At 32.3% G+C, this 72,089-nt stretch overlaps 2 protein-coding genes across 2 annotated transcripts; one reads left to right on the forward strand and one right to left on the reverse strand.

Annotated features, from left to right (window-relative positions):
• Positions 1–11,934: 11,934 nt before the first annotated feature.
• On the forward strand, positions 11,935–55,673 carry LOC129234518 (toll-interacting protein B-like). The gene is made up of 8 exons (XM_054868525.1): positions 11,935–12,068; positions 16,603–16,755; positions 25,378–25,511; positions 32,964–33,012; positions 34,081–34,233; positions 41,193–41,280; positions 44,221–44,339; positions 55,301–55,673. Exons 1-8 carry the CDS (start codon positions 12,033–12,035, stop codon positions 55,412–55,414), a joined length of 846 nt encoding a protein of 281 aa, XP_054724500.1. The 5' UTR covers positions 11,935–12,032; the 3' UTR covers positions 55,415–55,673.
• A 1,450-nt stretch (positions 55,674–57,123) lies between these two features.
• On the reverse strand, positions 57,124–59,567 carry LOC129234519 (zinc finger protein 454-like). The gene has a single exon (XM_054868526.1). The coding sequence runs from the start codon at positions 59,199–59,201 to the stop codon at positions 57,213–57,215; it is 1,989 nt and encodes a 662-aa protein (XP_054724501.1). The 5' UTR covers positions 59,202–59,567; the 3' UTR covers positions 57,124–57,212.
• Positions 59,568–72,089: the final 12,522 nt, after the last annotated feature.

Genomic DNA, 72,089 nt, shown 5'->3' on the forward strand with positions numbered 1-72,089 from the left:
AAGAATTATTTGCACACTGAAGTGTGTTTTCCTGACAATGCAACTAAGAATGAAAATAATTGAAGCCAAAAGCAGGCCCGTCATTTGGGAGATTAGGGGGGTCAATTGCTACCCCTCTCCCTGGATTTTACAAACACAGGGATGTGCCGTCCTAAACTCGCTTTTAGAGCAATCTTGGGAGCAGGAAAATGGTGAGTTTGGAGCAGTAAAACGGTGAATTTGGAGTAGCCTTGAGCAGTAAAATTGCAAAATTGGAGCAGCTTGCAGCAGCGAAACGTTAAATTTTGCATCAATTTGTAGCAACTATGTATATTTCACGCACAGAAACATGTGTGACATGATAAAATGATAAAAATGGAGATTAAGGATGCAAAAAACCGTAACTCCAACAATCCGACTACTAATTGAAGCTCTCTTAATTACATTTATTTATTTGTTTATTTTTATTTTATTTTATATTTGTTTATTTATTTATTTTCTTTTTTGTCTAATATTTTTCACAAAAAACAAGCCATGTCCTGCTCTACTTTTTTCTTACGCTGATTTAAATTTAGTTCACATATTTACTTTGCTTAATACGTCACTGCTTTTGTTCATATTTAAGTTTTGGTGTTTGATATCTATTTTTAAATTTTGTTTGCTTTTATGTAGTTCATACATATATGTAAACACACAAGAAAGACACAAGATATATGCATAAAACTCAAAAACATATTCAAAAAGGCTAAAAAAAAAAAAGCAAAAAAGAATAGTTAAATTTAAAAACTCTACCTCAACAAATTACAAATGAGTTTTAAAGAGCTATTTATTAATCTTTTTTTTTTTTTTTTGGTACCTGTAAGTTATTTACTAACATTTGACCTTATACACATAGTCATATATGTTACATACTGAACTACTTGATTAACAAATCTGAAGATCAAGCAAAGGAAACCATTAAAACCTTTAATTTTTAACTATTTGATATTTAATCACAAAATTAATAATGAAATTACAATGAAAAAAAAATGCTTTTGAGAAATGATGTCATAAGAAAAGGAATTTTATAATACATGTGAAAAAATAAAAATAAAAATTTTGAGGCAGGCTCAGAATATGGAAAGTAATGCTTGAGTCTCAGAAACTTTAAATGTCTGCATTTTCATCGCCAGAGCATTAGAATTCCCCGATTTTTGCTATCTTATGTGTCTCCAACCAAAATTAGGGATCAATTTTCTGTCCTAAAATCTTAAGAAACCCAAGATTAAAAACTGGTGAACAATATTAGTTTTTACACATGGCATTTGCTTAGATCAATTCGGATGCAACTAGATTTGACATTTTTGAGTGGGCGTGGCAGGAAGACGAACCTACAAGTCCTCTTCTTCTGAAAACAAAAGATAAGAATGGTTGAAAATAATGGTCAATGCAAAATTTTTCAACTCAAAGGAAACGATCACATAATAAATTAAAACGATTGAATTTTTCAAAAGCGGATGCAATCGGATTTTGAAATACGCAAAAAATCAGGGCTATATAAAAACTAGTATGTTGTGGCCATCACGAAACTTTCTTCTATATTTTTCTTTTTTCTGATCCCTCCCCATGCTTGACGAGGAAGCAATATTCCTAACAAAAACAAAATTATACATGCAAAAACTTTACGACCATCCCAATGTCTGAATTATTGTAAAAACAAAACAAAGAGCGAAAATTGAAAGTTACTTTAAAAGCCTTACTTGAATTAATTACAAATATTTTATTTATTAACAAACATAAGATGGCAACAGTTAAAAATTTTAAATCATTGAGATAATATTTCCGATCATTTCCATATAATTAAAATCACGAGAAATACGCAGACGACAATCTATTACGATTTATCTTTCTTATTGTTGCATTAATAAAACTATTTTTATTCGCAAAAAAAAAAAAAAAAAAAAAAAAAAAAAATCAACACCTTTTGGAGCGATTGGAGTCAAAATTGAACCAAAGCCTGTTTACGTATGGATTCACATATATTCCAAATTTCAACCAGAACGTAGCATTACTTCTTGAGATAGGGCACTCACAATGGAAAAAAAGAACGGGCGATTGCGCTACCCCCTTTTTAGCTGTTGCCACCAAAATAAAATCAGCTCTTATACCCACTAAGGGCTACTTGTCAAAAAATTTTTGTTTGATTCCGTTCATTATTTCTTGAGATACAGCAGTCACAATTGACGACAAAAAACGTTCTATAACTCAACCCCCGTTTGAGCTATTGACACCAAAATTGAATCAGCACCTGCTCCTGTTAGGGGCAACATATGGACCAAATTTTGTTTGATTCCGCCGGTTACTTCCTGAGGAATAGCAAGCACGCGTAACTCAAAAAACGTCCCATTGCTCCACCCCCCTTGGAGGAATTCACGCCAAAAACCAATGGGCACAAGTTCACATAGGGGCACATATGTGTACCAAATTTCGTTCAATTTCATGCGGTAGTTTTTGCTGTAGAGCGGCCACAAAAAACTGGTCACACACAGACGTGACACACATACACACACACATACACACATACACACACACATACACACATACACACACACACACACACACACAGACAGACATTTTCCAAAAATAGTCGAAATGGACTCAGCACACCTCAAAACGTTCGAATCCGTCAAAATTCGAAATTCGAAAATTTGCACGAATCCAATACTTTCTTCTATATGTTAGATATAGAAGAAAGTAAAAATCGTAAAAACAAGCTCCAAATGCCTAAACTTGATGATAATGTGAAAAAACTGCCAAATATGCTGAAGGAACTGCAACATTAAATGCAAAATCGCACTTTTGGCGCAAGTTTGTCCGATTTTGGAGCAGAAAAGTTCATTTAGCAGTCTTTTGGAGCAGTTTGTCGCAACTGGCACATCCCTGCAAACATGATGAATTTAAGCATTTTTGTACATATTTTGTTGTTTTTTCAGATAAAATGTATCGATCAAACGCTTTGCCCCTCCCCTTCAAAACAAAATATTTTGAAAAGACAGGCCTGCAAAAACCCCTCCCTTTATGAAATCCTGGACACGGGCCTGACGTGTATATACGAGTATGTACGTGTCTATAAGAGTATGTACGTGTACACATAAGAATATGCGGTATACTCGTGTAAAATGGTACATTTGTATTTCTACGTCATATTCCAGCGTGCGTTTACGAGAAAGTACGTGTATACACAAGTATGTTCGTGCACACACGAGAATATGCTTATAGATATGTGTTACCCCGAATTTACTCGTGTAAAGAGGTACATTTCTATTTAAACGTGTATATGCATATTTATGCAGGCATATACGAGAAAATGCGTGTTAATACGAGTAAGTACGTGCACACACGACAATAGGCTTATAGATACGTGTTTAACCCGAGTATACTCGTGTAAGATGGCACATTTGTATTTCTACGTGTATGTGCATATTTATGCGTTTATAAGCGAGTAAATACGTGTATATACGAGTATGTACGTGTACACACGATTATGCGTATAGATACGTGTTACCCCGAGTATACTCGTGTACAGAGGTAAATTTGCTTTTAATTGTGTATATACATATTTATGCGTACACACAAGCTAAGATACGTGTATATACGTGTACACATGAGAATATGCGTATAGATACGTGTTACTCCAAATATACTCGTGTACAGAGGTAAATTTCTATTTAAACGTGTATATACATATTTATGCAGGCATATACGAGAAAATACGTGTATATACGAGTAAGTACGTGCACACATGATAATAGGATTATAGATACGTGTTTAACCCGAGTATACTCGTGTAACATGGCACATTTGTATTTATACGTGTATGCATATTTATGCGTTTATAAACGAGTAAATACGTGTATATACGAGTATGTACGTGTACACACGATTATGCGTATAGATACGTGTTACCCCGAGTATACTCGTGTGCAGAGGTAAATTTGCTTTTAATTGTGTATATACATATTTATGCGTGCACACAAGCGAAGATACGTGTATATACGTGTACACATGAGAATATGCGTATAGATATGTGTTACCCCCAGTATACTCGTGTAAAGAGGTACATTTTTATTTCTACGTTTATATACATATTTAAGCGTGCATATAAGAGAAAGTACGTGTATATACAAGTATGTTCGAGTACACACGAGAATATGCATATAGATACGTTTTAACCCGAGTATACTCGTATACAGAGGTAAATTTCTATTTAAACGTGTATATACATATTTATGCAGGCATATACGAGAAAATACGTGTATATACGAGTAAGTACGTGCACACATGATAATAGGCTTATAGATACGTGTTTAACCCGAGTATACTCGTGTAACATGGCACATTTGTATTTCTACGTGTATGTGCATATTTATGCGTTTATAAACGAGTAAATTCGTGTATATGCGAGTATGTACGTGTACACACGATTCTGCGTAGAGATACGTGTTACCCCGAGTATACTCGTGTGCAGAGGTAAATTTGCTTTTAATTGTGTATATACATATTTATGCGTGCACACAAGCGAAGATACGTGTATATACGTGTACACATGAGAATATGCGTATAGATATGTGTTACCCCGAGTATACTCGTGTAAAGAGGTACATTTGTATTTCTACGTTTATATACATATTTAAGCGTGCATATACGAGAAAGTACGTGTATATACAAGTATGTTCGAGTACACACGAGAATATGCATATAGATACGTGTTAACCCGAGTATACTCGTGCACAGAGGTGAATTCGTATTTAATCTAGTACATGCACTTTTATGCGTGCATATACGAGAAAAGACAAGTATATACGAGTAAGTTCATGTACGCACGAGAATATGCGTATAGATACGTGTTTAACCCGAGTATACTCGTGTACAGAGGTAAATTTGTACTTGTACGTTAAAATACATATTTATGCGTGCATACACGAGTTATACGTGTATATACGAGTAAGTACGTGTATATACGAGGATTTTTGTGCATATACGTGTATATACGTGTTGACTCGACAATATTCGTGTATACAGGAATTTTGTATTTCTACGTGTATATACCTACAAGTACGTGTGAACACAAGTAAATATGTGTCTATACGATACATATTTGTAAACACGAGTTTATGCGTATAAATACGTGTTATCCCGAGTATATTCGTGCACGGAGATGTGTTTAATTTCTAAGTGTATGTGCAAATTTATATGTGCATACACGAATAAATGCATGTATACACGAGTATATACGTGTACACAAAGGAATATACGTATGGATACGTGTTAATCCGAGTATACTCGCGAACAGAGGTAAATTTGTATTTAAACGTATATATACATATTTATGCATGCATATACGAGAAAATACGTGTGTATTCGAGTAAGTTCGTGTACAAGTAAGAATAGATGTCTAGGTTTTTTTTAGCCCGAGTATACTCGTGTACAATGGTACATTTGTATTTCTATGTGTATATGCATATTTGTGCGTTTATACATAAATAAATGCGTGTATAAACGAGTATGTACGTGAACTCACGAGAGAATATGTGTATAGATACTTGTTACCCCGAATATACTCGTGTACAGAGAAATTTGCTTTGTATATAAATATTTATGCGTGCATATAAGAGAATACGAGTATGTAAGTATTAACACGAGTATATGCGTATAGATAAATGTTACACCGAGTATACTCGTGTGTAGAGGTCGTTGTATTTACACGAGAATATGCGTATAGATAAATGTTACACCGAGTATACTCGTGTGTAGAGGTACATTTGTATTTAAGATTGCATATACATTTTTATGCGTGCATACATGAGAAAATACAAGTACATACGAGTATGTACGTGCACACACAAGAATATGCGTATAGATACATGTTTAACCCGAGTATACTCGAGTAGAGAGGTACATTTGTATTTTTGGTTAAAATACATATTTATGCGTGCATTCACGAGTTAGTACGTGTATATACGAGTAAGTACGTGTATATACGAGTAAGTACGTGTATATACGAGTGTGTACGTGTATATACGGAGCTGTACTTGTTAACCTGAGTATATTCGTGTCTTCAGGAATTTTGTATCTCTACGTGCAAACAGAAGAAATACGTGTATATACGAGTTCGTAAGTGTAAACACGAAATTTTACGTATAAATACGTATTTCCCGAGTCTATTAGTGCACGGATTTATATTCAAACTTCTAAGTGTACACAATGTTTATCAGTACAGCGTTTACAGACTTTCAGGGCAGATAGAGTACACCTAGACGAGGGGAAACACATAGCAATGCATGGTCGGAAACACTTTCCTGGCGCGGTAGTGACAACACCAATCACCAAAAAGACAAAACACGAATAAGAGAAGAGAACATGTTCACAATCTTTAGTACAGCAAAAAAATAAGGAAAAAGAAAATTAAGGGGCCAACGATCATCATCAAAGAAGGTGTTCGAAATTACGACCCCGCCCGTAATATCGAAATTTAGCAAAAATACCGGGCGGGTCCCGGACTTCCTGGTGGAACAAAAACCACGCGTGCGCATGCACCTTCATCTGATGCTTCGGTTTACGTAGCAACATCTGTTGTATGCACCAGATAAATCTTACCAGTATTTTTGCTGTATTAAAAATAATAAACATGTTTTCTCCTCTTAATCGTGCCCTGTCTTACGCTTTGTGTCGTCACTATCGCGTCTAGGTGCACTGTATCTGCCCTGAAAGTATGCAAACGCTGTACGGATACTTCCTGTATACTTATTTATGTGTGCAAACACGAATAAAAACTTGTATATACGAGTATGTTCGTGTACATACTAGAATTTGTGTATGGATACGTGTTAACCCGACTAAACTCGCGTACAAAGGTAAATTTGTATTTAAACTTTTATATACATATTTATGCATGCATATACGAGAAAATACGTGTACAAACGAGTAAGTGCGATTCCACACGAGAAAAGACGTATAGATACGTGTTTAATCTGAGTATACTCGTGTACAATGGTACATTTGTATTTCTACGCGTATATGCATATTTATGCATTTTTGCACGAGTAAATACGTGTATATACGAGTGTGTAATTGTACACACGAGAATATGCGTATAGATACGTGTTACCCCAAGTGTACTCGTGTACAGAGGTAAATTAGCTTTTAAACGTGTATATATATATTCATGCGTGCATATAAGAAAAAATACTTGTATTTTCGAGTATGTACTTGTACAGACGAGAATATGCGTGTAGATACATGTTTAACCCGAGTATACTCGTGTACAGACGTGCATTTGTATTTGTAAGTTAAAATACATATTTATGATGCATACACGAGTTAATACGTGTATATACGAGTAAGTACGTGTATATACGAGTAAGTACGTGTATATACGAGTATGTGCGTAAACGTGTTAATCGGAGTATATACGTTTACACACTAATTTTGTATTTGCCACGTGTATGTACATCAAAGTACGTGCAAACACAATACGTTTATATACGAGTATATAAGTGTAACTTGTTATCCCGAGTATATTGGTGTACAGATGTATATTTTTATGTCCAAGTGTATGTCAATTGCAGATACAAAGAGGGGTCATGAAGGTCAGAACCCCCCCCCCCACACCGCGGGGAAAATTTTGAACGTTTGCTTGAAAAATACAAAAAAAAGTATCGAAACCATGAGAAAATGTAATAATCTTTTTGAATTTTTTTTTTTTTTTTTTGGGGGGGGGGGGCATTACAGTAGAACCTCGACAATTCGAATTAATTGGAATCCGACCCATTCCGGAATATCGAAAATCCGGAGAATGAAAAAAACAAAATAAAATAAAACATACTCACTGAAAATCAGCTTAAAAGGAAACACATAGAATTACAAATGAACAGTAAACATGTCTACAAAGTCTGTAATCTTCTCCTGTGACAGTTCAATTTTTTCCCTATCGAGTAAAACAAATTGATTCAAAGTTGCATTGCGAAGAAAAGGGAACTCAATCAACGACATAACACGGTCTTGCCCGTGAGAGGGTTAAATAAATAATTATTATGGAATTTTGACGATCGCTCTTTAAATGTAAATGTAAAGGGAAATCGGTCAAATCGATCGAGCCGGATTATCCGGTGATCCAGACTAATGGGGTCCGTGGCGCCGACTTCAAATTTGAAAGGTTTGTTTTTTGAAAAATTTTCGTGTTTTAATAGGTTTTTGAAGATGGGGGAGCCCCCCCAGTATATAAGGGACTTTCTTATTTAAGAAGGGGTATCCCCTTACGTAAGTTACTCAGAAACAGACCATGCATCAGCCATCTGGATTTAAAAAATTCAAGCATTTTATTCCAATGAAAGCAGAAGCAGTGTGGTCTACGGGGGGGGAGGGGGGGCGTGGTCAGTATAGCGGATAGAAAAAAATTTTTAGGGCTTGTTTTTGAAAAATTTTAGCGTTTACAATGTTTTGGGGGGGAAAATCCCCCACCCCCCACAACTTGAGGGCAGTTTCTATTTAAGGGAGGTATCTCCTTACTTAAGTTACTCTGAAACAGAACAGGCATTGGCCATCTGGATAAAAATATTCAAACATTTTATTCTAATAAGATCAGAAGCAGTGTGACCTCCGGGGGGGGGGGTAGTGGGGCGGGGTGCGCAAACTTCGAATTTTTAAGATTTATTTTTTAAAAATTTTCGTGTTCTAATGAGTTTTTTGGGGGTGGGGGAACCCCCCGTAATTTGCGGGGGTTCATATTTAAAAGGGTGTATCCCCTTACGCAAGTTACTCTGAAAGAGAACATGCATAAGCCGTCTGGATAAAAAAAATTCAAGTACTTTATTCCAATAAGATCAGAAGCAGTGTGGTCTATGGGGGGGGGGGGGGCGTGGTCAGTGGAGAGGTTGGTTCAAACTTAAAATTTTTAGCGCTTGTTTTTGAAAAAAAATTGTACTTATGTTTTTTTGGGGGAGCCCCCTTCCCCCGTAATTTGAGGGGGGTTCAATCTAAGGGGGGTATCCCCTTAAATAAGTTACTTTGAAACAGAACAAGCATCGGCCATCTGGATAAAAAAATTCAAGCATTTTATTCGAATAAGATCAGAAGCGGTGTGGCCTACGGGGGGGGGGGGGGGTTAGTGGGGCGGGTGGCGCAGACTTCAAAATTTTAAGGTTTGTTTTTGGAAAATTTTCGCGTTTTTAACCATCCCCCCATAATTTGAGTGGAGTGAATTTCTTTTTGAGAGGGGGCATCCCCTCATATAAGTAACTGCAATAGGGAATAGGCATCGGCTATCTGGATATGAAAAAAATCAAGCCTTTATTCCAGTACTAGTGGTACCCGCACGGCTTTGCCCGTAATAGAAAATTAAAAGGTCTTTTGGTCCGCCTGTATATTTACAAATAATGTATGGTGAATTTTATCGCCAATTGGCTTATGCTCATGTTATGGTTCCACGTTATGGTAATCTCGTCCGTCCTATGATAATTTTGTTCCTAAAATCGGAATAGAAAAAGAACCACATCGAATTTTCGAAAAATCGCTTCGAGGTGCACACCCCCATGATACAAACTAACTTTGCCAAATTTCATGAAAATCGGCCGAACAGTCTAAGCGCTATGCGCGTCACAGAGATTCAGACATCCAGACATCCTCCAGACAAAGAGACTTTCAGCTTTATTATTAGTAAAGATTATGTGAAAAAGGGCTTAAAATTTCAATAGAAAATTAATAAAATCGAATTTTCGGAAAATCGCTTCGAGGTGCACACCCCCATGCTACAAACTAACTTTGTGCCAAATTTCATGAAAATCGGTCGAACGGTCTAGGCGCTATGCGCGTCACAGAGATCCAGACATCCATACAGAGAGACTTTCAGGTTTGTTGTTTAAAAAGAAAGGAAAAGGAGAAAGATAAAGAAGTAAAATAAAAAAAGGATAAAGAAAGATAATTTTCAGAACAAATTCTTTCCCATTTTATTAAATTTCTGTGAAAAATGGGCTTAAAATTGGAATAGAAAAAGAACAAAATCGAATTTTCGAAAAATCGCTTCGAGATGCACACCACTATGCAACACACTAACTTTGCGCCAAATTTCATAAAAATCGGCCGAACGGTCTAGGCGCTATGCGCGTCACAGAGATCCAGACATCCACCGGACAGAGAGAATTTCAGCTTATTATTATTAGTAAAGATTATGTGTAAAGGGCTTAAAATTTTAATAGAAAATTCATAAAATCGAATTTTCGAAAAATCGCTTCGAGGTGCACACCCCCATGCTACAAACTAACTTTGTGCCAAATTTCATGAAAATCGGCCGAACGGTCTAGGCGCTATGCGCGTCACAGAGATCCAGACATCCTACAGACATCCTCCCGTCAGAGAGACTTTCAGCTTTATTATTAGTAAAGATAAAGAAGATAAAGATAAGGAAGACCAAAAGCAGTATTGTGTACCGAATGGGGGGGGGGGGGTAGTGTGGGCCATGTCGCAAACTGCGTCAGTCCAAAGGGGGTGTTTTTAAAAATTATTGATTTTTTAAGGTCTTAAATCGGTAAGGGGGGCAGCCCCCCAACCCCCAATGTCCCCCCCGTAACACATTAGGAGCTTCTTAATATTTATTGGGGGGGGGAGAAGAGAAAGGAACCCCTTAAAGAATCCAAATGCAATCTGTAGTTTTAACAGTGTAGATTTATTTCAATCTGATTAGATTTAGTATAAATTTTAATCTGACGAAATTTAATCTGATTACTTTAGTTGACTAAATCAATCTGATTAAATTAGTTTGACTAAATTCAATCTGATTACTTTAATCTGAACTATTGGGTTGTTCGGAAAGTAATTTCGTTTTTTCCCGTCAGATTACTGAATTACGTTTTTTCGAAACCAACTTCACACTTAAGCCGCATAACCATTATATGTCTTGAGAGCTGATATTGCAAGGCTTGTGTGTGAAAAAGTTCTATTAATTCTACGCAGTAGTTTTTGGTTGGTGCCCTTTTAAATATGGAGAGCAATAAGCAGCATTTTCGTCATATTTTACTTTTTTACTTCAGAAAAGGTAAAAATGCTGTCCAAGCGAGAAAAAAAATGACGGATGTGTATGGAGAAGGCGTGTTAACAGTACGCCAGTGCCAGAACTGGTTTGCAAAATTTCGATCCGGCAATTTTGATGTCGAAGATGCACCACGGTCTGGAAGGCCGGTCGAAGCTGACAAAGATGCGATAAAGGCATTAGTTGATGCAAATCGGCGAATAACCACACGAGAGATCGGTGAGAGATTAAATTTGTCGAATTCGGCTGTTTATGGCCATTTGAAAGGCATGGGCTTAACCTCGAAGCTCGATGTGTGGGTGCCCCATGTCCTTACGGAGCCTCACACAAGTTTGGTCACTCGCCAAAAACTTTTACATCTTGAATGGGACGTACTGCAACATCCACCATATTCTCCAGATCTGGCGCCTTCCGACTACTATTTGTTCCGGTCCCTGCAAAATTTTTTGGATGGCAAAACCTTTACCTCAAATGAAGATGTCAAAAACCACCTGAACCAGTTTTTTGCCAGCAAGGACCAAAACTTTTATGAGAGGGAAATTATGTTACTGCCAGAAAGATGGCAAAAGGTGTTGGACCAGAATGGTCGATATATAATTTAATAAAATATTTATTCATTATACGAAAACTGTCTTTCATGTTCCCCAAAAAAAACGAAATGACTTTCCGAACAACCCAATAAATCACTCTGAACTAAATTAGTTTTTTTAGTCAACTAACGAGTTAGTTTAAACTAATGTTAATCTTCGTCTGCAATTGAATTAAATTTTTAAAATATTAGTCTGAACTAAATGGGAGTCGGATTATTTTAGTCGATAGAGGATTTAGTTGATTAATGCCCAACACTGTGATGCGAAGTGATGTCATTTCGGTTTTGGCTACGTCATTATCAGCTGACTCAAATATTATGACGGTTGCGTAGATGCACGCCTTTAATATGGTAAATGTTTTGAAATTGTCCGAACTGGTATGAATAATTACTGGTGTCGATATGGCGTCAGCTAAATATGTTGATCGAAGAAAAAACGTAAGGGTTTTATATTTCTTATCATGAACTACTAAATGTTTTTCTTACATTTCTTTTTGTTTGATTTATTTTCAATATACGGCAAACCCATATTCGCATATCAAAGTATTAGCCAGTTTTACAGCGAATAATAATTATTGGCAGAAAAAGTTTTTGATCTGTGTCTTAATCAATCAGGACTTCAAGTTTAGTCAACAGTGCCGCATAGCTTGTAACAAAGCCAATAAAATGCTGGGGTTTTTCAATTCATCTATTTCAAATAAATCTAAGGTATGTAGAAGTTTAGTAAGACATCATTTGGAGTAGGATTCTGTTCAGTTTTGCTCTCCAAAATTACTGCTTTAATAGGGTTGTAGGTACTTGGAAAAGCTTACCAGAAGAGGCTGTAATGAGCAAAGGGGTTAATAGATTTAAGAGTACCATTGATCTTTATTAGGGAATAATAAACTGACTAGCACCAGCCTAGCTAAGCCCAGAGCCTGGTTGCTGGTTGTCACATTTGTATTTATATGTTTTCTGGGTCCACACTAAGAGTTTGAAATTGTTATCTGGTAAATTATCCAAAATTAAGAAAAATATCAGCCAAAGAGTAATTTTTAAATTAGAGAACAAAGTATAATTTTACGAAGTATAAAATACAAACACTTGTATTTATTCTTTGAAGATGCAGCATACACTCATGCACTTGAGATGAATAAGACAGCCATAATTATACAGACAAAGATAATTTGTCAGGGTTTATTTTCTAAATAGAATTTACTAAGAATTTTATTGTGGTAATTAGAGGACCCGACAGACGTTGTTCTGTTCAAACTTTGTAAATTGAAAAGTTAAAAAATTTCAATAAACTATCAAGTGTTCGAACCGTTTTGTTGAAAAAAATAAGTAAAAAGAAAATGTTTTAAGCTGTTTGGTGTCAGAATGCGTATAATATTTATTACAACTTGATTTATCCAATGCCCACTGAGCAGTTGTTTCATTAACTGTTTTTTCTCTCATACTTGATGGTTTGTTCCTTCAGCCATACTCAAAGGATGAAAAGCGTCCTCAGATATTAAGTGTAAAAAACTAACTACTCATCTAGAACAAACGGGAAATTCCGCTGCAATGTCCGCCATATGGAAAAGAACAAAACAATCGAAAGGCTATCATTTAAAGATATGATAAAGGTAAAAACAGTTCTCTGAATAAGGTGAAGCCAACCACCCAGTGTAAAATAAACACATTCTTCAACTAAAATGACTAAACACTCTTTAGAAACGAAGAACAATTCTTTGCAATTTGAAATATTTCGCCAAACAAACAAAAAATACAATAAATTGCATTAACAGTAGCTTTAAACATAGGCGGATTTGGGGCTGAGTTCCTGAGGGGGAGGTTTTTTTTTTTCGTGAGCAATATTGGCTGGTTTTGGGTCTCCGGACAATTTTTCTGTCGGTGGCGAAAAAGGCCATTTTTTTACCCCCTCCCCCACACTATGTTGTCTTCTTTTCTGAAATATATAAGGTCCTGTCGTACTTATTTTGTGTTGTTTTATTAATATGTTGCCTGCTGTCCTCTGAAATTGAACTCAAAAGGGTTAATGGTGCCCCTTTAAGTAGGGTGTAGAATACCTCCATTTTCAGGGGTCCGGGGGTTTCTCCCCCGGAGGAATTTTTGAAAAATAGATATAAAATTCTGCATTTTGAAGTCTTTTAAAGGGTAATTGGAACTAAAAAAATCTTGTAAAAAAGAGGCAAAAATTACAAATTAGGATAATACAGAGTAAACATTGTTTTTGGGTCGACAAATCAATGACAGCAGCCCAGCCCCCAGAAAGAAAAATCGAGGGAGGATAGAAAAATTGTGCATTGTTATTTGCTAACATCAGCTGTCGGTTGAATTCCATAAGCTTTTGATCTCGCATCCAACCCACCCTCAAATGCAACAATGAATTAAATACAAAATGATCAATAGTAAAAAATGATTTAAAAGAAATGATGTAAAATAAGTAACAAGAGAGTAACATGCTGCCCAATTGGACAATTCATAATGCAATTGATTAAAAAAAAATTGAAGCACTTTTTGATTAGGAATTTCAAAGACTCATCTAATTCTTTTCAAGGACTCGAGAACAATTAAAATGATTTAAGGCACTTCATTTGCTCTTTCCAGTCTCTGAAAATTAGTATTAGATTGTACAGTTTTACAGTATTGTTCTAACTTTGTAAGAAACAACTATTTTAAGTTTAAAAGAAAAAAAAAAGCTATAGATTTGTCTTTACAACAGCTTTTTTTTTCAATTACAAGTAGTGCAGAAAACGAAAAAGAATAGAGGTAGCGCTTTTTTTAAATACTGCATTCAGACTTAAATAAACAGCAAGATATGAAACATGCGAGTCACAAAAATTAATCCCAAGTAATATGTTGCAGAAACGTGAGAACCATTATTTTTACATTTTTGATGCAGGATGTGGCAAGGTGCTGAATTTGACATATTTCGGCATTTCTCCCCCTAACCCCCTTCCATTTTTTATAAATTTTAAAATTATTGGTTTGTACTCACACTTTTCCAAATTTTCGCGGTTTTGAAGCACTTCAAAATGATTTTTTTTTCAAGTTCTTTTTTTTTTATTTTAAGGAATAAGTCATGAAATTTCCGGGACGTAAATCTGTTCTTCTTTTAAATCTTTGTTTTTGTTTCTAATGTGTTGAAATAATCATCAATTATTTTAAGCATTGCAGCTGCATATATAGCTCGTTATTTTCACTTATATACTTGCCCTAATGGTTTTCAGTTCAAAATAATCGTTTTTAACACATTTTCTGCAACCTAGTGATAACTTTACTACTTGTAATACAGTGTACAGTCCCCCCCCCCCTTTCCATTAGAAAAGGACATTCGCTATTCTCTTCATTTTCACTTCTGAACTATTCAAAAAAGAAAAAGAAAAAACATGATTTTTTCTTTTTTGATTTTGGAAAATGTATTATTTTATATAAAGTCCTCCTAAGACTGGGGAGGGGGCATTGCCCCCCTTCGCCCTCCCCATAAATTTGCCCATGGCTTTAAAATGTAAACAAATGATCACGCAATGCTAATATCCAAAGTCGCCAAGCCACCACATTACTAATCCAGCATATCAGTGAGCGAAGCTAACTCCGACCGATTAGCGATCCGATCTTTTGAACGAAAACTCTTAAAACTTTATATTGCCTAATTTGTTCTTTCCACCAAAGATGAAGATCTTCCGGGGATATTTCGATAATTGGGAATCTGGCGTGGTCGTCTTATTTTTGGAGTAAATAATTTTATTTTGGTAACCCTGCTGATTTACAGTAACCCTATGTGAATAGATGTTTCGGTTCTCTTTGTTTAGATTTGCAACGAAAACTACCTCTCGCGTAGGCACTGGAGCCAAAAATTGACGCCAATGAAGAAAGATCGCCAGATTCCCAATTATCGAAATCTTCCCGATCTTCCACTGCACTGATCTTTTGTGTACAGCACTATCTTGTTGTAATTTATCTGGACGAAAATAAAATTTGTTTCATCTTTAAATTTCATCGTCTTCTCCTTTAATGATGTACTGATTAGTTTGATAATCATTAAAGTATTCTTGACATTGGTGCCAAAACTCAGATGGATTTGAGCTGAGAAACAAATGTGCTAGGGATGGTACTTTCTGATCATTTGTTTAGAAAAACCTAAAGCATTGATCCGGTCACATAGTTCAACTACGACCACAGAACACACTTTTTGCATGAACTTTACTTTAAAATATATCTCGGGAATGAAAATCATTGCTTTCAAGAAGTGAAGGCTTCTCTCTCTCTCTACATTTTATCTATTCTCAATTGACATGACACAGTAGTAAATTTCGTTACAAAAAGCAGAGCTGGTTTTCTTATTGTCCTTTGGCAACGGGTTAAATATTTATTTCAGTTCTCGTTCAACAATAGGTTAAAATAAATATTAACCATTTAGGAGATATAACCATCCAATGTTTAAATTAATCAATTAATTAATGAAAATGTTTCCGATTCGATCTATCAGTCTTTTGAACCATGCTCACCACAACTTAATTACACACAAAAATTTGATAAAAATCGGTCCAGTTATTTAAAAGTCTTATGTTGACAAACATCCGCACAGAAGATTTTTATATATTAAGTATTTGAAGATCGAGGAGTTTTTTTTTCCGAGAATTTCCTTTTACCAAATCACAGATTGTTTCACTGAATTCACAATTTCATTGCATTTGCTGAATGCTTAGTGTGGACCATGTTTTTTCAGGCTTACTGATTGGAGGGTTAAAGAACTGACTTCAATAAATAAATAAATAAATAAATGAGCACTATTACCAATTAAAAATTAAGAATTAAAAATTTAATACTTTAAAATAGTGCATCTGAAACTTGTGTTAAAGATATAATTATATAAAGTGGAATCCTATTTTACTTGAAACTTAAACCAAATGATACTGATAAAAATCAATAAAATTTCAATGTTTTAGCCTTGTAATATTTAAGGAGTTTTAATTTTTGTGTTTAGCTTATGGTAGGAAATCTACCCGATGATTTTTTACGTGTGAGCCAAAACGATTCTGTGGATCGACAGCCTAATGCACGTGCTACTCGAACTCAAGCTGCTAATCCATACACTTTAAATGCATCTTCATTTCAAATTACACTTTGTATTGTTCAGGTAAGTTAATTTATTATTTCAAACATGCTTGGAAAATGCTTAAATCTGTATATATATTTTTTGGGGGGGGGGGGGGGGGAATTTTTTTAAAATTTCTTCTTACATAGTGAAGTTAATCTGAAAAATGTATTTTCTTTGAAATCAATTGTACACTAAAATCTCATTGTATTGAATCTTGGATTTTATGAAAAACTGATTAGTTTCACATGTTTGTTAAAATTAAAGTGCATTCTAAAAGCCTTCAAAATGAAATTTTAATAATTGTGTTCAATTGACTTTACTATTGTTCTGTAGTATCAATTTGATCTTATGCAGTAGCGTAGCTAGGGAGGGGCGGAGGAGGCGGTCCGCCCCGGGCGGCACTTTTTGGAGGGCGGCAATTTCACACTTTTGACACGGAAAAAATTTAACGCATTTTCCGTCATGCTTTTCATTTTTTTCTGGATCAAAAAAAAAAGGGTCTTTGAATTCTAAGTTTGTGGTACGACTATGATAATAAAATTACTCAAATACAGTGCAGTTTAAGGCTTTGAGCCTCGAAACATTTCCAAGGGATAACGCCCACCCCATTCTTTTGCCTCTCATCTTTTAGTCTAATATTGAGTTTTTAAAATTTCAATACCAACAAATTCCTGAAGGCGATCAAGCCCAGACCCTTCCTGTAACGTAATTAAAGATAGTCAAATATGTGTATTAAGGACATCAACTTTGAAATCCCCATCGCATACAATGTCTCCAAAAATAGCTTGAAGTTGGGTTTTTGAAACTTAAATTACAGAAAAATTAATAAGTTAGGGATCCCACATGTGCACGAAATCACCAAACGTCATTTCAGTTGGCTTCAAATTAGAAATTTCTGACGAAAGACCGCAAAGCCTTCTTTTTTCAGTGATGAAGAGGTTAAAATGAGCAACAGTTTAAAACGAGCTGATGTGTGCATCACATGACTTCCTTTTACTCCAATTTAATGTCATTTCCCCATTATTCGCTATTTTAATGTGATTCAATATTTATTCTCTAAATATCACCAACAATGGCCAAATTGAAACCAAAAAAAAAAAAAAAACTCCGCCAAATTTGTCGCCAAGTTGGCGACAAAACTTGGCGACCAAAAGACTGGCGATATATCGCCAAGTGTCCGACAAATTATAACGCCACTTGAGTTTACATCGAAATTAACAATGATTTCCCCCCAAAAAGGTGCAAAAGACCCCCTTAGGAACATCCGAAAGCAACCAAAAGGGGAGGTGCACAACTAGACCCCACTACGAGTCTATGTACCAAATTTCAACTTTCTAGGACATACCATTTTTGAGTTATGCGAGATACATACGCACATACACACATACGCACATACATACAGACGTCACGAGAAAAGTCGTTGTAATTACCTCGGTGATGGTCAAAATGGATATTTCGCGTGTCTATACATTCTTAGGCACTTTTCCGCATGTGGTCGAATCGAAAAAAAAACTCAACATTCATTTGGGGGTGAGCAAAATGGAAATTAAGGGCGATTTTTGAGTGAAAATTTTTTCGCGAATACAATACTTCCTTTTTTGTAAAAGGAAGTAAAAAGATTTTTGAGCGGGAAACCCCCCTCCAAACTCTCTCTTTCATAACGTTGTCCGTCAAACAACGGATAAAGTCGCGTTTTCAGGACGTCATTTTCAAAATGTTTCATAGAGAGATGGGAAAACCATCCGACTTCCTAACATTTTTGGAAATAGTAGTTGGAAACTTATGACGTCAAAGATAGCCTACTATTGCGTTTTTGAAACTTCGGCATCGAAAAATTTCGAGAGAGCTCCCAAACGTTCCTTATCCTCTTTAAGGTCATCAAAGATAGACTAAAATTAATTTCAAGTTTGAAAATAATTCGGGACGAAATTCTGGTATCTGTTGGAGTTAGGGAGGCCCTTACACCACTAGATACAGCCTACATTTACGTGTTTTTCAATTTAGGTGAAAAGCTTTCCGGACAGCGCCGCTGAACCTTCTCTAATATTATCACGTATGCAAAGATAACCTAAAATTGCTTTTTTAAGATTTCAATTTCCGCAAATTTCCTTGAGAAGTCCCAACCCCGTAACGTCACCAAAGAAAGCATGAAACTGATTTTAATTAAAAAAAAAAAAAAAAAAATCTGGAGGCAGCTCAAAGCCTTTTTTCTATAAGTGTTACCAAAAATTGCTTAAAATTCGGAATTTTGGCTTATAACTTTTGGAATTTTTCGGTGGGGCTCTGAATTCCTTTTTTTTTCTTTTGCAAAAAAAAAAAAAAAAATTAAAATTAAAATAAATTTTAAAAAAAAGATAAAAATAATTTTATTTTCTTCCTTATTAAAATCTTAGTAAAACACTTTTGACTCTTTAATGCATTAACTATTTCCTATCGAATGGGCGGCAAATTGAGAAACCGTCCCGGGCGGCAGAAAGCGTAGCTACGCCACTGATCTTATGAGTTAAATGTTTAAAGGACGAAAGTAAGAAAGATGAAAAGATGTTCAGATCAGTTTTTAGACAAATAAATTATGCAGAATGTAAAACTATGTTGTTTGCAAATATTGAAAAAAAAAAAAAAAAAAGAAAAAAACACATTTCTTTATTTAAATAAAATGCAATGAGCAGCAAAGTATGTAAAATGCCTGTTAGTGACTGATGAAAGGAATTAAGTCCATGGTTTTGACAGTTCTCATTTAGAGTCTTATTCTGCTGTGCTTCTTTATCATTTTCTTCTAAAGAAAGGAACTTGTATAGTTCTGAGTAAGCAGAATAAAGTACAGTATAACTTCGATTTGACAGTTGTCAAGGAACTGGAAAAAGTTATCGTTTAGCTAAGGATGTTGTTAAATCAAGGAGCTTAGACATTCAATGCAGTCAAATCCGGGCCAGTGAAATGTATCATAATAATATTGAGGGAATCATTAAATCAAAGATATACTGTATATGATCAGTGAACAGTTTTAGGTAGAGTAGAACCTTATTTATTCGGCTCCTGTTTATCTGGAAATTCGGTTAATCCGCATCAAATTTGTAGAATTAAAAAAAAAATCACTTAAATAAAGATTTGGATTTAAGATAGCAAGAATGGAAGTACACCAAACGTTTTTTTTTTTTTTAATTTAAATATACAATATGAATTTGTTTTGCATATTGTCCGTACTGCGTGAATTATCCGGATTTTAGTTAATCCGGATTGCTTTTGGTCTCAGATGGTCTATATAAACAAGGTTGTATCATACATGTTTTCTTTTTTTTTTTCATTTTAATTAAATTTTTTGGTTATGTCACATTTTCAAGAAACGCAGTAATTTAAAAATACTGGCACAAATTTGTGTCTTTATTTAGTTTTGTATGTTTCTTCTTCTTTTTTTTTAATACTTGTAGTTTAGCATAACAAACAGAACCAATTATACTATAATGTTTTTTAACTTATGATCCTCAATACTAGTTTCTCGGAGGAATCATTTCTTGAATATTCATGTATTATATTTTGATCTTGTTAAATTATTCTGTGCATAAAACCTAAAATTGTGGTTTTTAAACTTTTTTGACCTTTGAAGATTTAAAATTTTCTTAGGGCACCCTAGTCCATCTCTATTATGTAAGCAACTATTAATTCAGTAAATTACCGCCCGTTAGACAGGGCTAAAGCAGAAATACATGAAATACACCACCAGCTCAGTCATAACTGCAGTCCTCGGCTGGAAATGACTGAGCTGGTGGTGTATTTCATGTATTTCAACTATTAATTCATTTTTTTCAGGGGGGGAATCCGTATTTGCGCACAGTTCGTAAACATATCGCACACCTAGAACAACACTGCCACATCTCCAAAAACTACTTTTTGAGAAAAATAAATAAAAATGTTTTATGCCTTAGCTTAAATTCTAAAAGTAACACACTGATGCATCTCAAAAATAAGGTTTTAAAAAAATTCTGTTATGTCTGTTTTGCGTTTTAATAGAACTAATAAAAATGCATCAGGACATGTATATGTTACGGTAAATGTAACAAATCCGGTGATTTTACACAATCCCCACCCAAATTGGTAAATGTGATAAATTATTGAATCTTTAGCAATATTTATCGCATTTACCGGTGAATCTATATAATCCCCGACTCATCATGGGGAATGTAATCAATGTCAATTACTTTACTAAAATTCATTCCGATTGTTGAGCTATTCGCTTTTCTCATGATGTAGTATCTCTATGTGACGTAGGTTCGCATATGTTTCATGTCTGTCTGTGTTGGATTCACTTTTCTGCTTCTGTGCATAGATTGACCTAGTTAGTGCGATTATAATTTCAATAGTATTTCTGATTTCGTGCTGGCTAGACCTTTTCTTCGCTGTGTTTGCTTTTCTCGCATTTACAGAGTTTCTAACAATGGCCGATATGCTTCAGCGTTTCAATTCTAAGATAGTTGATATTATGAACTCAAAAAAAGGAAACAACTTTTTTCTAACGAAAGAAAAGTATGATGACTTGTTAATAAAGGTGAACAATAGCAAAAACAAAACAAATGGGAAAACAACAGAAGATTATCATAGACTAAGAAGATATGATGTAATGAAAGTCGACAATGTCGAAAAACTAATCTATCCCATAAGGAAAGGCAGCTCCAAAGTTAGATTTTATGTGCATGTTGACGAAATGTTTACCATAATTCATGAGGCACATTTATCAATAGGCCATGGTGGTAGAAACAGAATGTTTAACAAGCTACAAAGATAATATAAAAATATTACTTCCGAAGCAGTTATGATTTACTTAAATTTGTGTGAAAGCTGCCAAAAGAAATCAATGGTACCCAAGAAAGAACTTGTTGTTAGACCAGTGGTCTTTCAAGAGATGAACTCAAGATGCCAGGTGGATCTAATTGACATGCAATCGCTACCAGATAATGATTTCAAATTTATATTTGTCTATCAAGACCATTTGATGAAGTTCGTACAGTTGCATGCTCTAAAAGCAAGCATGCAGTAGAAGTTGCATATCTCATTTAATTGACGTCTTTACTATATTTGGAGCCCCTGGTGTACTTCAAAGTGACAACGGTCGTGAGTTCAGTAACCAAATTGTGAACGAAGCTTGTAAAATGTGGCCAGATTTAATAATTGTGCATGGAAAACCAAGGCACAGCCAAACTCAAGGTTCAGTCGAATGTGCAAACCAAGATGTTGAAAATATGCTAAGCTCATGGTTGGAAAGCAATAAAACCAGTAAATAGTCTGAAGGGCTACATTTTGCACAATTTATGAAAAACGGGGCATTTCATGGAGGCATCAATCGCACACCTTATGAAGCAATGTTTGGGACACCTGCAAAAGTGGGTTTGTAAACGTCATCTTTCCCGAATGAATCCATCCAGAAACTAAAAACCGAAGAAGAACTTCGATCTTTAATTATGACAGTTAATAGTGCTTCAGAAAACACTAATAACAAAATAGAAGATGATTCTATGGTGAAAATTAATGATCCATTGATAAATGATTCTTCTCCAGCAAGTAGTTTCGTGACTCTGAAGGAGGATGAAGAAGCATCCCATGTTATTCTACCTTGTGCAGGTAAAGGGCAGTAACTGCAAAATTTTCATTTTTTCATTTTTTTGCATTTTTGTCATCTATTGTACGTTAGCTTTATTGTACAAGCTTGCTTATTTGGCTTTCGCTGAAAAAAAGGCGCCAAAGAAATGTCTAATTCCAAGATTTCCCTATGGTTAATATTGATTCCGACACACATTTCTTCAAATATCTCGAAAACTCATTTCTGCAGATACTGCCGTTTACCTGCAGTAATTCAGCAAAATATTTTAAGCAGGCAAGAGCAAGTAAGAAATCACCGACTGAGTGCTAAAGAAGGCTTAGAATTGCAGGCAATAAAGATGTTGAAAATTTCAAATTTTAAACTTTCATCTGGTAATGTTGGTGACACATTAAAACTACAAATACCAGATGTTGATAGAGCAAGAAGTGACCCATGAAATTTGTTGGCGGTGATATTAGAAGTTCAAAACAAGGTGTTTTATGTCTTGGGAACAAAGCAAGGAAAACTTTCACAATGTTATGCAAGAAATCAATTCACAATTTGCTAAGAAAAATTTATTTTTCCTCATGATGTTCCAGATATAATATTATCTCTTTTGTCCCTTACAAATACATCATTGGTACCCTTGTCCTCCAGAAAGCGTCTCTTTCTGGAGGACAAGGGTATCAACGATGTATTTGTAAGGGACAGTGTATGTCCGATAAGTGCAAATGTAAAAAATCTGGTTAGCTCTGTAACTCTAAATGTCATAATAGTCTAACGTGTTTAAATAAGTAAATTTACAAGCAAATGTAAGTAAATGCTTTTTTTTCCCCTTTAGAAAACAGGTTTAGTTAGTTCTTCATATTGAACTGTTTTGTATAAGTTCTAGTGATATTATTTTTTGTCTTTTGATCAGGTCGAATATTCAACAAAACTTAAAGTTTGTCCACAATTTTTGTTTTTATTAAATTTAAAGTTCTTTTTTTTTATAAAAAAAATATGTATAATTATTGAAATTATAAGCTTTGCTTTATTCTATGATTGGCCATTGTGATTGTTTTTTTTAATATGCTTTATATTATATAACATATGCTGCAAGAATGTCTAATGAAAATAAATTACAAGAGTGAACACTTAGTTATTTATTTTGAAATGTTATTGTAAATTTTAAAAGCCATCCTGACGCTCATCTAGTTCTTAACAACGTATTTTCAGTGTTATTAAAAAATACTCGCTTTTTTGGGAGTCGGCAAAATTATACGAATGTATTACATTCTCCAGTATGAGTTGACGAATGTAAAAAAAAAAAACTGAATTTTTAATAAACCTTCAATAATTTAGCACTTTTAACAGGTTTAGTGGCGATTATGTCACTTAGGGAGGTGATTTGTGTTGCTTTCTCACCCCCTCCCCACGCCACCCAAACACAAACCGCACAAAAAATAATAATGCTTCGTGTAGACATGAAGTTCCTACAATTGTCAAAAACAAATTTTAATTTACGTTGTTAAATGAAAAATTTTCATTAAAAAACAAGTATAAAATATTTACGCACTTTATGTAAAATTTGCTCTAGATGCACATATGTAACCACTACCCTCCCCAGAATACTACAATCCATTTTCTGAGAAATTCGACAAATGAAGTAATTAAAGATATATTTGCAGAAATATTTCATAATTGCAGTACTTATATTTTTCACAATCTCTGAAATCTATTTTGGGTGTCGCCCCAGACCCCAGCAGGGTGTCACACAGGGTTAATCGCTCCCTCTGTCCCCCCCCTCCTCCTGTAGTCACACTACTGATTACATTATTTAAGACATCAAAAAAATTTGTTTGTTCCAAAATAAATAATGAAAGTAAAGTAAAGCAGCGTCACTTTTATCAATTGGAATATGTTTAATAGCTATCATAACGTTTATTTAATGGTCAACGATTGTTTTAGAATTGAAAATATTAATTTTTTGGAATTAAGACCTCGTTATTCTACAGAATGACTCAAATTTAGTACATTCCTCATTACGAATCGGGGATTGTACGAATAAACTAGTAAATGTGATAAATATTGAATAATTGATCACTTTTACCACGTATATTGGTGATTGTGTACAATTACCAGTAATTATATACAATCACAATTTATCACATTCACCGTAACATATATAACTCAAAATCGACAATTTTTGACTTGTGGTGGTGGTGTATTAGGTGTGTGATATATGCAGCACAGGATTACGTCCTATTCCCAAATACACTGGTGTTACATTATAAGGACTCCGGAGTGCTAAAAAGCGAAACATATGGTCTTATTGAACTACAGTCAACTTTTCTAGGTTATCCAATTTCGGGAAAAAATGACTGCACACAACAACATTTTTCTTTTCGAATTAATCAACTACATTATTTAGGTTTTAAGAATAGTATGTAAGTTTTTTTATTCCAGTTAAATTTTAGGGAACCATGTAGAAACAAAATTCATAAAATAAGATCAGTTAGTTTTGACATCACTCTTCTACAACAACTTTTAATGCACTGTTGCCTGGTAGTTAAAAATGGCTTGTTGATAACGCTTTATCACCAGCTTGGTTTTTTCGCGACAGTGAAACAGTATGTAGTGAATTTTTGTCATACTGTATCGAAAAATGGAGGATGGCCTTACTGGTCAACCAAACAGTTTTTGGTGCACTCATATATACCATGGACACTTCGCGGCCCCTCACCTCTTCCTATGGCACCTGAGAGTGCCACGGCACCCAATTTGAGAACACCTGACCAAAAGTAAAAGTTTGCATTTTCAATCAAGTATTTATCTTTTTTTAAAAAAGAACACATTTTCTTTAAAGTTATATTCTGTAAAGTTACCTTTGTTCAGAAACCCCTACCCTTTTTTGGTCTAGTTATTTGAGCACCCCCACTGATTTTCAAAACCTGACGGCATTGGTTTTGTTGGCGCCATGACAATTGTCATGATAAACTTGTCAAAAATACGTAATTATATTTAAAAAGTAAGTATTATATTATATACTATAAATTGTAAAATGTTTTTAGGTTTAATATGCTATATGTTTCTTTTGTTTATTTTAGGCACAGCTTACAAAGAATTACAGCTTAACAAAGATGGATCCATATGTGAGAGTTAGGATTGGCCATAGTGTGTATGAGACTCATGCTGATGTTAGAGGGGGTAAATTTCCAAATTGGAATAAAGTTATTACATCGTGAGTAAAATCTATTCAACTTTTTTATTTCATATGTAAGCATGTAGTAATATTCATATCCTCTGGAATCTATAGCAAACAGTTGAAGTAAAATTTAAAAAAAAAATTAATAATCTTCTAGTTCAGGGGTTCACTTTTTTTGCTCAAGGACCATATTGTAATTTTTTGCAGGCAAAGTGGGCCAAAAATCCAACAATATTTCAATTCAGATTCAGTTGATTTAGTTCACACACACCCCCCCCCCCCAATCCTAGAAACACATTTCAGGATATCTTTGATGGTTGTAAAAGAATAGTTAGAATTCAGCACCTGTTCCAGAAATGTTTTGATATTGAAGTTTAAAAACACAACTTTAAGCTATATTTGTTTAGCTGTTTGGAAAGTGCCCTTCCAAATATCTCCCGAAATCATTTGAAATTAAAATCCCCAAAACACCATTAAAGGATATTTTTGGTCAAATGAAGAGACAGAATTTTTTTTCATTTAAATCTCAAAATTGCAATTTTAAATTGTATTTGTGACTTTAGGGAGGAAAGTGAAAGTTAAGACCCTCTTGTTGGGAGAGGCAGTTGCTCCTTCCTGCCCCCCTCTGTCTACAGTCATGCTTAGTAGTGATTTTTGTGATTTTCATGGCTTAGTTTCCTTTTAAAATGCTTAAAAAATATATATTATCAAATTAAAAAAAAAAAAAATCAGTTTGTAAACTTCCAGCGGGCCGGGAAAAATATGCCCGCAGGACGGATTTGGCCTGCGGGGAGTAGGTTGGAGAACCTTGTTCTAGTTAATAGATTTGAAGAAACATCATCTGTCTACCTATAGAGTAGGCTCAAACCTTCCAGAACCTTAATAATAAAGTTATTAAACTTTAAAACATTTATATACATGATCAGAACTTTTTTTTTACATTCTTAAATTTCAAAATAAAATTTTTTTTTAAATATTTTATTTTTCTTAAATCTGGAAGTAAATATTAAAATTTTTCTTGATCTGCAAACTGCAAATATCTAATCTAAAGTTAATCAAATATTTTCACTACTTTAGATTTTTATGGTAGCTTTGTTAAACGTAGTGATCATGACATATCAGTCTTTGTAAGTAAGTTATGACTTTCTCATGTCTTGCTTCTTACTCTCATCTATCAAGTTTAAAATATTGATTCTTCAAAAAACAAGTCTGAAGGGATGAACATGAACATCCTTTATATATATCATGTCTTATAAATAAGATGATCATTTGAACTTCATTTTTAGTTATAGAAGTAACGGAACTTTAAGAAAAAAATTATATTCAAAATGAGTGCAGCAAACTTTAGTAATCCTCTTGGGGAAAAAAAACGCCCTTTGCTGTGCATTGCATAAACTCATTTATAAATAAATTATGATGCTACATGCTTTTTTGTTTTTTTAAGAGGGCCATTGATCATCATAGGGGACTAATAAACTGACCAGGACCAGCCTAGCTGGGCCCAAAGCCTGTGGTTGGTCGTCACATTTGAATTTGTACTCTTTCTCATGCAGGGTTGTAGTTTTGGCAGGATAAAACTCATTTTATCCATGCCACTGCAAAAACCGGTTAAAACCGGCCAAAACCGGATTCAACCACCATAGAGCTGGCCAAAACTGTATTGTATAAAAACGCTCTAATATGTGTACACATCAGGGTTGGCTTTTTGCCGGCAGAAACTGGTTTTTGCCCTGCCAGTGGCAGAAACTGGTTATAACCGGTAAAAACCGGCAGAAACTGGTAGAAACTGGCAAAAACTAGAAAATGTTTTTAATAGCTCTAGTAATTACTTAATGACAGGCAATTAAGCAAAATAAAAAATATAACCCCATTTCGTCATTTCAAAAACTTAATATAATAGTTATTTAAAAATTAGTGTAAAAATATGTTAAATAACAAGACTGACATTTCCAAAGCAAAGTAAAATGTATCATAGTTGAAATTGCTATGTGTTAGAAATTTTAGCCTTGTAATGTTGTAAGTAACAAATTTTTCAGTTTGTTTATAATTATTTGTTTGCATTCAATATAAATAAATACAGATTTTTTTTATTTCATTAAACTCTAAAATTCAGGAGCTTGTCATTTTACACTTAATATAACTGAAAAAAGCTATTCTCAAAGAGCTCCTGCTGCTGCAACTTACTGTACTGATTTAGCGGAAAATGCAATAATAGAGCTTGAAACGAAATATGACTGCAAAGTATTATCTTTAGTAACTGATAATGATCACAAGATGGAGTTAATGAGGAAAATTATTGAAGAAGAAATGCCATCTGTTACAACTTATGGGTGCTCATCTCATTACTTATATCTTCTTGGACTGGATATCACACCAGATTCTCTTATTAAAAATGTGGTTTCAGTCCAGAAATATTTCAGAAACCATCACAGGCAAGGAGCTTGACTAAAGGAGTACCCAAAAGCTGTGAAACCACATACACCTTGTAATACATGGTGGAATAGCCAGGTGGACTGCTTAGAGTCCTTTATGAAGAATCGCCCATATTATTTACAAATACTAGAAGAATATGAACATGATATTCATGACAAAGGCATTATTCAGATTATAAATAATCAGATGATTCACAAAGAAGTTAAACACTTGCTGTTGCAGATAAAACTCTGGATTCAGTTCAAAAAGAGAACTGCTCAATTGCAGATGCTTGCAATGTTTGGGTTCATTTAACAACACTCTTACCTGTGCTTTTGAGAAGGAAGTGATGCACAGATTTAATCAAGCAGTTACTGATAACCATTTACTAGCCTATATGCTCCATCCAAAGTATTTGGGAGTAAATTTATCATGTAATCAAGAAGAAAGTGCCCGAATTTTACTCACAAATATTAACCCTGATTATGTACCTTATACCATAGCTTTACAAAACAAATTGGCCCCTTTTCCCGAAACCTATTTTTCCAATCAAGTTATAACAACTACGCCAACTACCGCATGGTGGTTCAATTTGAAAAAAATGTGCTATAGATGAAAGTTTTGTGAATCTTGCTTGCTTTTTGATGATAATGCCAGCTAGTTCTGCTGGGATTGAAAGAATCTTCTCAAATTTCTCCTTTGTGACAACAAATTGTTTAGGTTTAGAAACAGCGTCAAAACTTGTATTTTGTTACAGGCTGCTGCAGTGTGAAAACAATGTAAAATTTGATTTTGAATGGTGATAGTGTTGTAAATAAATTGTATTTGGGTTAAATTTTAATTATTTTTCTTATACATTTTCTATTGTATGTCAGGAATTGCATTTATGTCATTTTTTGAGTTTCTGCCAGTTTCTGCCATAAATGTGGCAGAAAGGGGTTTTTGCCATGCCGGTTTTAACCGGTTTCTACCAGTGGTTTTTACCACCTCGACAGAAACCTGCCAACCCTGGTACACATATAGTTTACATGCATAATACTGTACGTTTTATTGCATGATTAAAAGAAATAGGATGTGTATTGATCATAATTGGAACAATTTTTGAAACGGATTTATTGATTAAATACAACTTTTCTTTTACGTTAAAAATTATTCCCAACGAAGACAAAGGACACTCGTTTATTAGGAAAACTAATAGTTATTCTTCACAAAACGTGTACCATGTTTTCAATGTATTAAAAAATTAGTTTTAAGTTTGCTTGATTCATTTTGAAATTCATTTTGTGCGCATGAAACTATGAAACAATTAGGTACCTATATATTGTGCTATTTAGACTGTTAGAAATGTATTTTCAAAAAATTATCGCATTATTCTCCTATGAGGTGACTAACCTTTTAGAATATTCCGTCATTTATTACTTGCATAGGGTATAAAATGAACTGTTTACTTAAATGATAAATAGTGACTGATTATGAGATTGATGTTTCATGTTTCTTTTAATTGTATACTCATTTATTTTGATTTTAAACTTTATTATTTCCTATGTTCATCCCCAATGGCCAAAACTGGACAAAACTAATTTTATCCAAGCTGGTTTTAACCAGTTTTATCCATAGTTAAAACCACCGCTGTCCGAAACTCGAACTGTTCACATAAGAGTTTCCCACTTTTTTAGGTTATCTCCCTTCTTGGTTTTAAGTATAATTTTCTTCTGCTTTTTAAAACTAAGCAAATTACAACAAAAATTATTTTTAAAAAATCTCCCAAAATAAGAGATTTTAATTCCATTACTTTTTTAAGTTACCCAAAAGTACTAACTATCATATCACAGGGTGGCGACAGATCAGGGAGATCAGGGAAAAGTCAGGGAACTTTATTAATCAGGGAAAAGTCAGCAAAATATCAGGGAATTTTGTAAAAATATCGAAAAATCAGGGAAAATTGATTTTATGAAGAAAAAATATTATTTTTTTGCTATGCAAAATTAAGTACTCTAATTCCCTACTCATTTTTCGCCAGTTTTCTGCTCAAAAAAAAAAAAAAAAAAAAAGCGTAAAATTTATGAGGTGCGATTATACACTGCCGCATATTTGTGCATCTTTTTTCCTCAATGTCAAAGTATTGAATCTTACTTATTGACCTCAAGATGAACTTCCTAAGATTGTTTCTGTGTCTGTTGGGTTGTTTATTTTATTTAGTTTGAAATTTCCTTTTACGCTTTAAATGCTACGTAAAATAAACAACCATACAGGCAAAGAGGAAGCCTTCATTAATGCCTTAGCTCCTTTACCTTTATTCCATTGTCTCGAAGTAATTAGCGTACTGTAATCACGAATTAATACTATAAAAACTTAAAAGTTATTACTTCTTCGCGTTTTTAATTTAATTGCTAAAATTGAACTTTCCATGAAATAAACTTTGTTTTTTGCCGTTATGCTATTTGTTGGCACCACGGATTATAAAGGTTTTCTTTTCTTCAGACTTAAATGATTCTTTAATTTTATAACCAAGTTGTATTCTTCTTTTATACATTTTGAAATTAACTAATTGCTTTTTTTTCTTGCATTTCAAAGTTGTCTGTTGCAAAAGCAATACAAGATTTTTTTTCGTTACAAACTGAAATCATTTAAAATAGAGTTGTGTACTTAAGTAAATATCTTTATTTTTTTCATTGTTAAAATGCTGTATTCATTCATTAAAACCTATGTTCTTGATTAGAGAAAAGCTCCCTATGAATGGATGTCAAATGGTTTCATCTGATTTGCATAAATATGTTAATTAGTTATATAAGAATAACTACATTACTTCTTTTCTTTCACTATTACTTGTTATTCTTGCAACAATTATTATGCTGTTTGAAAACGTAGTTCAAAATAATTTCAATTACTTTTTAGTTCTATCATAAATACACATGTTTTTAAGAGTAATTTTAATAGTTTCTTAAAATTCTTATGCTAAGTGGTTTCTGGAAGTAGTTTTTTTTAAATTTTCTATAATCTTTACATGTATATAAAAATTTAATATACTGTTTTGTAGGGGTTTTTTTCCCCAAAAAAATTGCCTTGTGTTTTTATTTTTTTAAACCATTTTATTAAAAAAGTTGCATCTTTTTAAAATATATCTTTAGTTCAACAACTTTACACAACTTAAAGCGTTTTAAATACTGCATTTTTACTTTCTTCTATATCTAATATATAGAAGAAAGTATTGGATTCGTGCAAATTTTCGAATTTCGAATTTTGACGGATTCGAACGTTTTGAGGTGTGCTGAGTCCATTTCGACCATTTTTGGAAAATGTCTGTCTGTCTGTGTGTGTGTGTGTATGTATGTATGTGTGTGTGTGTGTGTATGTATGTGTGTCACGTCTGTGTGTGACCAGTTTTTTGTGGCCGCTCTACAACAAAAACTACCGCATGAAATCGAACGAAATTTAGTACACATATGTGCCCCTATGTGAACTTGTGCCCATTAGTTTTTGGCGCGAATTCCTCCAAGGGGGGTGGAGCAATGGGACGTTTTTCGAGTTACGCGTGCTTGCTATTCCTCAGGAAGTTACTGGCGGAATCAAACAAAATTTGGTCCATATGTTGGTATTAACAGGAACAGGTGCTGATTCAATTTTGGTGTCAATAACTCAAACGGGGGTTGAGCTGTAGAACGTTTTTTGTCGTCAATTGTGACTGCTGTATCTCAAGAAATAATGAACGGAATGAAAGAAAAATTTATCGGCAAGTAGCCCTTAGTGGGTATAAGAACTGATTTTATTTTTGTGTCAACAGCTAAAAGGGGGGTAGCGCAATCACCCGTTCTTTTTTTCCATTTTGAGTGCCCTATCTCAAGAAGTAATGCTACGTTCTGGTTGAGATTTGGAATATATGTGAATCCATATGTAAACAGGCTTTGGTTCTATTTTGACGCCGATCGCTCCAAGAGGTGTTGATTTTTTTTTTTTTTTTTTGCGAATAAAAATATTTTTATTAATGCAACAATAAGAAAGATAAATCGTAATAGATTGTCGTCTGCGTATTTCTCGTGATTTTAATTGTATGGAAATGATAGGAAATATTATCTCAATGATTTAAAATGTTGAACTGTTGCCATCTTATGTTTGTTAACAAATAAAATATTTGTAATTCATTCAAGCAAGGCTTTTAAAATAACTTTCAATTTTCGCTCTTTGCTTTGCTTTTGCAATAATTCAGACATTGGGATGGTCGTCAAGTTTTTGCATGTGTAATTTTGTTTTTGTTGGGAATATTGCTTCCTCGTCAAGCATGGGGAGGGATCAGAAAAAAAAAAAGAAAAATATAGAAGAAAGTTTCGTGATGGCCACAACATACTAGTTATTTAAAATATATCTTTAGTTCAACAACTTTACACAACTTAAAGCGTTTTAAATACTGCATTTTATACAAACATACAATGGATTTCAAGTTGAGCAAAGAAAGAAAACCATTATCATTTGTTACATAAATCAGGGAAATTTGGTGAACTTAATCAGGGAAATCAGGGGAAAGTCAGGGAACTTTTTTTCACAGTTCCTGTCGCCACCCTGTATCAGTAATTATTATATTGTTCACCATCACCAGATTAAAATATCATTTCTGAAATTATTTTGTTCATTAAAAAGCTTTTTTTTTTCTTTACTTTCATTTTTCATACTTCTTAGAAAAGATGCAAACTTTTTGCATTTGTGTTAGGAATTGGATTTGTTTCTTTTTCTTTTCTATTTTCCATTATTAATCTTAATTAAAAGACAAAAAAATATATCTTTTTTCATTAAAATCTAAATTTGGAAATGTTTAAATGGAATTTTGCAACCATTTTGAGTTTGAGTTTGCAAATGTCGTGAAGCTAAATGTTGAACAGAATGAAATTTAATTTAAAAAGTTTAACTCAAAATATTGTCAATATAAAATGTTACTGTTTTTTGATACAAAAATCTACTGTTAGTAGTGCTTCTAAAAATGACAGTTCTGCACATGAGCAACTTTAAAATTTAAATCTTTCAGAAGTGGGGATATAAATAATTTGTAAGTATTTGCAAATAATGTATTTTTATTATTTATTTCAGGTACCTTCCAAAGGGAATTAAGACTATTTACATAGAAGTATTTGATGAGGTAATTATTTTCCAAACTTCTGTATATATTGTCGGCATCATGCTAAACTAACGAAAATGAAAAATTGGGTTTTTCAAATTCGATGGTTTGCTGTAGTACTTAAAAAGGCCTACTTACTGGTTATAACTACTTTAAACTATAGTTTCACATTTAAAGTTATCTAGAAATATTAAAACATTGAAAATAACTAAACCTCTCAGGTGGAAAAAAATTATGTTCAGTGCTTTGGCTCTCCTGAAAAGTGTCAATTTTCATTCGTTAGTTTATTAGCATGGTGCCGATGATATATATCTTATAGATGTTTTTGTATGCGTGTGTCTATAATTAATAAAAATGGAATAATTGCACAGACATAACCACTCACAGAGTCACAGATAAGATAATTAAGATCCACTAAACAGCCAATCAGAAGGGACAATATGTGTATGATTTTAAACCATTGCCTGAAACAAAAATAATGTTAATCCATAAATATATAGCTCAATTTTATAACAAAGGGGGTAAAATCGACTTTTAAGGTGCTGGCTCCCCACACCTCTTTTGATTCCTCACTTTTTGATGCACCAGCCACCTTTACTTGGACAAACCAAAATATTGTGAAGTAAAGTACTGCAGTCCAATAGCGGGATTGGTGAGGTATAATGAAGTTGGTGAACTGTTTTTCATTTTAAATTAGCTTTTGTGGTTTGTTTTAAATTTTAATGGAAGTTTGGTTGCTTATGGCCCAATTTATTTGGCAAATTTTACATTTTAACTAACTGTGTCGCCCGGCTTTTCATGGTCTGCCTCGAAAAAAAAGTCAAGTCAAGTGACTCTCGTTCAACTATCAGGTTTGAACAGAAAAGTAAAACAGTAAAATTTTGCATCAGACTGTGGAAAAATAAACAAAAAGTAAACATTTTAAATCCCCCGATTGCTGGAAAAACGTTTAAAACAAAAGCCAAATTTTATTTGTTCATATTCGAGGGAAAAAATGGTAACATATCTTTCATTTGCAGATATAGTTATTAAAATCATGAAAATCATTTAAAAGATCATTGAAGTTTTAACATTGGCTCATTTCTTTAGCATACCATAACATCTGATGAACGTATAGCATATGGTGAGTACACAATCTCAGAAGAAGCTATGCAAGGAAAGTTTGAAGACACATGGGTTCCTTTGAGTGGCCGCCAAGGGGAAGGAAAAGAAGGCAGCATCAATATCACTGTTTACATCACAGTAAGTCAGTGCTTAGATTTACGCAGAAAAGACTTTTTGTCATCCTAGTAATTATAACTTTGTATTCTGTAGGTTTTGCTAATTTTTTGTTTGAAAATAAATGCTAAGGTACTCAAAAAGTTTCAAACTAATTAAAATTTTGACAATCAAGAACTGCAACCAAGATTTAAAACATTGCTTTTTATTTTATTTATTTATTTATTTTTTCTTTTCTAACTTCTAGGCTCTAATGCTTATTTTTCTAAAAGTTATTGTTTTGCATAAGTTTTAATGTATTTTCTCAACTTTTTTACTAATGCTAAATATTGTACAAAAAGAGCACAAATAAACTAATATTTTAAAAGATATGCCTTAATATATGAAGCAATCATTAAAGATAAATGTTCTATGGATTGAGAAAAATGCAGTTTCGATATTGAAAATGAAAGATACTGTTAAAAAATTTGTGACATTGTAAGGGGGAAAAAAAACTTGGTTTTAAAAACAAACAAAATAAAAATGAAAAAGCATGCTAAATGAATTAATTCAAATACATTTGGTATTAGAAATTCCTAAGTTCAGGGTGGCGACAGATCAGGGAAAAGTCAGGGAAATATCAGGGAATTTTGAAAAAATTACAAAAAATCAGGAAAAATTTATCTTATGAAGAAAATTTTTTTTTTTTTTTTTTTTGCTTTACAAAATTAAGTACTCTAGTTTCCTACGCATTTTCCTCCAATTATGTGTTCAAAAAAAAAAAGTAAAATTAATGAGGTGTGATTATACACTGCCACATATTTGTGCATCTTTTTTCCTCAACGTCAAAGTATTGAATCTTACTTATTAACCACAGGATGAACTTCCTAAGATTGCTTCTGTGTCTGTTAGGTTGTTTATTTTACCTATCTTGAAATTTCCTTTTACACTTTTAATGCTATGTAAAATAAACAATCATACATGCAAAGAGGAAGCCTTCATTAATGCCTTAGCTTCTTTGCCTTTATTCCATTGCCTTGAAGTAATTAGCATACTATAATCACGATCTCAAGAAGAAATCTTTGGTTTTTGAATTAATACTATAAAATCTTAAAAGTTATCACTTCTTTGCATTTTCAATTTAATTGCTAAAATTGAACTTTCAATTAAAAAAACTTTGTTTTTTGCCATTATACTATTTGTTGTCACCGCAGATTATAAAGGTTTTCTTTTCTTCAGACTTAAGTGATTCTTTAATTTTATAACCAAGTTGTATTCTTTTATATGTTTTGAAATTAACTAATTTCTTTTTTTTTTCTTGCATTTCAAAGTTGTTTGTTACAAAAGCAATCTAAGATTTTTTTTTTCGTTACATACTGAAATCATTTTAAATAGAGTTAACTTGTGTACTTAAGTAAATATCTTTTTTTTTAATTATTGTTAAAATGCTGTATTCATTCATTAAAACCTATGTTCTTGATTAGAGAAAAGCTCCTTATGAATGGATGTCAAATGGTTTCATCTGTTTTGCATAAATATGTCAATTAGTTATATAAGAATAACTACATTATTTCTATTCTTTCACTATTGTTATTCTTGAACAATTATTATACTGTTTGAAAACTTAGTTCAAAATAACTTTAATTACTTTTTAGTTCTATCTTAAAAACACATATGTTTTAAGAGTAATTTTAATAGTTTCTTAAAATTCTTATGCTAAGTGGTTTCTGGAAGTGAAGTATTTTTTTTTTTTAATTTTCTATAATATTTCCATGTAGGAAAATTTAATATACTGTTTTGTAGGTTCCCCCCCCCCCCAAAAAAAATTGACTTGATTATTAAAAAATTTTATTAAAAAAAGTAACATCTTTTGAAAATATATCTTTAGTTCAACAACTTTACACAGCTTAAAATGTTAAAAATACTCGTTTTTATTCAAATATACAATGGATTTCAAGTAGAGCAAAGAAAGAAAACCATTATCATTGGTAACGTAAATCATGGAAATTTGGTGAACTTAATCAGGGAAAAGTCAGGGAACTTTTTTTCACAGTTTCTGTCACCACCCTGAAGTTGGATTTGATTTAAAGAACCATCATTCATACTTACTGTACCTATCGTGTCTCAGGGCAGGACAAAAGGTTTGTTTGTCAAATGAAAGAAATATATCAGTATTTTTACCAATCACAAAAGCAACCGATTAAAGAGAAATGTCAGGCCTTGGGCAAAGTGATGACAATGGGCTGTCTTGATTGTTTAAAGAAAAAAAGTTTTTTTTTCTATTAGTTAGTAAAAATACATTTTTGTGATTTGTTTTCAGGGCTATAAGAAGTGCTCTCCCTAATTTCTGAACAGCATTTTAGAAATACTGTGCTATGCAATCTATATGCAAAGGCATTTCTTACTGTGTCAATAAGACAAATTGGTTTAAAACTATGTTTTTTCATTTAAAAAAGTTTGCTTTTTAAATTAAGCTGACATAAGTAATCTTAAATTGACCTTTTTTGACCTAACGAAAACTCAACAATGACATCTACCCTATTAAAAGTTATGTTGCCTCTGATATATATTTTTTTAAAATAATGACAGCACTATCTATTTATACATTTTAAACAGCGTTCCAGAAATCAATGTTGAAAGAAAAAAAAAAAAAGCCGTCATCACTTATTTTCAGGATTTATGAATCAATATTTAATAACTTTCGGTTGACTTCAGAACGCTAAAAAAATTTTTCCAAGACAGGATAAGCTGAGTTGAAAGTCAATAGAAATGTTATGAACCGTGAAAATATTACTCACTTTAAGCGAGGTCAGCTCGTGCCCGAATGCTTTGGCTTCCACAATAGCCAAATGTGGCCCAGAATATTTCCCACCCCCTTCAGAGCAACCAAGTGTGATGAACTCGGGGCATGATCACAAGATTAGGAAGAGACAAGTGACATGAGGAACAATTGAGAAAGAAATGTGTGGAGTTGCTTCGCATTTTCACTTTAACTTGAAATTCTCAGTGCATCCAGGGGTGCCCAAAAGGGTAGGGGGATTATGGCGCAAATTGCGCCATAAAAATTTTTGGGATGGATTTTTTTTCCCCAGAAGATTTTTTTTCTTTAGAACATGAAATTTTTGAATTTTAGAAAGAAAAAATATTTAAACTCATTCAACAAGAAATAGATGCATGAATAATATTTTTTTCGCGTACTTTTCAGGGCCATCGCCAAAGGGGGGTTAAGAAGTGAGGCCGTTCATTTTAGCGATGCAACTAACAAAGAAAAAGGGAAACTCTTTGTTGTTTAAAAAATTAAAATAGTAATTATAAATGAACAATTGAAATAATAGCGACAAATAGTATTTTTTCTGTAAAATTTGAATAGGAAATGTAATCTTAAAATACAATTTAGGAACATCCATGATTCTCTTTTATTAAGAGTATCTAAAAGCCACGGAAATACAGGCTTCAAACATTTTTATCAACACAACAAAAAGTATTCAGTACAGAACACTCTTCACTAGGTCGCAGAGTGGGTATATCTGCCTAATCAAAACTTTGGGCAGGGCCTAAATTAAACTATTGTGCATAGAGTAAAATTAGCATTATTGGAGGGAGGACTGGCAAAAAATCTAACATGGTGCACACCTTTTCTCTGGGCAGCCCTGGTTATACAAAACCATGTTTCATGGTTCTTCAGTTAAAAAAAAAAAATAAATAAATAAATAAATAGGACAGCTTCATTAGACGTATCACTGGGAATCCTAATTAGTGGATTTTATTCAGACAAAATTTACCGCTACACTTACGACATCGAACGGTAATGTGGCAAAATGAGTGTTTGCTAGATTTCTGTACACAGATCTCACTATTATATTAGACAGAATGGCTTCAATATCGTTTTCATAATACTTAATTGTTATTTTCTGTATATTAAAAAAATATATCGTTTAAAAATAATATTTTGACTATTTATTGCAAAGATTTCAAGGAATCTAGAGCATGAGTGTTGTTTTTTCGGTATTTTCCATAAGAAACATTCTCTGAAAATATAGGCTCAAAAATGTTTTTGAGTTTGATTATCATTTTTTTTATCAGTAGCGGACTTTTGGGAGGGGAGGGGGGACACGGGTCCATCCCAAAGAGATAATATTACTTTAACTATTCCATTGAATATTTCTCAATTGATTTTTAAATAGTACAAACACAATTCTTTAAACTATTGTTTTAAAAAACGCATAGCTTATCAGAATAAAGTCACTTTTGTTTCCTATAGGGCTTCCATTGGAGACAGTGTAAAAGAAGATTATATTGCAATGCAATTCCTCGTATGATTTTTTTCCCTCCTGTAAAATATGTAATTCACATTTGGAAGCCTAGAAACATTTAAAAGAACTTTGTGAAAACTTTGATATGCAACATTGTATGAGGAGGCACTTTTTACTGTTACTCTCCGATGCCCCCACCAAAATCGTTTTCTGTATCTGCCCCTGCTTTTAATCTTACTATTATTATTATTATTTGCGTTTTTCCTTTATGTCTGAAGTAACTCTGTCTTAGACATTTTATGTGTAAGAAAGGCCTTTAAAAAATATTTGATTTAATATGTTAAACTCTCAATAACCTAAAAAGTAAATTTCAGATTTTAAATATAATGCGTGATACTCCTAGTATTAGGGAAAACGCTTCAGGAATTTTCACCCCGTGGAAGGGGCAGATGTGGGTTCCATGCAGAAAGAAAACCTGTCATTACTTAATGGGAGGATTAAAAGAGTAGGAATGTATTCACGGGATTAGCAACTCAGCAGTGCACTAAGAGCGGACAAAGGAACAGAGTCGAAGCATAGAACAAGAAACTCGGCCATGTGGCTGGGACCCTAGATGCTTTCAAAATGGTTGCTCTTGGGGCAGAAAGAGTTAAAGTGAGTTACGCTCCCATATGACTTACATTCTACCAGACAAATATTTCTAATTTGCTCACTAAAGCCAGGTTCTTGTTAAATCATTATAAGTTAGTTCGACTGTCTGATTATAAACCAGAAGTTGTACTGCTGTGGGCAGGTAAAGGGCAGCGACTACAATTTTTTATTTTTTGTAATGTATTGTACTTTAGCTTTATTGTACAAGCTTGCTCATTAAATATTTCTGCAGAAAAAAATGCCAAAAAAGGCCTGATTCCTAGTTTCCTAGTATCACTATTAAATCCAAAATGCATTTCTTCAAATATTTTGAAAACTCATTTTCATAGATGTACTGCCATTTACCACCCCGTGGCAGTATTGTGATTGCATGTTGTAATCAAATGTTTATTTTTTTTTAATTATCACTTCTTGCTATTAATTGTAACATTTGGTTTTTATGGTTATTTTAATTTTTAATGTATTTTAAATTAGCAATTTTTTTCCATATTCTAAATTTTTGAGCTTGAACAGTAATCTGAACAGGGCTGTGGAGTCAGACTGATTTTGGGGTAAAGAAGTCTGAGTCGTTCGAAAACCGATTCTGGGTTTTTTTATTTCTTTAATTTTCACTGACTCTCCTTGCATTTTGTAAAAAACTGACTACCGATTAATTTGATTACAATAAGAAATGCTTGTCATTGTGACAACCAGCTGTCTTGACTGTTTATCGAGCTTTCTGTAACAGCTACCTATGCCGTCTCCTAGTTTGCTTATTTTCTAACTTTATTTAAATGATAGCAACTGTCAGCAAACAGTTTTGTTGCCTAACATTTTTTATCACTTTCAAATAAAAATAATGATATGATTTTTACCTCGATCTCCGTTATAAAATAGTAAGAGTTGTATGTCTCGCTTGAGCAAATCGGGAAACTTCTGAGGGTGCTTGGTAAATTCAATTAAGGGTTGGCTTGGCCCGAAAGCCAAATCTAAAAGATCCGATAAAAAATGTTTTTTTTTTTTAATCTAAAGACTTTATCTAAGAAAGCTTGATTATCACTAAAAGTTCAAAATAAAATCAGTACATGATTTCTTGGTTACAACACTCAATAATTGTAGTTAATCCTAAAATCTTCTTTTTAAGGTTAATTCTAAAGTTACCAATAAAACTAAAATTAAAAATTGAGCCAAGAAATGTAGCTATAGTAAAAGCTATTTGTACAAAGCTGCATACCGCTGTATCTTAGGTAAAATTTGCTCCAGACGTACATGTACCCAACCTCTCCCTGTAAAATAGTGCAATATTTTCGTTGAAATTTTTAAGATGAAATTTAAGATTTAGGGAGATATTATAGGGGAAATTTTTCAGAATTAAAGTATTTCAGTTTTTATAAACTCTGAGATTAAGTTGAGGTGATACCGACCAGATGGGTGTTACTCGGGAGGAGGGAGGACCGCTTCCAATCAAGAAAAGTTTTTTCACTAAGCAAAAAAAAAAAACCCCTCAAGTTGCAGCTTTCAAAAATTGAAAGCAGAGGATTTGGTCAACATCTGTTAGTTAAACATTAAAGGGAAGAATATTAATCTTATTCATTTTTTTAATCTGATTTTTAAGTAATCTCACTTTAGAAATCACAACTATTGGATAATTTGATTTTCAAATTGAATTTATAACGTTTAAACATCTTAGGTTTACAATAAAATACAACGCAAAAATTTCATAAAAAGGAATTATTATTTCAATCTCTGTTTAGGGGTTCCCCATGAGGAAGGGGGATTTAGGAAAAAAAATTAATTATAAATAATAAAAAAGTCGGAGTCGGACGTTTCAAAATACAGGAGTCGGAGTCAGCAATTTTTCTTACGACTTACAGCCATGCATCTGAACCATGGCGAAAGTAGGAGGGGGAAATCCTGATGTTTGTAGAGAAAATTACGAGCAAAGTGAAAGGAGCATGTTCTACGTATTTGCTCTAAGCTGGCTGGCTAAGTTCTTTGTGATAATAACAAATTGTAAGAAAAGGGTTTTGTTTTAGCAATTTTGAGAGCACTTGATTTTTTTCTTTAAATAAAATATTGTGATTCACAAGTTCCACTGATGAGAATATTCCAATTTTCTAGCCTGCTCAATATGCTCCTCCTGTAATGCCTATGGCAGCTCCAGTAATGGTTGTACAACAGCCTGTGACCCATCCATATTACATTCCTGGTGAGTAAAGATTTCAGAATGTCAAATCTTTTTAAAATGTTAGTAAAACATTGTATTAGTAAGGAGACACCACTAAAAAGTAATGTAAAATAAATTGAAACTTAAAAATAAATAAGTAGAAACATTTTGAACTTGAAAGGTGTTCAAGGTATTAGCAAAAAGTTTTTTAAAAAGTTTTATTTTTTTTTTTTACTTTTTAATGTACATTTCAACTGTGTGTAAAATTTTGATTTTGAAATAAAGATTTTCAAAAGTTGCATTGAAAAATCTCTTTAAGCTCCTTACAAAAGGATAATAACAGAAAACTTTGTGATATAATAAATAATTTACAGCTTTGAAAAATTGGGTGTTTTATTTATTACAAAGAAGTTGAAAATTCAAAAGCAAAATGCATAAAATAATTTATCAAAATTTTTATGTATTATAATTCTTAAACAAGGAGCTTAGATTTATCGTAGCTAATGTACTTTACATTTACGAGACAAATATATGTAATATGATTTATATTCTAAAGTTTCTAATAAGTCTTGGCTAGAGATGTAAAATTTCTGGAAATTTTGAAGTTGTGGGAAAAAACCGGTTTTTTACCGTTTTTTTCGGGAGAAATTGATTTTTTTATGAATAAAAATAAGATTTCTTAATAGCTCTGTGTTTCTGGGAACATATAAAGTGTTAAGCATTTAAAAATATATGCAATCCAAACATCTTCTTTTTCTGCTTGACAGAAGTACACATAAAGGTAAGTTTGATTAGAAAAAAAAAAAAAAACCCACTAGAAATAAGTCAAGTCCTCATTCAATCAATAGTATAAGGCGTGTCCAATCATAGCAATTACATTTTCCTTTTTAGATTGCCTTTGAAACTTGAAGCAGTAATTGTAGTTTTTGACTTTCAAACATGATTAATATTGTTTGAAAGAAAAAAGTATAATTTCCCTTTCTTACAATGTAACTTTACTGTTTGAAAATGAAAGCTATTGAGTTTTGATTTTTTCCAATCCCGTCTAAGTCCAAATCAAAGCTAAATTGAGGAGTTTACTTTCAAAACGGATTATATCCAGTTTTATATTTTTTTGGCAAAACGAAAAAAAGGTTTTACTAACAAACAGTTAGAATTTCTAATTTTTCACCGTGTTTTGGTAGAATAACAAGTGACTATTGCCATAAGTCTAGAAATTTTTCCTCAATTTTATCAGACCTAAATTGCCAATTTTATTTTGGATATACAGTGAAATACCAATACAACGAAATTTCCATTTCAACGAACAAAATTTGCAGTCCCTTGAAGTTCGTTGTAACGGGATTTCATTGTATTCCTTTTTGGTGTAAAATAATGGATCAAGGGCGCCCATATGCAAAATTGTAAGGTGGGGGGGTCTCAGATATTTCCTCCATGGTTTAGCTGTATATTTTCCCTATGGAAACTGATTTTAGTGCAGATTAGAGTTATTAAAATTTGACGTTTTTAATAACGTATTCATTAACAACTAGAGAAGAATGTTTTTACATTTTTTCAAAGAAAAAAGTACTAAAAGCAATAAAGTTTTAATTTCTAAAGGGTGGGCTTGAGCCCCTATATGGGCGCCCTTGACTGTTAATAGATTATGATTTTTTTTTTTTTTTTCAAGAAGGGGAAAAACTGGAAATCCATAAAGAATTCTGTCCCCGAATGTGATAGCAACCCCCCCCCCCAAATACTTTCTAAAACACTTCTAAAAATTTCAATGGTGCAAGCTGAGCCGTCCGTCTTCCCTTCCTGAAGGGGCACTCGTGAGTATTACTAAGTAGAACAGAAACAAAAAATTTGATGCGAAAAAATGTCATCTGTGTTTTTAACATAATATAAAACCTGGTATTAAGTAATACAAGTAAAATCAAAAAAATCTTGAATGGAATCATTGGATGAGTCGAGATCGAAATTTAATTTTGATGTAATTGACTTAGATAAATACATTTTCTTTTTATACTCAACAAATTATTTATTCGTGTTCATAGTTTAATCAAAATAAGTAACTAATTCAGTTTTAATTGTTCGTTTTTTTATCTTGTAAAATAACATTTTACAAGATAAATACTTGAAATTGTTAACATTTCCATTTTTCAAACAGTTTTTGGGGGTATTAATGTATAATAAATATTAGAAACAGATTCACATTGCCTGCATTTTAATGTGTATTATCCATATCCCTCTGATTACTTTGTTCATTAATATTTAAAATATGCAAGTATTACGCGTTCATACGTATGATGTACTTACTGAAGTCATAACTAACTTTTCTGTGTGTATGGGGTGGGGCACCTTCAGCTCTGTGGACGGCCCTGGTAATGAAACAGGTAGTCACAATCTAACCATTACTGCTTTATTGTATCAAGGTTTTTAGGATATAAATACATATACACAAGACATATAATGAGTTGTGAAAGATTTTTCAATATTTTCTGCAGTTTTAACGCTAAATGAAACAAACTGGTTCGCTTTTTTATTTAAGTTTATGATGAACCAAGGATATAATAATCAAAGGATTAACAAAATGCCCTCCTGTCCAAGAAAAAGAGCTTTATGTTTTTTGTGTTAAACTTTTTTCTTTCAATAAACTTAAGATGAAATTTGATGTTTTGTTGCTCACCACCAAGTTTCCTATAGATTATTCAATGCAGCATAAGCTGTAGAGAGCTCTGTTGTATCATAATGCATTACGTATAAACTGCAAGCATGGATGCCTTTTTTTTTAATTATTCAATCCTTGATTCCCAAAACTAGTTTTTGTGCAAATTTTAACAATTCAATTTTTTAACCATGAGCTTTCTTTTAATCCTATACCTGCATTCAAAATAAATAAATTAATTAATAATGCTTATGAATTCTTATTCCAAGTATTTTAATGTGAGATTTTTTTTCTCATTTATTGTGTTATTTATCATGAATTGTATGATTTCATAGCCCAATCTGTTGTTCCATATCCTGTTGGGTCTTTGCCCATGCAAGCTCCCATGGTTTACCCAGGTGTTCAACAACCAGCCCACAGACCTGCACCACCTTCTGAAGAAGACATAAAACAAGTATGCTACATGTTTTATTTTTAATTTTATAAATTTAGCTTTGGGGATATTGAACAGAATAAAACATGTGTTTCTTAGTTTTTAGTTGTCGACTGTAAATGTAAATGATAGTAAAGAATAATTAATTTACAATCAGTTATGTTTATAAAATATGTTTATAGTTATGTAGAGATTTTTATTAAAATGTGTATTATAATGTTCAATTTCTATTTCAAGTAATTAAAATACTTAATTTCTATTTGATCATATTCATGGACTAAAAAAAAAAAAACTTTGAGAATGGAAATGGCAAAAGTACATAGCAAAATATGTTTTACATTTTCAGTTCTGCCATTGCAAATTTATATCTAAATTTTCAAAGGTAATATAGTAAAAAGGTTTTTTTTGTTAAAAAGTTGATAGGATTTCTAAACTTATTGTTTAAAAGCATGAAATCTATATTAATGAGTAATACATATTTTTAACTTACAGCTTAGTACAGGTATGTGCCATAGTTTGATCAATGGTTGTTAACTATTTCATTTTTAGTCATGAAAATTTTGCTCTTTTATGAAACAAACTATTGATGAAAAATTGTTTAGAAGGAGAATTCAAATAAAGTTTGGAAATTAAGTTTTTCTAGACTCATGGACCAATTTAGTTTTCAGTCAACTGGTCCATTTGATGTTTTTGTGGTTCCAGACCACTGAATTACCATTAGTTGAGAGTCTACATATTGTAGGTAATGAAAAATACATGTAATTAGGTACTATGCATAAAAGCAGGTGTTGTGTTCATAGCTGCTGATTTTGTTCCGCATTGGCAGCCAATATTGAGGAACTTTATTTCAAGCTTGTTTCAACAATCTCCAGAATATTTTTGCACTATTTTCAGTAACTCGTTTTATGTCATTCTTCTCTATAAATAATTTTTAAAAGTACAGTTTTGAAGTATTCATCGAAGACATTGATTAATTTTCCTTTGGTGATTTTGAATTTAGTTATGATTCCCAATTTTATACTATGAATGTATAAAATAAAATACAGGATTTTTTTTTAATGCAAATAATTGTTTAATGGACTGTAAATATCCTTAAATTTTTTTCAAAGAATGCACACTGAAGATATATATTGTCACCTCAGAGCAACACTAAGACATACATGGTCCGATCCACAAGTAATGAGCCTCATGTTATACTGACGCATTCAGACCCTGCAGCTCGCTCCGCTTGTCAGCGATGGTGGTGGGGATTGTTGGCTTTACAGTGCAACACAGGTCAGTTGCCTCCCAGCTTTCGGAGCGGTGCCATCAGCTTTAACAGTAACCCCTATATGGTGGTGTGTGACTCGGCAATATGGGAAGTTCGTCACATCAACGCAAAAAGATCAAGTTTTGCTTTCGGTTTCTTCAAAATGTACGCATTGCTTCAACAGGCATTTAAGACTGAGTGTCTGTCCCATTTGCAAGTAGAAAAGTGGCACGAGGCCTTTCATAAGGCCGGGAAATGGTGACTGATGAACCACAGTCTGGACGCCCGTCCTCGGCCGTAATGACAAAAATGTGCAATGAGTGTGTGAATTTGTGAATATGGATTGGTGTTCGAGTCTCTACCAAGTAGCAAAAGCCCTGGACTTATCAGAAACAACGGTGCAACGCATTGTTTTGGAAAAGTTGTACATGCGGAAAGTCTGCCCAAAACTTGTGCCGACAGTTCTGACTGAAGAAAGTTCGAATTAACCCTCCTGTGTTACTGTAGCCTTTCTACAGTCCGGGCTTGTGGCTTCCTGACTTCTGCTTGTTTCCACTATTAAAATCAGCCTGAAAAGAAAAAGTTTCAACTCCATCGAGTACATCCAAGAACATGTCAAGGCAGCCATTGCAGATATCCCAGAACAGGACTTCAGGGATACCTTTGAGTCATGGAAAAGCTGCCTACAGCAATAAATTGTTGCAGGAGGTGCCTATTTTTAAAACTTTTAGTGAATTGTACCGATCAGCTCAATAAATTTGTCTTTTTAAACGAAGGATCATTACTTTTGGATTGGATCATGTATAATTCCAGGAATAACACTAAGATATTGTACTGTTGCTCTGAGGCGACAATATTAAGAGTCTCTAGCAAGGGTCTCCAACCTTTTTCACTTGCGGGCCGCATTGTAAATTTTTTGAGACAAGGCGGGCTGGTCCAACAATATTTTAGCCCAAATGGTCCATTTAGCGCTTGCCCCCTCCTCCACCAATACACCTTAAATATATATATATATTTATTAATTAAGCGCTCAGTAGTAGTTATTGAAAATTTCTGAGCTTGCTTCTAAGTTGCTATATTTCCTTATACATATTTGCTGTTAGCTAAATGAAATTATATTTTAAGTGCCTTTAAATTTCTAATAATAAAACAATAGGGAGTCTTGTAAAATTTAGAATAGTACAGAAAACTGAAAGAAAAAGTATTTTTCGTCACAAAATAAAGTTAAGTTTAAAAAAAAAGGCTAATGAGTGAGTGATACAGGACAAAATTGTTGCAATGCACTACAAATTTATTTTATTGAGTTAATGATGATTAAAAACTTGGAAATACTTGAGAACACCCACGTGTAAAGCTTTTAAAGTATTTTTAAAGAGTTAAAATATTAATGAGCAGATATCATTTGTTTATCGCTTAATATTTCAGTCTATTCAGGGACAAACTTCGAAGTTCCGGTTATTTAGAGGGATTTTAAATGTTCGTCTGACAAAGAAGATCTATACTTAGGTTTAATAAAGGGTCATTCCACGTCAAATCAACCACAAAAATGGGATTTTAACACCCACCGTCTCGGAATTTGATCAAACTTGGTATACTTCATCCCTTTATGCTTACAAGCAACCCCCCATTTTTTTTTCTTTCAGTGTCAATGCGTTTTGATTTTATAGCCTTTTGAAATTTGGCGATTTTACATTTTTTGTCATTTTCGAGACACTCAAACTGAGATGTTGTTGTTTATGAAAAAAATTATTTCTTGGTAACTAACGCTATAATCTTTTTGAAAATTTTTACACAAAATAGAAAGACTTTGAACATGTTGATAAAAAATATTTTAATAATCTTAGTTTGCACAAATTTTTTTTAAAAATTAGAAAATTGAAAATTTTGAATTTTTTTTTTCAAAAAAAGGTGGTGGCAAAAATTTGAATTTCAACAAGAGAGTCAACTTTAAAAATCATGATTTTTTTAAAAAATGATCATGAATATGTACTCTAACTTATCCAATGAAAAATATTAGGGGACTTTAAGGGATTCTGCCCCCCCCCCCTTCCACATTCGGGGAAAAAAAGCGTAAAACATCATACAATCTCTTCCATAAAGTAAGACAAAAAACTGAAAGAAAAAGTATTTTTCATCACAAAATAAAATTAAGTTTAAAAAAAAAGGCTAATGAGTGAGTGATACAGGACAAAATTGTTGCAATGCACTACAAATTTATTTTATTGAGTTAATGATGATTAAAAACTTGGAAATACTTGAGAACACCACATGTAAAGCTTTTAAAGTATTTTTAAAGAGTTAAAATATTAATGAGCAGATTGCATTTGTTTATCGCTTAATATTTCAGTCTAAAAATATTCTGCTTTCAATTCTTTTGTTTATCGCGCAATTAATATTTGTTCTTCGTCGGAACTTCTCAAAGTGGAACTTAATTATCTTAAAGCTGTGGCAATTGATAGAGACTATCCGCCAACTTTGATCGATTCCATTTATAAAAAACTTTCAAATAAATCCCAAACTAATGTTCTTAACCGAACCTTCATCGGAAAGAATTTGGTTGTTTTGCCATTCTTTCCATCTGTAAGCTATCAGGTTGCTAAGATTCTAAAACGTTTCCAATTCCAGGTGGTGTTCTCTCCTATTAATAAACTTTCATTCTCTTCTCTTAAAGATCCTATTCACCCTCTTAATTGTTGTGGAATTTATAGAATTAATTGTAGTTGTAAACTTGCCTATATTGGACAGACTCGGCATGCTTTAAAAATTCGCTTGAAAGATCATCAAAACTATGTGAAAAAACAACAATTAAATAAGTCTAGTATTGCTCAACACTGTTGGGGTTCTCTCTTTTGATTTTAACTCTTATCAGATTATCCAAAAATGCCCCAATTCATCAGATCTTGACTTTTGGGAATCCTTTCATATTTTGAGGAACAGTTCTAACTTAGTTAATGATCTTAGTGCAGTTCCATATTTTTCTAACATTTGGCTCCCATATCTTTAATACTGTCCTTTCCCCATCCCTCCCCCTTTTTTTTCCCCATTCATTTTTATCGATCTTCCTTTGTTTCTTTTTACCTTTTTGTCTTGATTGACACCCCCCCCCCCCAATTTTCTTCTATTTATCTTTATTTTTCCTTTTTTCGAATGTTTTTTGTTTCTGTTTATTTTATTTCATGGTTTTCCATTTAGCTTTTCCTTTCTTGCGGTTCACGGTTACTGACAATTTCTTTTCTTTTTGTTTAAGCTTTGGCTTAATCTTTGTCCAATTGATTTCTTTCTTTCTGGGTTCGTACCTAAGAGAAAGCTCTTGGCCTTTGCTTGCATTCCTATTGGTTCCTGATCGGTTTATAACTTTGTCATTGGTGTTTGGCTAATTCGCTGTTTTTATCTTTTAAACTGCATGCTTATCTGCTCTTGGCTTTTGTCGGATGTCTTTTCATCCATAAACTCATTATTTTTTGCATTGAAAAAGGCGTTCCCTTTAACGCCGAAACACGTGTCTGCTGTAATTTACAAATTTGTGCTTCTTCTAACGTTGTTTTGTCTTACTTTACTGTTCAACACAAAGGTATTTATTTATCTTAATCTCTTCCATATTCTTAAAAACAGAATTGTCAACAATTATGACAAAAATTCAAGTATACAGTGTGTTCAGTATGAAACTGAAATATTAAAAAAAAAAATGAATTTAAGCTTCTATTTTATTTGAAATAGTTTAAAATTTGTCAGATCAACCACAAAAACGGGATTTTAACACCTACCATCTAGATTTTGATGAAACTTGGTATACTTCCTTATTTTGTGGTTAAAAGCAACCCCTTAGTTTCTTTTTTTCAATCTCAATGTATTTTGATTTTATAGACTTCCGAAATTTTTCGATTTTGCATTTTTTTTTGTTATTTTCAAAGACGCTAGGTAACTGAGCTGTTTTTAATGGAAAAAAAATGTTTCTCAGCAACCAATAATATTACCTTTTTGAAAATTTTCGTAAAAAATGTTAAGACTTTGAGTATTTTTATAAAAAATATTATAATCTTAGTTTATACAAAGAATTTTTAAAAACTCAGAAAATTAAACATTTTGATTTTTTTTTGTCAAAAAAAACCATTGTCGAAATTCTAAATTTTTAACATCAGGGTCAGTTTTAAAAATCACGATTTAAAGAAAAAATGATCATGAGTATGTTCCCTAACTTTTCCTATGAAAAAAAGTTATGGGTCTTTTAGGGATTCTGTCTCCTCCCCCCTAGAAACAATGAAAGCAACATAGAGAAAAGTTCTTCCATATCTTTGAAACAAAAGTTCCCAGCAATTATTTAAAAAATTTAAATATAAAGTGTTAAATATTGAACTCAAACATATAAATTTAATATTCAAGCTTTTTTTTTATTTGAAATAGTTAAAAATTGTTTAAAATATAGACATTCTGAGAATAAGATATTATGTAATTAAAAAGTTGCAGACAACAATATCTGCATACGGATTACTGCATTTTAGCCCAGACAACTTAAAACAAAAGTAAAGTCTTAACACCAATTCATAATCATGCAGTTTCTAATACTTTCAGGATACCCCCCCCCCACGTTTGAAAAAAATTGTTATCGTGGAACTGTTTTTCCATTATAGTTTTACTGCTGTACAATGACAAATTCATCCTTTTAATTGTTTGAAATTACATTTAACAATCCTTAAAAATTAATGGTCTGATTGTTTAGTAATAATATGTTCTAAAAAAAGTAAATTACCTTTCCCCCTCCCCTCATAGCAAATGAAGAAATAAATTAGTATTTACGCACCTCTCGTATTCAATGGATTTCTATAATTTTTTAATGACAATTGGAAAGCAAATTTGGAAAAAAAAAATTGTCCAGGTTCCCCCCCCCCCCCTCTTATTAATGATATAACTAACTCCCAACGTTTCCTCAACTTACCTGGGGTTCCAAAATTTTAATTCCTAAACATTTTCTGTGTGTATCACTTATACTTATTAATGCTTAACATTCACATTATGAAAATTAATTCCAGTAAATGAATTTTGTATTACTTTTGTTTTCCTTCTTTGAAAAATACATAATAAAATCAATAATAGATTTGAATATCTTGTAAGGAATAAATACATATTTGTTGAAAAGAGATAAAAGCTTCTTGTTAGTCAGGTCTGCTAAAGATAACAAGTCCTGCTCACACTAGTTTAGAAAACAAGTCATGGTGCCTTCTTTCTCTACAAGCCTCCCATAGGATACATTTTATCCTACCTTTTTAGAATTGCACTAACAGCACAGAGTGGTTGCTGACTCCCCTGGATAAAAGATAGAATTCTCTAAAAGAGCTTTTCTAAAATTTTAAAAAAAGGTCAATATGAAATAAGGAATTGAACTAGAATAGCAATTGGATGTCGACTGATAGGGGTTCTAGCAAATGTGTGTGAAGTTAGAAAGGTTTTCAGCCATTGAAGTTAGCATTGGGCAGACCCTAAGAAAAATAAATGTCGAGTTACCTGGATTATCAGTGAGTTCAGTTACTGAAGCTTCACTATATTTGAACAGGAATATTTAGAATATAATGTTTATAAATCATTTGTGCAAAATTAAAAGTGGGTTTTAAAAGAACATACTGCCCTTGATAAAACTAATGTAGCAGTTGAAAAAGGAATCAAGAAAAAGGAAGTGTCTTTTAAATAAAAAGTAGTTACCAATCTCACAGACATAATATAAACAACTATAAATGTAAACTATACAGCTTGCTGATCTGCTGTCATGTAATACCAGCTGTTCCTTTTTTGAGAGCTAGTAAAGTAACCATAAAGTTAGGGAGGTGACAGACAAATATATTAGAAAGAAAACAAAATATCTAAAAAAATTACTAGTGAAGTGTAAAATAAAAGTAGCTGTCATTTGTAAAAATGCCAGGTTATTAGAATCCATTTATGATCATAGAAACACTCAAGATAACAAAACACTCTTTTAGGGTTAAATGAGATTGTTGCAAAGCCTTAATTGTAAACATTTTGGGCAATGGTAACCCTTTTAAACTCATACCCAATAAACTGAAAAGTTAAACCAAAATTTTTCTGGGTTATTCCATTGGATGAGAGATAAACAAATCAAAGTTTCAGTTTCATTATTGCATTGGGTTAATAAAACAAGTTAAAAGCTTTGCAAACTAGTAGCGTCTAGCTTTGAATTTGTCTTTTAGTCTGTTCTTTGCCCAGTTGCTTAGAGAAATCATTACTGAACAGATATGGAATTTTTACTTGTATTTGGCCTAGATCTGATGATATACTGTAGAACCACCACACACAACAACTAGAATGACATTTTTTTCTAATCTTAGTAGAAAAGATGAAAAACAGACATAAAATAAAAGGAATTTAAGAACTATGAGCTGGTATTTGTAGGATTTTTAATACTTTGTGTAAATTGCCTAATTATAAATTAGAATTAGATGAAAAGTTTTAATTTCTATGTTGCCCAAAATAGGGGGCGGGGGGGGGGGGCAGAATCCCTCAAAGTCCCCTAAAGATTTTCATTTTATATGTTAGCACACATGTTAATGTGATTATTAAAAAATATATATAAATCATTTTAATTGAGATCCTCATGCCAAAAAATTAAAATTATGACAATCATTTTTTTTATTGAAAAAATTTTAAATTTTTCAGTTTGTTAATTTTTTTAAATTGCTGAATATAAATTTAGATTTTTGACATATTTTTTTCTGAAATAATTGAAATCTTAACATATAATATAAAAATTTTCAAAATTTTTTTATCTTTAGTTACTGAGAAATAATTTTTTTTGCAAACAGCTGCTGTTCATTCCGAGAAAACTGTAAATGATAACTAACGCAAAATCGCAAAACTTTGAAGGGTCAAAAAATAAAAACTATTTTTAATAGAGAAGAAATACTTTAGGAGGTTACTTAGGACTATGAAAAGTAGAAGTATACAAAGTTTCATTGAAATCTGAGATGGTGGGTGTTGGGGTGTGGTTGAACTGACATGGAATGACCCTATACTTTAATTTCAAAACGTATGTTCAAGATGCAATCTTTCATCAATTGACCATCCGTAAAAGGTTTACCAGCTTTAGCCAGAATATGGCTGGCTTTGAACCTGGTTTTTACAGGCTTTGCAAATACAGTGAAACCTGTGTAAGTTGACCACTTGCGGTGCAGTACTTGGTGGTCAACTTATGAAGGGGGTAACGATTTTTTTTTTTTTGTCATTTCTTGCACCATGTATTCATTTTTTGATTGATTGACACTTACTCTTTCTGTTCAACTTACTTTCATTGTTTAGTATTACTTTGAAACAATAATTTAAAATGTTTTTCAAATATTTTTAGAGATTATATTCCCATAATGACGTATAGTGTGTCATGCAAATTTAAAATTTCAGTAAATTGATCAAAAAAAATCTTATTGTTTATGAAAAGTAACTCATTTGATATTAATATTTCCTAAAAATTCATAGCTTCTCAAAAATTACAAATTTTTCTCATATACATTTATAACCCCATGATGATCTACTTTTCAACAAAATGACTCCTTATTGAAGTTGGAGCACTTATTAGACACTAATTTTAGAAATTCCATATGTGTCAGCTAATTTTCTCTGGCTTTCTCCCTTTTCAATTAATTTTAATATTTCATACTTTTTATCAATCTCAAGTTCATCTAATTTTCTTTTTGAGGCCATTTTATGTAAAACTATAACACAAAGAGCAACCTTTACTCTTTAGCACAATTCCATTGTTGCCACAAAATATTGCAACTGAAAAAAAAAACTTTGTACTTTTCTGTTGACACGTTTTCATAAAGAAAAACAATTTTGGGGAATAAAAGGGTTCTTAGTAGTTTTCCCATGTGGTTAAACTCAAAAGGAGGTTAAGTTATGCTGCTGTTTCATTTAGTTAGTAAAATGCTGGTCTGGTATCAAAAATATTCTTGGAAAGATATTTTAAAAAAAATAAAATAATTTGCTAAAATTTTAAAAAAATAAACCAAGTGGTCAACTTACAAAGGGTTTTTTACAATACTCCAAAGTGGTCAAGATAGACAGGTGGTCAAGATAGAGAGGTTTTCTTTCATTATATAACATAGGACTAATTCAGTTCCTGACAAAAGCGGTCAACATAGACAGGTGGTCAATTTTACAGGTTTTACTGCATTTGTTTCCAAGTTGAAAGAGAATTTTTCAAAGAAACAATTTAATCCTCTCGTAGTTGACCAGTTAAATTGTAAAATTTGCTCTTATGTTTTGTATTATAATGTCTATGGACATCAAATTCTTTCAGAACGATGACAGCTTTTTGCAAATAAGACTGCTTTATTATTGTTATCGATCATAAAATAATCGTGTGCCCACTGTTTATTAAAAGTACAGCACTCAAAATCAACTTTCAATTTTTTTTTTTAAACGAAGACATTGTAGTGCTAAATAACACTATAAAAATAAAAGATACTGTCCATGATCGCTGTGCACTTCGTGAAGCGTGTGAAACTGCAGTTTACATATCTACACCAGCGTTGACATATAAAAATTTAGAAAAAAGATCCAAGCCGCTTCGTGATATTAGCATTAAAAAAAAAGTCAACCTGAGCGAAAATAGTCCTTTCTTCTAAATAGATTTTTTAAGGGGATGAGAATCCACTTTCCCATATTTCTAAGCTAAGCAAAAAATTGCGCGTGCATGAAGGAACAAAATTATGAAAATGAAAAACGAAGAGATAAATCTACAATGGTTGATGTTCTGCTTTAAACGCTATTTGTGGGAGACTTTCGGTTTCTGTTATCAAGTTTTTTCACAAAATTCAGAATCTAGCATTAGAGTTTGGCAATAAACATTTAAATCTGGTGTCAGCTCAGCACATGTTTTCCCTGGTGCCTGGAAATGCTCAATGCCATGGGACTAATGGGAGAATGTAGCACGGAGAAAAGAGATTTGTTCACAGAAAGGGTAAAAAGAGAGATATGGTTGCTGTACTCGTAGTTAACGGTAAAAAATTATTAAAAATATTTTAAATAATTAGTTGTAATTAAAAATAAAGTCTCAATTATATTTCCAACAAGACTCTCTTCCGAAAAATAGAAAAAAGTTTGTAAGCGGGCCGGACAAAATCCATTCGCGGGACGTAGGTTGGAGAACCCTGGTCTCTAGTAATAAAGCATACCAAATTTGGTTTGAAAACAAGGACAATTTATAGTCCAGCTCTGGTTAGTTGAGCTGTGACCTTGACTATGTTTACCTGTTTTAGGGGAGTTAAGCGAAAAATAACCATGTTATTGGCTCAGATTTTAATTGGAATATTTTTGAAAGAGCTACTAAGAAAGTTTCTCAACTCAATTTAGCGCCAATTACCCCTCCCTATTTTCCAAAACAGAGGTAAACATTGTCCGAGTCGGAGCTCAACTTCTTAGAGCCTCACAATAGTTTGGTTTTTATGCATTTGCTTGTGGCCGTCATTCTTACTGTTGATATTATTCGTATTTTTATGGTTTTTTTCATTTCTGTAAAAGCACTCATTTTTGTGAAAGTAAAGATATAGTGAAGGGAAAATTTCACGAATTTCATATGAGCTGAACTGAAGTTGATTGTATTTATAAAGTTTAAATATTTCACGAGGCTTAAATTGTTGTTTTAATGACGTGCTCGCAAAAATTAAAGCCTCACAAAAATGAGTGCTTTTACAGAATATATTATTTCTTCATGGCAACTTTGTTTTTGCAGCTTCAAGATATATTCCCATCCTATGATCGTGAAGTTATTCTTGGAGTGTTGGAAAGCAGTGGTGGTAACAAAGATCAAGCTATTTCATCTCTTCTTGAATTATCTGGAAAATAAAAATTCAGTTTTTCCTGAACATTTTAACATACATGCCCAACTGATAACTTCTTGTCAATGATAAAAAATATCTTCATTTCAAAACTGTGCCATTATGTTTTTGTTAAATATTTTATCAATTTGTGAATAGTGAATTAAGTTTTGAAAATATTTTGTTCATATCTATTATAAATACCAAATGTAGGATATTATTTGCATATTCTTGTATGTGCAAAACTTAACCTTGTAAAAAATAAAATTATTTATATTGATTAAAAAATGAATGTTATTAATTTTTATCTGAATTTATAAAACACTAAAACAAGTCCAAACACAGTCTTGTTTTTCAGGATTGGATTGATAGCTAGTAAGTATTAACTTAAAAAAAAAAAAAATCTCAATACACAAAACTGGTTTGTAAAATCTCACATTAGGCAATTCTATCCTAAATTCATCAGCAAGAATAGAAAACATTGTAATTATTTTCTAAACTGCATACTTTTTAGTATTAATTTACTTATAAATGCAGTTTTGGCATAGACACTATGGATGCTGAATGAAGACAATATACGCTTGAAATATTTACATAAAATAATGGCAAAAAAGGGTTGTTTATTTCAATCTTCAACTTGTTTTACTAATTTTAATTGTTAGGATTATGCTTTGAAAATTGATCTTTTGCCAGCTTCATGAATTTTCAAATGACTAATTTTCTGTACCTTCATATTTTTGACTTCTCACGAGATTTTTTTTGAGCTTTCCATTAAAGAATATAAGTGCAAATGTGACAGCCTACATCAGATGCTTGGCCAGGCTAGGCAACTTTATCAATCCCTAATGAAGATTAAAACTATCCACCCCCATTTCAAGAAACAACTGCTTCCAATAAACTATTTTCAGTTCCTTCAACCCTATAGCGCTATTCCACAAAATAGCTGCCATTTTGAACTGCACATGCTGTGATGGCTCATACATTTCATTAAAACTAATACATTTGGCTCTCTGTTTAATGACGGCTTTTCACGGTCCCAGATGGTCCACTATAGTGTTAAAAGCATTCTATTTAAGAACGCTTTCTACTTAAGGACGATTTTTTGTGGTCCCTTGAAAGTCGTTAAACAGAGAGCTAACTGCAATTTTCAATGATAATGAACAAAATTTTTTGATTTAGAAAACACATATATGTTTATAATCCCTTGAGAAACAAAATAGTATATGGCTATCTCCCCCCCCCCCCAATTTTAAGATTAGATTGTGATTTTAAAAGTTTAAAACAATGACTTCTCAAGGCAAAATTTTAGCCCATCAGTATCTTCCATTTTGTCTAAACTAAAACAAATGAATCATGTTCCCTTTTACTCTTTTGCTTCAAACTATACATATTCATACCTGCCAACTTTTTTTTCCGGGAAATTCCTGGATTTTGAGCAGTTTTCATAATTATGTATATGACATAAGAAACTTGCATTTGTTTACTTTGAGAGACAATAAAAAAAAAATCCCTTTTTTACTTAATAGTAAGAAAATACAATATTGCGGTGCATCACAATCTACTAGATTTTTTTTTTCTTGTAATGTTGGTTGGTATGCATATTAAACCTTTCAAGTATTTCCAATTTTTCCAATAAGATAATATTTTTCCCAAGATGAGGAGAACAAAGCTGAACAGCATACTTCAAATAAAAAAATTAAGTCATGCCAAAGTTCCTTTCCCCACACAAACATTTTCTAAATTTAAATAGATGCTTTTATTGCCTATAAAAATAATACAAAATTCCATTGGCTTCACTGTTTTAAACCAAATTTTGAACAATATCAATCAAGAACTTTGAATGTAAATATCAGTGATAGGAACTTGTGATTGCTGGATAAACAATTTCAAAGCACTATCTGAGAAATGTTCTTGTATTTCATGAGGCTGTATTAATTGTATGCCTTCTGGTACATGTTCTAGTGGTAGTCTATGAACTGTGATTACATAAGGATCCTTCTTACAGTGTCCTTCTTCGTGATCTGCAAGGTCCTGTAAATTTAAGAACTTCACATCACAGCTGCTACAAGAATAAAAATTCTTACCTTCATGCACTTTCATATGTCTTTTTAGTTTGGAAGGAATGGAAAACTGTTTTGAACATAAAGGACAAAACACTGGTTCTGAGCGCCTGCTCTTGTGAAAATGTAAATGCGAGTCCCGGCCTTCCTTCGTGGTATAACGTCTTTTGCAAACATGGCAAGCAAATGGTTTGTCAACCATGTGAATCTTTAAATGTGTTTTATAATTGTCCTCTCTGGAAAAAGCCTTGTTACAATCGGGGCATACAAAAGGTTTTTCACCTGTGTGCCATCTGATATGATTTGTAAGACCACGCTTATGGACAAATGCTTTTTTACAATAATTACAAGTATATTTGTTCTCTCCAGTATGTAGTTTCATATGGCTCCTTAAATTGGTTGATTGTCTGAAGGCTTTTTCACAGTATTGACAAGCATAAGGTTTCTGCCCCAAATGTATTTTTAAATGGTCATACAGGCCACTCTTATGTCTAAGAGATTTATTGCAGTAGTGACATGTAAATCGTTTTTCTTTTTTATGAGTTTGAAGATGTTTCTTGTAATCAATCATACCTAAAATATATTTGAAGCAATATCTACAGAAGAACTTTCTTTTATGCCAGCTTTCTAAATGATAGTTCCAAGATCGCTCGTACTTAAAAGTCTTATCACAATCTTTGCATTCGTATATTTTTCTTTTCGATGACTTTGGATTTGCAGAGTGTTCTTTTTTGCATGCCAGGTCACCTTGCTTTTTGAGACGTTTTCGAGGTGGTTTTTGTTTTAAAATGCTATCTTGGGTTTTTCCGTTCAAATTTTTCTTTTGGAGTTTTGAATTATGTGTTGTTTCTTCTTGTCTTGCAGGACTTCCTAACTCTTGGCCTAGTTCTGAGTCAGATGTTCGGACTGTGCAGCTCTTTTTTGGTGTACTCTGTGTTAAAACTTTATTTTTCTTGTTTTTTATAAGTACCTTAACGTCATCTTTGCAGTTTTTTGAATTTTGCGTCTTAGTCTTGTAATAAACAATGTTTTTCCTAATGCATTTAAAAACATCAATTTTGTTTGATGCATGCCTTCCAAAACTTGATTTTTCGGCAAGATTTTGACACTCTTTATGTGAGCATCCAATAAAAAGATTTTCATCATCTTGGGTATGATTTTTTTGTTTATCTAAAGTAGCAAAATCCTCGATATCTTTTCTTTCATCTATACAAGTTTTGTGAGCTTCAGTATCAATGGAAGTATCTTCCATTTCATTTACACGACCTTCTGCATAAACTGAATTTTTCATATAGCTTTGATCACTCATTTTAGGATTTGGATTATTGACAATAACATGACATAAGCTGCTTTGTAATCCTGAACTGGATGCTTGTGTACAATGAATTAAGTTATTGATTGGACTACGATGCATTAGCACAATTTTGTTACTTTTGTTCTTAAAATTAATTTTGTTCTTGCATTTTCTGTCAGGTTTTTGAGATTCTCTGTACCATACTCTTTGTGAATGCCTAACTGTACAGTATTCACAAGAACAGATACTACTTCCCATATGTGTTTTTAGATGACGAAGAAGAAATTTAGCAGAAATAAAGATTTTTGAGCAATGAGCACATGAATATCCCTTGTTACAACTTTTCTCCATACTTTCTTTGGAAATCGAGCTTTCTTTTCTAAACTCCTCTTTATGGTAAGAATGATCTGTAACAAAATTTAAATATTCATTTGCAGGGTTCAAATTATCTTTCATATGCATTAAATTATTGTCTTGAACTTTTCTATAAAGTTCATCTTTTGCACAACCTAATTGAATTGTTTGATTCACACCATTTACAATGTCAGCTACAAGATCTTTAACACAAGTTTCAAGTTTTACTGTACTAGTTGTAGCAGTATATTCATATCTTCCTGCCTGATTTAAATGATCACCATCTGTGTCACTTACATTTTTTTCACAATCACTTAATATTTCCACTGTACAACTTTCATTTCTAAGAAGATTTTCGTTATCTTGTGCATGAACTTCATGATTGTCTGTAAAACTTTCATGTTCCAAAGTAGCTAAATCATTTTTTCCAAGATCTTTAGTTTTATCTAAACAGATTTCACTTCTGATTGGAATATTTTCCATTTGGTTTATATGATCTTCATCATTAACCGAGTGTTCCATATAACTTTGGTCCCTGATTTTTGGATTTGTATCTTTGCAATTTACATGGCATTTCAAAGAGAATTTCTGTTTTTTGCTACTATTGGGGAGATTTTCAAGATTTGTCTTATTTGTTACTTGATTAAAATGTTTTGTAAAATTTTCATGTTCCTTAGTGCCACATAAATTGTGTATAATGTAATTTGTGTCATTTTCTGAAGAATTTTCATAATCTTTAATAGTATCCGAATTATTCCTTTCATTGAAATTCTTATCACATTCCATGGAAGATAAGTGATCATCAGTACAAACTCCTTGTTCTTTGAGAGTTGAGCATTTTTGCAAATACCTTGTTTTATTCTCAAGAATTTTTATTTGTCTAGTTTGCTTCTTATTTATCTCATTTTTGTAAAATACGGTACAGTTTCTGTTATTTGAATTGGCTGTAGTGATATTAGGGTCTTTAGCAGTATGATTAGTATATTCTTTCAAAGAATTTGTTAAACTTTTACCATTATTTATAATATTTTGTGCAACTGCGTCCTCTTCACTTTGACTTAGAAAATGATATCCTGTAAGACTGTACGAGCTTTTAGGAAAATTTGCTTGATGTTGCATCCAAATTTCTTGGTGTCCAGTATAAGCAATATGTTTTTCTGCAAAGCTTAAATGACTTTCTGATGGTGAGTGATTACTTTCATTATCTGTGTGAATTATACAATCATTGGTAAAATGATCTTCATCTGTTTCGTTTGCACATTCTACAAGATTTATATTCACGTTTACAAATGTTGCACCAGATTCACCACTTGTCTGACATTCTCCCATGGGACAAACATAATTGGATTCTTTTGTGTAACTTAATTTGCCAGTTACGATTTTTTTTGAGTGACTTAGCTGATTTTTACTGTTACCATTATCTTCTACAGAACTAGTTACTTTTTCTATACTAATTACCTTGTGATTTTTACAATTGTTGTTGTTTAGTAAGCCTTCTGTATGACTAGCATACTTCATTATTTGAATTGTTGATTCGTTTGCATTTTCAAGAATTCCTGCTTGGCATATTTGCTTTTGATTTGTTTCATGCTTCCTGTTATGGTCTGAAACTGAACTGACGGTGTTAGCCACAACTTTCTCAGAATCCATGTAGAACTGAAAATATAAGTGATCTTTCAAAGCAATCTCGATAGGAACTGGAAGAGTTCCACAAGGTTCAGAGATTTTGATCGTGTGTTTTGCTTTGTAATGATTATGTAACCTTTTTCTCGTTATAAACGTTTTTTTGCATTTATCACAAGGGTAAGGTTCCTCGCCTGTATGAATACGTACATGCTTGATGTAGGAACGTGGATTTTTAAATATTTCATTGCAATCTTCGCATTTATAAGTTCTTTCTCCTCTTTCTGTGTGAAACTTCATATGGGTATCACAGTGCCTTTGCTCAGTAAAAGATTTCTTACAATACTTACAAGGATAGGGTTTGGCCACAATATGAGCTCTCTGTCGATGCTCGTACAAATTTGCCATACTTGTAAAAGATTTCTCACACTGCTTACATTTGTAAGGTTTTTCTCCAGTATGCAACCTTTCATGATCTCTAAGTTGTCTCTTGTAAATGTAGCCTTTATTGCAAAAGCGACATGTAAAAAGATTTCCTGTGTGAACTTTAGTATGTGCTAAAAGAGATGATTTGTAACGATATGTTTTCGGACAGTCGGAGCACTTAAATAAATATCCGTCCGCATGAGTCTTCATGTGCTCAGTATAAGATGACCTGTTAATTTTCTTCGCGCAAACGTCACACAGAATTTTGTATTTTACACGTCGTGTCTTGGGATGACACTTAATATGCTCCATGAATTCACTCCAGCTCTCTTGCAAATTTTCTGTTCCAAACTCTTTAGGACAAAAACAACAATAAAATTTCCCACTCCTCTGTAATATTTTGAAGTGCTTGTTGAAATATCTGAACTTTTTGCATGGTGCTAATGTGGACAACTCCTCAGTTTCTGAATTTGTTGTATCATCAGAATCTCTTGCATTCTCTGTATCAGAAGGTTCATTTTCTGATTGAATTAAATTACAGGAATCATTAGTGATAGGCATGTTGTTACTAAATTTTAAATTACAAGTATATTTGCTACTTAAAATGCAATTTTTGGTCTTGTAATCTTTAATTTATCCAATTATATTTCTTGTCTCACCATATAAATTTCAGCTACGTAAATTTAATAAACCACAATCTTAATACTTTAAGATGATGATATTGTACAGCACCTTCCACAAATAATCAAGCAATGGCACTACATAAAATTACTAATGTTTTATACTGAACATCTCATTATTTCTTTTATTCCATTGTTAAGGCCTTTTTTATTTTAAGTCGGATACTTCCAAATTTTGGTTTTGTAATGTGAAATTAGTTAGTAGAGCATGAAGTTCATGGTTATCTAAAAAACAAAATAAATATCATCATAACACACAAAAAAAAATAATAATGAGGCAAAATTGCAATGAAATTCATTTTGTGGCAATATTCTAAATATGAAATACAGTATACTCAAGTATAAGTACTCAATAGCTCAAAAACCTTGATATGACGAAAAATTATTTTCCCTCTTGATTTTGGGTAATGTTATTTTTCATTCTTATGTCGAAGATTTTTCAATCAAAACCTTGTTATGATTGTCGAATATTTTTCGAAGTCAAACATAATTTTCCCTGAAAAACTGCAGTTTATTGTCTTGAAAGAACTTGGGGAATGTTTCTAAAAATTTCTCACACCCTTCATTATTTCGGGGTTAGAATAGAAATAATTTAAGAGAAGCTTATCTACTGTCCCTTTCATTCTAGAGTCGGGGGTGTCAGAAAATGTAAGTCCTGAGAACCCCAAAAAACCTATCTAAAACTTTTCCCCCCGTTCTCATGCCATTTTGTTCTACCTTTTGACTGCATTTTCACCTCCTAAAAAGGGAAGATGAACGGAAAACCCCCTTAGAGACACAGGGAATGGTGCAGTCCTTTTTGCAACTTCTTTTGTTCCGGGGCGCTCAAAACTCCTTTGAAACCATTCTGCAATTTGATAACCCACATCTTTGATAAATTTAGTCGTGGTAAATCACAACAGTTTGCTACTTCACTAGAATGTTCTTTTTTCTCTACTATTTTTGGCTCATTTTAAAAATTAAAAGTTTTGTTATTAGATTAAGACTTTTTTTCAACTTTCATTACGTGTTTTCACTTATTTTTAACTATTGTGCCTAATTTTTAGAATATTATTTTATTATAATTATGACCTTGTTATCTCGAAAACTCGACATCTCAAATTCTTTTTACTGTCCCTTCGACTTTGTGATATCGAGAGTATATTGTATAATATATGAAATAAATATTTTTTTTTCAATAATTCTGCAATATGCTTTAACTTAAAAGATCAATGATTAATAAAGACTTAGAGGTTTATTGAACTTTTTAATCTTTACTATATAAAATTATACTCTTTACACAATGTATTGACCAATTCAATTTTTTTAGACAGAACATTATTTGAAGGGGACATATTTAGTTCTTTGCCTAATAATTTGTTTATTTTATTAAAGCTTAATAAAAAAAAAAAAAAAAATAATCAACAAGAAAAAATTAAATCTATAAAGGATTCAGTATAGTAATTCTTAATGCATTTCTTTAATTGCAACATATAAAATTATCTCTTACTTTCCATTTAGTTTATTTATGTACATTGTAAAATTATACATAACTATCTTCATGTCTTTGTTTCCTGGTTTGTATGATGGCTGAGTAATTAGGAATGTTTCAGTTTTCCCCAGGACTACATTCATTCATTTTGTTGATGCTTTTTTAAAACCAAACCTTAAAACTTATATGCATTTAAAATTGTTCCAAACTTTATAATGTATAACATTGATTTTCAACCAATCAGTGTGCCCTGGTCCTTTTAGTATGGTGTGAATGAAAATCTATTTTGTTCTGGATTGGTTCTGAAGTTACCCCCTAAAACAGCTACATACGTGTCATAAAGTTGTAACTTCATTATATGTTATTGTATGTAATCAGAGAAGAGTTGGATTTACAGTTTAAGGGGCATGCTGCAGTGCATTTTTGCCGGGGTCCCTTTGTCTATCATAGAATATGAAAAACATTCATCTTGCCAATTTTTTAATCCCTTTTGGAGGCCCCTCGGAATTACAACATGGTAAATCCCCCACTGCATCAGGGAGAGCCCTGATCTCCAGCTTTTTGGAGGGGGGAAATTCTTTTACCTACCTCTAATAAAAAGACCTAAATGATGTAGGTGAATATCTAATAAAAAGATATTTACTTACATCTAATAAAAAGACATTAGGCATCATTATTGTTTTTAAAAAAAGTATTGAAACACTATTTCAGAACGCCCTTTGTCAAAAGGGTTATTTTTTTGGAGGTCACCATGACTTCCCTTCGAGGCACCCATGTTGGTGGATTAGGTTCAAAATGTATCTTATACCCCTTTATATCTGCAATACTACAATATTTTGTTAAATGGATTAATAAAAATGAATTTCATTGAAAATTACTGCGTGCCATTTTTAGAAGATGCATGAAGTTAGTTTTGCCAATCATCAATGTAAAATTATTTTTAACTTTTGTCCACTGCTCTATAGTAAATTCTTAAGCAACAGCATTGTGAGAGGATTCTAAGACAACTAAATTAACAGAAAGTGATCTTTATGTTACGTGAAATATTTAGGATACTTATAGTTGGGGCAAACCTAACTGGCAGCATCATGATGATGATACTAGGATCTGTGTGGTATTCACAATGCTGGCAGGTTTGATTTGTCCTAGCAGTAATTTATAAAATGTCTTTTTTTTTTGTGGCTTTTAGGAGTCCCTGAAACCAATTAATTGGAAGCACAGAATTTTTTAAAAAATAATCTACTTCAAAAAGGGTTTACAATTTTTTAAAAATATTTTCAGCCAATTCAATAATTAACCCTACACATAATTTCTCCAAATGTTATAAATAACCAGTTGCAATAATTAGAAATTTGTTTAATGACTTTTATTACTTGACAACTACTACAGTAAATGGAATCAATCATAGCCTCATGTTGAGCTTTTATAGATTTATGTTGATTTCCCCATGAATGAAATGTGACTATCTCAATGTGTACAACGCAGTCTCAAGCAAGAATTTGAAAAGATGTCTGTCATTTAAATTAAAAATGAAAAGATCGGCTTGTTAAATTTTTGTACAGCTAGCAGAAGGGGGTTATCTTTACTAATAATAAAGCTGAAAATCTCTCTGTCTGGATCTCTGTGACGCACATAGCGCTTAGACCTTTTGGCCAATTTTCATGAAATTTAGCACAAAGTTAGTTTGTAGCATAGGGATGTGCACCTCAAATAAATTTTCTTGAAAATTCGATTTAGTTCTTTTTATATTCCAATTTTAAGAAAATTTTACAGAGCAAATCATCATAACGTGGGCGAGAAAATTACCAAATTATCATAATGTGGAACCGTAACATGGGCAAGCAAATTGGCAAGAAATTCATTATCCATTATTTGTAAATATACAGGCAAAGCAAATTACCTTTTAATTTTCTACTACGGGCAAAGCCGTACGGGTACCACTAGTATTTAATAAAATGTCCTCAAATAAAACAAAAGTCGTACAAAAAAGAAAAAAGGGGAGGGGGATTATTTTTTTTAATTTAGCATATTCAGGGCTCCCAACACATTTTAGCCATAGAAAAGGGTAAAAGAGGACCACTTTGAATCAAAAAGAGGACCAAAGAGGACCAGTTAGGATTAAAAAGAGGACCTTGGGAGGACCATTCATAGTTAAACCCAGGGTAGCACCAAAAGGCAAATTAGCTGCCTGGCAATAAATACCTGAAGATAATTCGTTAATTAACCAAAATAATGATTTTTAATGATAAATCCTTATCACCTTCTGTATATCTGAACTTCTTATCCATTGAATTATATTATTCAAACAAACATTTGGATGGGGGGAGGGGGAGTGACAAGCAAGCATGTGACTGACCATCTTACAGAGTAACTTTAATTGTAAAATAAATTTTCTACTACTTAACAGGTAAAAACTGGCTAGTTAAAAATAATCACCCAAGTGACCGATCAATCAGTGCATACCTAATAAAGACCTTTTAGATACAGTTATTACAGTAAACACCTTAGTACATAGTAGTTTACTAAAATTTTCACATAACCAGTTTAAAGAGAATTCATTTTGATATAAGGTACCGCAAGACAAGAAGATATAGTTTGGAGGCCAGGAGGTCCCCCTCCCCCTCCACAGCCCTTGGTTTTTACACATATTTCCAGCCAAAATATGGTAAGTTTATATACATATGAGAGTTTATGACCAAACACCAAAGCAGGAGGTAATTTCTGGCTACGCTACTAACTGACTAAGTTCAAAAATATTAGAGGTTTGCAAATCATTTATTAGTATGCTAAGTATCCAAATCATTTCTTCATATGTGTGTATTATTTGTTCGGGCACCAAAAAAATATTGTAACTGTCTTGAAGTACATATAAAAATTAGTGAGAAAGGAAATTTTTTTATTAAAGTCACCATACCCAAAAATATACAAATGCTGCTTAAGCGATAAATACACTGAATGTAAATTTGAGCCTGCTTTTACTGGATAACTTAATGTAATAAATAAATGTGTAAGTTTAGATTCATAGAGCTATATTTTCAAATTGAAAATACTCATTATGAGTACTTAAAAAATAAGGATACAAAGTTTTTTAATTTTTAAAAATAAAATTAAATAGAAAAATTTGAGGTAGCACATGTCAAAACAGCTTCCAATTTTAAAAAATATTAAAATAATTACAAGATGCAAAAGGATTGAAATCTTGCACAAGGGAATCAAATTTTCGCGAAGTATGTTCACTGTTGGCATACTTTCCAAAAAGAAAAAAAAAATATTCTCTAAAACTAAACATGACTAAAATTGAACATAAAATATGCTATAGTCTAGGATTGCATATGTGAAAATAACATTCGATTGCGCAAAATATTAAAAATATGTACAAGATGCAAAAAGATTGAAATCTCAAAGACAAGAAGCAATTCCTAGCGAAGTTCGAGTAAGTGCAATGCTGCCATGGTTCCAAAAATAAGAAAGTTTATTATCTTTTAAAATTAAGCAAAAATAAGCTATTCTATGATGGCGTATGTCAAAATAACTTCCGATTGCCAAAAATATCATAACATTAACAAGATGCAAAAAGATCGCGAACTGCGAGTAAGTTTAATGTTGCCATGGTTTCGAGAAAAAAAAAAGTAGTTTATTACCTATTAAAATTAAACAAAAAATAAGCTAATCTATGGTGGCGTATACCAAAATAACTTCCGATTGCCAAAAATATCAAAATATTAACAAGATGCAAAAAGATTGAAATCTCAAACACGACAAGCAATTTTCCGCGAAGTGCGAGTAAGTTCAATGTTGCCATGGTTTTGAAAAAAAAGTAGTCTCTTATCTATTAAAATTAAACAAAAAATAAGCTAATCTATGGTGGAGTGTGTCAAAATAACTTCTGATTGACAAAAATATCAAATTATTTACAAGATGCAAAAAGATTGAAATCTCAAACACGACAAGCACTTTCCGCGAAGTGCGAGAAAGTTCAATGTTGCTATGGTACCAAAAATATAAAAATTAATTGTCTACTAAAATTAACCAAAAAAATAAGCTAATCTAAGGAGGTGTTATGTCAAGATAACTTCCGATTGCCAAAAATATCATAACATTAACAAGATGCAAAAAGATCGCGAAGTGCGAGTAAGTTCCAATGTTGCCATGGTTTCGAAAAAAAAGTAGTCTCTTATCTATTAAAATTAAATAAAAAATAAGCTAATCTATGGTGGATTGTGTCAAAATAACTTCTGATTGCCAAAAATATCAAAATATTTACAAGATGCAAAGAGATTGAAATCTCAAAACCCAGCAAGCAATTTTCGGCGAAGTCCAAGAAAGTTTGATGTTATCATGGTTCCGAAAAAAAGTTTATTATCTACTGTAATTAAACATAAAATAAGCTAATCTAAGTTAATGAATGTTAAAGTAACTTCTGATTGTCAAAAACATCAAAATATTAACAAGATGCAAAAAGATTGAATTCGCAAACACAGGAAGTAATTTTTCGCGATGCTACATATCAACACAAGTTCAGAAAATTGCACTGATGAAACATTCTTGATTTTTTTCATAGTGCGTACGAACCCGTGAAAAATATCGGTAGCAAAATGCTTTGATTTCACGTCATAACTCTTCCCCCAAACTTCTCCATTTGCTAGATTTCCATGTTACAGCGGTGGGAGGAGGAGTAATGACGTCAATCTGAAGCGAAATAATACCAGAAAGTCAAGTTCAATAGAAAAACGGCGCCGCGGCAGCGTGTTCGTGCTTAACATAAGTCAGCACACAGTATCTTTTAATGTAATGAAAATTTTTAAAATCTGATTTTTTAGTAAAAACAATACAAAACGGACTAAACGGACCAAAATGTTAAAAAGCGGTCTAAAGCGGACTTTACCCTAAAAAACGGACTTTGGCGGGAAAAGCGGACCATTTGGGAGCCCTGCATATTTATTTGTGTATTTTGAGGCCAGTCACCTTTTATCTAAAGAATATTGCCTTTAGTGGCTGCTTAAATAAATTTGGAGTGGTATAAAAATTATTTTTATCAATATCTATATCTCTGTACTTTTCTCAAAATTTATCATATCTTTGTATCCATCTATTTATCGATCCATATATTTATTTAAACCTGTCTACCTATAAAATTTTATATCTACCTATGATATTTTCTATATCTATCTATATATATCTACCTCAATATCTCTCTATGTCTGTATCACATCACGGCATGGGCGCCCATATTCAAAATTTTAAGGGGGAGGGAGGGCTCAGAAATTTTCCCCATGGATTAGCAGAATATTTTTGTCGTGAAAACCAATTTCAGTTCAGATTAGAAATATTAAATTTTGACATCTTTAATAACTTATTTATAAATGGCTGGAAATATTTTTTTTTTTACATTTTTGCAAAGAAAACAGCACTAAAAGCAAGGAAGTTCTCATTTCAAAGTGGGGGCTTGAGCCCCCTCTTTCCTCCCTATATGGGCACCCTTGCATCATGGCAAGGAAAGTGACACAATTCAAAGCTATTGTGTTTAAATCTAAATTTAATTCTCTTTCTTGCCACAAAACTTGCAAATTTAGCTTACATAAATGGTGCATGGGGGGGGGGGAGGGGGAACGATAAAAACAAGAGTAATATCATTAAATTGTCATAATTAAAAAAAAATATTTTAGAACTTCAGGTAGTCATTATTAATTTAGTCAACAAAAACAATCAGTAAACATCATATCATATTATTTTTTGCACATATTATAATTTTTGGGATTGAATCACTTAACACTACTTTAGTGTAAAAGCTTGATTCTCCCCAATGCTGTTATTAAGCTCGTCACTTTCCTGGCCTGGGTGCGATACATATAAATATGATTCTGTGTTGTATAGCTCTATACCTCTCTATATTCATCAATCTATATAAATATTAATTTCAAGAAAACATTTTCTACTTCTATCAAATTTAAACCATTATCAACTATTATATATTACAATAGTTAACCATGAATATGATAGAAAAATCAAAATGTAAAAGTTATCACATGGCTTATATGAGGAATCATTACAAGAGTACACAGCATATATGGCAGCTTCAGTAAATATCATTAAGACATTGCTGTAGCCAGATTTTAATTTAAAACTTCATAAACCCTTAAATTTCAATAAAATCAGAAATAATATAATTGAAACCTATCCGTGAGACAGAAGTAATGAAACCAAAGACATAAAAATTGCAAGGTTTAAAAATAAAAATTATATTTGAATAAAAATTAATTAAAAGTCAGAATTTTTTTTTCCCTTTTATTTAAAATTATTATATGAATGGATGTTAGGGCAAACAAATTAAAATATGAGTTTAAAAAAATTAAATAAAACATTGTTAAAAAAATTAAAAGTAATGGAAAAAATTTTAAGTTATCTTTTCATCAATATTGTATTGATATTTTGGCTTTAAGCTCAGATTCACATACAGAGGGGGGAAAACACAAATGTTTCTTTTGACAGGAACCATAACATGTTCTGGATTTTAAAAATTGTTAAAAAAATAAATAAATAAAACTTCTGTATGTTTTTAACAGTTTTTTTTTTTTTTTTTTGTCTGAAGAGAGAAATGTTTCGCCTTTCATATAATTAGAGATAGAGAAACAGGATATTACACTTTTCGCTGGATGAGTTTGGAAAAATTTAACTTGGAAAATGCTGTGTTCTGGTTCTGAAACTTTCGGAAAATTTTATTAAAAGTATAAACTATGACATCAAAAGAAAGTTTTCCCCATGATCTATGAAAAAGGATTTTTACCACATATGAACAAAAAATATTTCTATGGCACAATTAGTTCAGGTCAAAATGTGCTAAAAGTCAAGTGAAATATTAATTTTGTTTTCTAATTACTTTATCAAAAAAAAATTGGGCTCTGATGTACATAATACTGTCAAAAAATACCACTATAACCCAAATTTCAGGTCTCTAGATAGCATTACTGTTTTCCTGGGAAGCATGTCACAAACAGACAAACACCACGCAAACAACTTTTTAAATTTTAGTCAATGTATTTTATTCTTTTTTTTTAAACATAAATCAGTCATCTATAGTATCAAAAGTATTTTTTTTTTATTTTAACACCTACAGATGATATTTCAAATAAATAAAACTACATTGATAAACAAAAAGCATACTTATAAATTATAGAAATTTTGCTAAAAATTTTTTTGTAAACACATTATATTTCTTGGCAATTCAATTAGATTGGACGCATACACCTAAATTGCACTTCATTTGAAATTCAACACACCACACTAATCCGGTACCTTATTCGGGTTTTAAAAGCAGAAAATGCACCACACAATAAAAATTTTAAAGGGAAACTGCCATCAGCTGATTAACAAATGCCATTAATAACATATGGTTCATTGTTGATCAAATAAAAAAAATAAAATAAAAATAAAAAAAAAATTTAAATGCACAAGCCCATGAAGACTTTCCATAAAATAGTGATTTGTGTACACAAAATTACAAAATTTGCTTGCTAAAATTAAAAAGAGATATCTTGACGGGTGACTTGTAAGTCCAACAAGTTTAGTTAATTTTTAATAAACTAAAATACTTTCAATGCATTATATGTATTATTTAATATGTATAAATTTAATTTTCAGTAAAAAATATGTGTAGAGTAGGTAAGCACCATTATTAAGTTTCAATCCTAGCACAGAGTTGCCACAGGAAAAATACCTTAAAAAATAATAAAAATAGTCAAAACTTTCAAAAAAAAAAAAAAAAAAAAGCCTAAGAAATTTTAAAAATTGCAAAAAAATAGCACTCACATGAATAGATCAATGACATAATGAACAAATTGTGTAGTTGAAAATGATACATTTGTAAAAAGTAAACTTCTTTTTAGTTGTTAGATTTGAAATAAATGTAAATACAATTTTTAAAAAATTATAACAACTTTCTTTTTTAAGGGATTCTTTTCTCCCATGATTAGAATTAATTCCACTCAAGTAATATTTTTGTTCACTAAACAGTTTAATTTTTCCTCACATTTAACACTATCGCTGTTTTCCCTGAGCTTTAAACTAGCTTTGATCATAATGTAAAATATTTTAATGTAAATGCAACAAAAAAATCAACTAGTACAGCACAAATTGTCAAAAAAATGCTGCAAATAGCTATTTCAGGGATGCAATAGAGCCTCTACATAAGTGCAAAAAATTCTAAGGTCTTGGGTGCCAATGACTAATTCTACAATAACTAGTTTATCTGTAGCAAAAACTAGCTGAATAGCTTTTAACTTGTAAAATAATTGAAATTGTTACAAGATTGAAATCTCAAATACTGCATAAAGTTTCGGGCGAAGCAGTGGCGCAGGGAAGGGGGTGGGGAGTTAAAACACCCCCCAGAACCATTGGTTTTGACATAAATGGAAATTCTAATACAGTAGTTTATGCGTATGAAATGGTTGTTTTGATCAAAAAACCCACTTCAGAAGGTATTAATATTTGATTAAAAAGTCCCCTTCAAAAGGTATTTGATATCAAAAAAAACCCCTCCAGACAAGGGCACCCATATGCAAAATTTTAAGGGGGGGGGGGTAAAAAATTTTCTCCATGGTTTAGCAGAACATTTTCCCTGTGGAAACTGATTCCAGTACAGATTAGAGATATTAAAATTTGACACTTTTAATAACTTATTCACTAATGGCTGGAAAAGAAATTTTTATACATTTTTGCAAAGAAAAAAGCACTAAAAGCAAGGAAGTTCTTATTTCTAGGGGGGGGGGGGGCTTGAGCCCCGTCTTACCCCTCTATATG

Source organism: Uloborus diversus, chromosome 1 (assembly GCF_026930045.1).
Source record: "Uloborus diversus isolate 005 chromosome 1, Udiv.v.3.1, whole genome shotgun sequence".
In the NCBI taxonomy this organism is placed as follows: domain Eukaryota; kingdom Metazoa; phylum Arthropoda; class Arachnida; order Araneae; family Uloboridae; genus Uloborus; species Uloborus diversus.

What these genes read in the sequence shown, in the direction of transcription:
- LOC129234518 (XM_054868525.1), top strand. Translation starts at nt 12,033, where the DNA reads ATGGCGTCAGCTAAATATGTTGATCGAAGAAAAAAC. An exon ending in TTACACTTTGTATTGTTCAG is followed by an intron (nt 16,756 to 25,377) that starts GTAAGTTAATTT and finishes TGTTTATTTTAG; the next exon opens with GCACAGCTTACAAAGAATTA. An exon ending in TGGAATAAAGTTATTACATC is followed by an intron (nt 25,512 to 32,963) that starts GTGAGTAAAATC and finishes TATTTATTTCAG; the next exon opens with GTACCTTCCAAAGGGAATTA.
- LOC129234519 (XM_054868526.1), bottom strand. Translation starts at nt 59,201, where the DNA reads ATGCATATGAAAGATAATTTGAACCCTGCAAATGAATATTTAAATTTT.